The 71,647-nt window shown below is 34.9% G+C and overlaps 7 protein-coding genes across 10 annotated transcripts in view; 3 read left to right on the top strand and 4 right to left on the bottom strand.

Moving 5' to 3' along the window:
• Positions 3,906-13,170, top strand: LOC18604750 (pentatricopeptide repeat-containing protein At5g61370, mitochondrial). Of its 3 annotated transcripts, none has more exons than XM_018117320.1 (2): positions 3,906-3,973; positions 10,073-11,707. In XM_018117320.1, the coding sequence occupies exon 2, from the start codon at positions 10,124-10,126 to the stop codon at positions 11,585-11,587; it is 1,464 nt and encodes a 487-aa protein (XP_017972809.1). In that variant the 5' UTR covers positions 3,906-3,973; positions 10,073-10,123; the 3' UTR covers positions 11,588-11,707. The 3 variants fall into 3 exon arrangements, with proteins under 3 accessions (XP_017972809.1, XP_007037432.1, XP_017972810.1); XM_007037370.2 differs by lacking the exon at positions 3,906-3,973 and adding an exon at positions 12,448-13,170 and having other exon boundaries at positions 9,851-11,591; XM_018117321.1 differs by lacking the exon at positions 3,906-3,973 and adding an exon at positions 9,856-9,873.
• On the top strand, positions 13,799-15,804 carry LOC18604751 (probable xyloglucan 6-xylosyltransferase 5). The gene has a single exon (XM_018117322.1). It carries the CDS (start codon positions 14,184-14,186, stop codon positions 15,564-15,566), a length of 1,383 nt encoding a protein of 460 aa, XP_017972811.1. The 5' UTR covers positions 13,799-14,183; the 3' UTR covers positions 15,567-15,804.
• LOC18604754 lies at positions 17,544-18,723 on the bottom strand. The gene is made up of 2 exons (XM_007037374.2): positions 17,886-18,723; positions 17,544-17,794 (listed from the first exon to the last, which is right to left on the bottom strand). The coding sequence occupies exons 1-2, from the start codon at positions 18,495-18,497 to the stop codon at positions 17,702-17,704; spliced, it is 705 nt and encodes a 234-aa protein (XP_007037436.2). The 5' UTR covers positions 18,498-18,723; the 3' UTR covers positions 17,544-17,701.
• On the bottom strand, positions 18,811-30,968 carry LOC18604755 (probable receptor-like protein kinase At5g61350). Its single transcript, XM_018117073.1, has 20 exons — positions 30,407-30,968; positions 29,354-29,455; positions 28,918-29,000; positions 28,644-28,728; positions 28,446-28,532; positions 28,185-28,246; positions 27,910-28,103; positions 27,767-27,827; positions 27,113-27,290; positions 26,341-26,379; positions 26,171-26,232; positions 26,018-26,054; positions 24,617-24,666; positions 24,435-24,501; positions 23,507-23,579; positions 22,836-22,915; positions 22,633-22,701; positions 22,480-22,538; positions 22,266-22,307; positions 18,811-21,768 (listed from the first exon to the last, which is right to left on the bottom strand). Exons 1-20 carry the CDS (start codon positions 30,476-30,478, stop codon positions 19,107-19,109), a joined length of 4,164 nt encoding a protein of 1,387 aa, XP_017972562.1. The 5' UTR covers positions 30,479-30,968; the 3' UTR covers positions 18,811-19,106.
• Positions 40,239-42,030, top strand: LOC18604756. The gene has a single exon (XM_007037377.2). The coding sequence runs from the start codon at positions 40,596-40,598 to the stop codon at positions 41,616-41,618; it is 1,023 nt and encodes a 340-aa protein (XP_007037439.2). The 5' UTR covers positions 40,239-40,595; the 3' UTR covers positions 41,619-42,030.
• LOC18604757 (formin-like protein 20) lies at positions 42,771-56,029 on the bottom strand. Of its 2 annotated transcripts, XM_007037378.2 has the most exons (17): positions 55,419-56,026; positions 54,076-54,779; positions 53,774-53,995; positions 51,467-53,688; positions 51,168-51,297; positions 50,415-50,486; positions 49,872-49,970; positions 49,693-49,734; positions 47,520-47,600; positions 47,343-47,393; positions 47,177-47,258; positions 46,208-46,302; positions 45,966-46,037; positions 45,771-45,887; positions 45,139-45,207; positions 44,957-45,023; positions 42,771-43,797 (listed from the first exon to the last, which is right to left on the bottom strand). In XM_007037378.2, the coding sequence occupies exons 1-17, from the start codon at positions 55,489-55,491 to the stop codon at positions 43,646-43,648; spliced, it is 4,350 nt and encodes a 1,449-aa protein (XP_007037440.2). In that variant the 5' UTR covers positions 55,492-56,026; the 3' UTR covers positions 42,771-43,645. The 2 variants fall into 2 exon arrangements, with proteins under 2 accessions (XP_007037440.2, XP_017973249.1); XM_018117760.1 differs by lacking the exons at positions 42,771-43,797; positions 44,957-45,023; positions 45,139-45,207; ... (1 more) ...; positions 45,966-46,037; positions 46,208-46,302 and having other exon boundaries at positions 47,512-47,600; positions 55,419-56,029.
• Positions 71,169-71,647, bottom strand: part of LOC18604759 (probable serine/threonine-protein kinase At1g54610) — an 8,133-nt gene continuing 7,654 nt past the window's right edge. Inside the window, exon 9 of the mRNA XM_007037383.2 lies at positions 71,169-71,647. This exon is cut by the window's right edge and continues 25 nt beyond it. The gene's annotated coding sequence lies outside the window, so the exon portion shown is untranslated.

A 71,647-nucleotide genomic window follows, 5' to 3' on the forward strand; every position in this document is an offset into this window, starting at 1 on the left:
TCTCCATTCTCTCTAAAAGTTTTCTTTTTCCCTTTTCTCCTCTCTAACTCTGATCGGATCTATCTTCCTTTCTTAGCCGGTGGCTTTAGCCTCGTTGGTCTCTCTCACCGTTGGACCTAGCCAAACGCCCCTTTCTTCTAGCCTTAAAACAGGTCAGATATCTTTTTCCTTCTTTCCCACTCTTTCCCCTTTTTCGGCTACCCAAGTGACCGTGTAAAGCCCGACCTTATAAAATACTATTCATGACATACATGTGATGATAGCATGATTGCATGCTAGGAGAGTCTCGAAAAATTTATAAAAATCGGTATTGTACCTAGAAGTACAACAAAGTTTATTTAATCCTCGAACTAGATCAAATAGGAATTTTAAGGTGAGATTAAGAGTTTCACAGTTCATGGATGACTTAAAATGGTAATTTGGAGTTTGAGGATCAATTTGGAGTCAAATCGAAATTTTCACTAACCAGGGGTAAAATGGTCATTTGCCACCTGGGGACAAAATGGAAATTTTAGAAAAGATTTTTTTGACCCCATTTGACTTATTGGAGTATAATTTGATTTATTCGAGTATGATTTGAGGTTTAGAAGTGAAAAATTTTAAATTTCGGTATAATTTGGAGTAAAAGAGTAAAATGGTAATTTTGCCACCTTAGGGGCAAAATTGTAATTTTCCACCACCAAGATATTTTTCCAGCACATGGTCTTCCTTTATCTTCATCTTTGACCCTTGACTAATCATGTGGTGGAGATAAAATGTTTAAATTTTTAAAATTTTAAAAACGGGCCAATGACATGATGCCATGTGTCATGCCTTTATTAATTTATTATTTTCCTTTTTAAAAGGCACAAAATCAGCCCATCTTCCACCCCATGGCCGGCCAAACCAGCAAGAAGAGAGAGAAAACAAAAACAAAACCCTAGAGAGAGAAAATCAAAGAAAAAGTGTGAATTTTCAAGGAAATTAAGTGAAAAAGGTGAGTTTTTTCTATTAAGCTTGAGTTTTCTTATTCCCAAGCATTTCTCTTTATTTTCCATGATTAAATTACATGTTTTCATGATGAATTCAATTCTGAAAAAATGGGTTAGGAGAGAGAAAGTTGTTGGATTTATTTGATTTTAATTTATGTTAGTGTTTTTAGTTAGTTTAGCATATTTAGAAACAAAACAACAAGAAAAGAATTTATTTTCTCCCCCAACCATTAATGGCTGAATTTACCATGTAGTGAGTGAGGATGAGTTTGATTTTATTCTAGGAGAATTGGTTAAGGAATAATGAATTATGAGCCTAGAAAAATAATGGGAATTTTCGGAGCAAAAATACGAATTTTTACCCACTAGGGGTATTTTCGTAATTTGCTGTTGGGACTGATAATTTGCACCACACTGAGGGACATTAAGTTAATTTGGGTGCAATTGAGGTATAGAAACTGAAAAGAATTAAATTGGAGTTTAAACGGACCCGTTAGGAATTTAATCGGGTGATAAGACGAATTAGGCCAATACCGGGTTTAGATAGTTACCAGTGCATTTTTGCATTCCATATCATGCATTGGTAGTCTAAATTAGTTTAATTTTGATTTAGTACCAACTTGGTGAAACTCTCGATTTTGTACTGTGTCAAGGTGGTGAGTCCTCCGATAAAGGCAAGGAAATTGCATCCGAGGACCAGTAGACAGAGTGCTTCGAAAGTCTGCATTCTAGACATTGTGAGTAAACTTACTGTCATTTTAATTATCTAGGGTGGTTTTTAGATGCTTTCATGAATTCTATGGAAAAAGGAATTTAAAAAGATAAATTTTCATGTTTTATGAATAAATGAGTTTCAATGAAATTAAATTATAAATTGTTTTGAAATTAATAGTGATTTTGAAAAATAGAGTACACGGAGACTGTTAATTGTGGCAATTTGATTGTTTAAATTAACTGGCTTATGATAAATCGAGCATGATTGGCTAGTTGGCAATTGTATTGAAATGCGAATTGTTTGGTTACCTTGAAAAACTACGAATTACAAAATTGCCATATCATGTTATTGAGTTTTATTATATGGTGGATTATATATTAATTAATCACTGCAGTAGGGGGTTTCTGTGGACCAGCCTTTTAGAGGGGCACGGTAAACCCCATTATATTCTTACCTCGAACGGAGAGGCGCGTAGGGTATCTCCTGGGGTAAAGTTTAGGGTTCACTTCACGCTAAACCACCACGTGAGGGGGAACTCAGCCAACGCCAAGGAACGGCTATGTTTTCAAAACAAAAACATGATTTATGTGAAATGTGAATTTTAATAGCCTTGGCGGTCTCGGTAGGATGCCTCGGCCAAGGTGTCCCCGAGAATGGATTTATGGCACAAGCCTAGATTTTTATGAGATTCATAAGCCTCTTTACGTGTTTTGAACAAAATGTGTTCTAATGCTATAACCCAGTTTATGATGATTTACTTTATTGTCTCCATGTACTCAACTCTAGATGTTTATGATGATGTTTGTTTACTCATTGGGATTTTATAATCTCACCACCCTCCTTTCCACCCATTTCAGGTTCAGTATAGACTGTAGATAGCTGATCTCATCGAGGACTACAGTGGGATCTGCATTTTCCAAACCGTAGGTTCACAGTCCTCTTTACTTTTGTTTATTCGGGGGCACTCTTGTTATTGTAAATTAAATTAAATATTTTGGCTTACTGTATTTAAGTATGTATAAATTTATTTAGCTTTTACGTTATAAAAATTATTCACGTATAACTCTATAAATATTGTTTTATAAGAAAATAAAATATTTTACTTAATATTTTTTTTATTTTCTTATTATATTCAGATAACCATAATTTCATTTTAAATGAAGATTTTAGACTTTTAAACTCATTTTGAATATGAATTATGTGTTTTGTACTTGTATATTACGTTTTAGCCAGTTTCAAAATTTTTGAAAAAAATGACCAAAATACCCCTATGAGACGAAAAATTAATATTTTATTTGTTTAAAGTTGGAAACAGCTTAAAATCTTTTAGAACACGATATTTGACAATGGTTGCTCACAAGGGAACAGAGAAACTGATAGTAAAGCCTTGCGGGGTTTCGGGTTGACATCTCGGGCAATAGTGTCTACCGGAACACCGCGACGGTTGTCACGGGCTTGAGGGGAGTACCGGGTCGTGACAGACCGACTCTCACTCTTTTTGTCGACCTTTTCCTCTTCTCCCTCTTCATCGTCGGCTACCTAACCGAGTATCCCTTTCGTCACCGATCACCCAAAACTCTAGCTTCCCAATCAGATCTCTCTTTATCTCTTTTAGCCAGTCATGCCACTTTCAAACCCTCCAAAAAGCTCACAAATCTCCCTCACCCAAACAAATCCAAACCCAAAATCCTAAGCCACTGTCGCTTCTCTCATTTTCTTTTTTTTTTGTATATATATTTTTTTGTATTTTGTTTGTTAGTTGTTGTTATGGTTATACTGGTTGCAAGATTTTAGGGTTTTTTTTGCTTGCTTTGGGTTTTATTTTTTTGGTTTAGAGAATAAAATTTTTGTTGTTTTTGGGTCTAGTTTCTTTGTTTATGGACGATTGTTTTTTTTTTTTGGGATCATTTATCTGGTTTTCAAAATCTTCTCCTTTTTTTGTTGAATCTGCCTTCATTTTAAAAGATCCGTATTGTCCAAAATTTTGGACAATCTCAGGAGTGCAATCATGTGATTTCACAGGGTTCCTGGCACAAGCAAGCCAGGGGCAAGCAGTTGGAGGTGACTAGAGAGGGAGGCTGAACAAACGTTTAGTCTTTTCCCTTCTCTATTCCTCTTTTTTTTTAATTTTAATATTTATTATACTATTTAATTATTTTATTTATTTATTTTGATTAATTTTTTATTATATATATTTTTATTTAGGGAATAAGTGTCTACACATAGGCCAGATATCAATAAAACGACCTTTACTGAATGGATGGATGCAATCAAAATGATCAAAATGGTAAGTATGTACTTTATGCAGACTATTTTACTGAATATGTTCGGCATTAATAAGAAACAAAATGGATGAAAAGGGAGAAAGGATTAGGTATAGATAGAATAAACTATGTACATCCAGCATCAAGAGAATTGTATTTCCTACGATTGTTATGGAATGTAGTAAAAGGAGCAACTAGTTATGAATATATCAGAACAATTGATGGCATTACTTATCAAACCTTCCAAAAAACATATAAGGCACTTGGATTTTTAGGAAACGGCCAAGAATGGCATGATGCATTAATTCAGCTTCACAATGGACTACAAGTCAACAATTAAGACAATTATTTGTAACCATTGTCATGTTTTACCAAGTAGCAAATTCATTAGCCCTTTAGGAAAGTAATTGGAGATTATTTTTGAAAGTTATTGAACATAGATTAAAATATGCATTTGGATCAATGCAATATACAATTCTAGAAAAGATCTAAAACATTATGTTCTAATAGCTTTGGAAGACCTGTTCAATAAAAATTGTAGCTTTTTATCAGAATTTAAATTACTTATGCCTAATCAACAAATCTTTACCGTGGAGAAAATAGGTTGATACATGAAGAAATTAATTATGACTTAATAGATCTCCAACTACACCTAATCGTGCTTTCAAACTTAAACCCCGAACAAATGCAAATTTATCAATGTGTTAAACAATTAATAGACAATGAAAAAGGACAAATGATCTTTGTACATGGACATGGAGGAACAAGCAAGACTTACTTATGGAATACAATTATATCTGGAATAAGATCAACAGGAAAAATTATTTTGGCTATTCTGCCATATGGTATTGCATCATTGTTATTGCCAAGTGGTAGAACAGTTCACTTAAGGTTTAAAATACCTCTCAATATCAATGAGTACTCCACATGTCAAATAAAAAAAAGAACACAACTTGCTAGGTTAGTTCAAGCATGTAGCTTAATAGTGTGGGATGAAGCACTTATGGTACATAGACATTGCTTTGAAGTTTTGGACAAAACTTTAAGAGATTTACTTGATACTGATTCTATTCGAGTACTAAACAAACCCTTTGGAGGAAAAACTATTCTATTAGGAGGTGATTTTAGACAAATTCTTCTTGTTGTTGAGTTTGGAAACAAAACAAATATTATTAACGTTACAATAAATCAATCACAATTATGGCACAAATGTAAGTTTTTCGTCTTAAAAACTAACACTAGACTATTAAGGGATAACCTTGATGAGGAATTGAAGAAAGAAATTGAAGAGTTTGCACAATGGTTGCTAAATCTTGGTGATAGAAACTTAGAATCTTTGACTATGGAAAACAACGGTGACTCAAATTATATACCATTACCACAAGTACATACCATTCCATAAGCATTAAACCAATCACTGTATAACATACATACATATATATATATATAACCATATCTTAACAGAGTTTCCCCTTAAAATTTATTACAAATAGTTTGACCGTTTCTCAATTAGGAAAGAGCATTCTACAATTTTATAAACAACAATCAAATTGATATTTCTTTGTAATTCTTACTTATAATTAAATAAAAATGTTAACAAAGAAATATTTAATTATTTCATTCTCTACTATTATAAAATATCAAGGTTAATTGGTGCTAACTAAATAGCTAATCCAAAATACTAATAAATATAATTCCAAGTTACCATGTGGTCGAATTTTTCTTAAACACTTGACCTTGTCTTGCTACGGCACTAAACTTATTATATAGAAATCTTGAGGATATTCCTTTCTATTATTAGTTATTATTACAATGATAGGAGAATGTAAATGATTACCATACAAACTTTGAACTTTGTTTATATTATGAAGAAGGTAGAATGCAACCTGGTTGGTTAGTAAACAAGTTATGGTGGATTGCTGCTCCTTTGTATGGGATCAAACAATTTTTTGATGCCATACATATTTTTAATTCCTCCAACCTATATTAATGTAAATTGATTTATATATTCATTTAGTTGTCAGAATTCTGAGATATTAACAAAACACAGATTTTTCTTTATTTAAATATTAACAAAACATACATTTTTGTTTCATTTCAAAATTTAGGTACTTCACATATCAAGATAATAAAATTTTGCTTCAATCTCTGTATGGTTGACTATTGAAAAATAATTTTAATGTTAAAATTGCATTTTGCATTCTTGGAGTTACAAATTGGTAATAACATTTTGAATTCTTCATTTAATAGAGAAATGCATTGCATTTTATGGTAAGAACCCTGAACGTGCCATAATTTCGACCTCAATCTAAAGAAGGATTTTTATATCAAATCAACAAGTTTCAAACAAGTGATAAAAAGTCCAATTTTAACACCATTCCCTCAAATATAATAAGGATATTTACAAAGAACACACAAATCCAAAAGCTTCATGAAGATTTGGCCCCATACCCTTCATCATATTTTACTTTTGCATCATTTAATTAACTTAATGCAAGGATCAGATATGATGCTGTCTTAACAAGTACAACTAAGTCAATTATTTCCTAAATTGCTAAAGCATGATTTCTATAGCATCTTTCGTTATTGACACTGCAAATAATCACTAACCCTAATTAAAATGATATTTCAAAACCTCATAGATTTTATTGGGGCTTTAAAATAGACGACCAATATTGCAAAGGTTCGCTTGCATAACAAAACATATGATTTTAAAAAATGTGACCTTTACATTGAAGATCTTATGTAAAAAAAAAAAAACACTAATGAACGCATTTGATCTTATGGGTGAATAAATTTTTACATCAAATCTCATACTTGATATTTTTATGTATAGTGGCAACAACTTAAAAGTGTTTTATACACTAATAAAGTTAAAGACATAAATGAAGACCACTTTCTTGATGAAGTGATCAACCCTGTTATTATCTTGACCGTAATAATAATGAAGAAATACATGAGCAAGAATATCATTTACTATTAGTTATATAATTCAGTATTTATCATATTTTTTTATAACTGTTTGCTTCTTTTACAAACACCATTTACCTTGCATCTTGTTCAGCCATGAAGATATATATCGATCCAAATATACATGAAACTGCAGCATTTAAACAGAGATAATATCAATATTATAATTATAAATGGCAATTCAAATATAAAATATCAGCTCACAAATGTTTTAACTCACAGATATCAAGAAAAACCATTTAACATGCAAATCATAAGCATGGAAATGGACTCATAACCACAAATTGGAAACAATAACAAGATTGAAAAATCAACCATTGTAGCAATTAATGGAGTTGGCCCAACCAAACCCAAGTAAAAGCAATCTAGAACAAACGATTTTTGAAACAAAATGTTAAACACAAACATACTGATAATAAACGTATATTGCAGAACATCAAATTCCATATACGTGCAACGATTACTGATATTGATTGCAGTAATGGATGGTTTTGCACTTCATGTAACGAATGTGGGTTGGCCTTACTATTTTGTGCTGAAAAGTATTAGTGCACTCAACATGATGAAAAGACACCATTGCCAACGTAAGTAAATAATGAAACTCTTATATTCTTAGTTATCTTCATTTCATGAATTCAATGCTTTCTTAAATTCTTTTTATAATACCACGTTGAGGAAAAATTTTTTTGGTGGATATGTGCTGATCTAGCTCAAATCGAGCAAACATTCACATATTCTTAACATTTAAAACATTAACATTTTGGTCATTTCTTTTGTTCTAGAATATGGATGTTTATGATCGAATACCTTTTGTCTCATATTCTAAAAATCACTGCTAAATCCAATCCAATCTTCTTCATGCAGTCAAAATCTTCATTTTTGTCTTCTTAACAATGAATTAAAACAAACAAATATACATGAACACAAGTTTCTGTGTTTGTATATTAATTTTATAAACATGTTTTATAAGTCATTGTGTTAGTATTTGAAAAATTTTAAAATTATTATTATACAATACATGTACTGCTGGTATAAATATCTTTCAAGTTCATTACCAACTCCATATCTCCATCTGTAAAAAACTCAAATTCAATTTTGTAGATATTCCATACAACTGATTATGCAAGATAGCATTAGGCAAATGAGATTAGTAGCCTTCGGTAAAGTGGCAAAGAAGTTAGTTAGAGCGAGTATCACAAAACTTGCAACACTCAATACTATCCATCGCATGACATTGCCTAAACCTGTCAGGGCCTTGATCAACCATACAAGGACATTTGTAATAGGTTTGACATTAAAGGCAATTAAAACAGGAATTTTAAATTACAAACTGTTCGATAATGATGCGATGGCAAACCAAGAACTTATCACTCCAACTTTTACAAGCATTGTTGTATCCTCAACACCTCCATTAACAATTGAACAACTAGAGGAGTAGCTCCTATCATCACCAATTAACACACAAGTGGCCAAAGAACTTTTCCTAGAAAACTCTTCTCAGGAAAGTGCTGTCATCAACCAAAGACAAGAATCACCCCAGAAAATATACAAAACCAAGTTAGGATTACAATACAATAAACTTCATTTTACATATTTGCTCTTCATCTAATTGTTATTAGGTTATTTTTTCCTTTTTTCATATAGTTTGAATTGCAAGCATTAGATGAAAATGATGCATTTTGAAATACATCTATCTTCATTTGAACATTCAACATTTTCAAAATTGACACACATTCCTAGCACTTTTCATGAACGATTTATAGTTGAGATATCAACACTAAAGTTTTAAATAAATTAGATTCTTCTGTGCATTGGTTAAAGATGATGGAAAATTGTAAGTAAAATATTCATGTATTTGCATATGCATTTATGTAATATTTTCATTAAGAGATTTGATAAAAAATTTCAAACAATATATGATACTCCTTAATTGCTCTGCCATTATTTGCAAACACGGCACACACTAGACTAAAACCTCGATAGAAGCGCAACATTATTGACACTTTTTGTTCATGTATAGCTAATATGAAATCTTGATGTCTAATTGCCAGTTATATATTAAGATGCCTCATTCTTTTGTTCTAGGTGGCATGTAATATTACACATTATAATTATATCTTTTTGGTATATGCTTCAAATGCTGGCTAAATATTGAAACACTATTTTACCCAATTACATATATTTTGTAACAACAACAATGACATCTTTTGTGAAGCTTTACAAAAGCCTTATGTTGATTTCTACTTACAGGCACTATCTTTTCTACTTAACCTTACAATGATGGTATAAAATTATAAATTTTCATAATATTGCTTTACGTTTTGTGCTAATATCTATATATCTATACATTATATTATGACCCTAGGTTATAATATTCCAAGACTTTCTACTACCGACTATAACATTTTGTATATGTAATTTTTAGTACATGGACTTGTTTTAGTTCTCATCTACAAAAATTTAATAAAATAAAAAATATGATAAACATAACTATTATAACATGTATTATTATATTCGTGTGTAACGTACAAGTACATTTCTAGTAGGTTTAATTAGGTTAATATTTGAAATATATAAATATAAAATATACAGTAAATTTTACAGTACAATCATGAAATTTAACTTTAGTGTAAGGTTATTGAATGATGACACAAGTTATATCAGTGCAAAATCACAACATTAACATATAGGAATATCATTTTGTGATAAATACGTTAAAAATAAAAATATTTTTTTATATTAATTTATAATTATAATATGACAATATGACATTTTTCACATTCTACATCAACCTTATATCAATGCTGACTAATAATAATTAATCAATTATTAGTTGATTAATTAAACACAATAAAATTTATTTATATTTTCTTAAATAATTTAAAAATTTATTTAAATATTATACCTAAATACAAATTCCTTGTACTCAGCCAAATTCCAAATCCAGAGAAAGGTTATACGTAGTCCTTCTGTTTCCATGACAAATGTCCCATGGCTGTGTTCGACTCCGAGACACAAATGTCTCTCCTCAATATTCTTACGCTTATCACTTTCCTACTTTTTCTTCCCTTGCAATTACATTACTGCATAAACTGCATTTCCAATGAAGACAATACTTAATAACTCAATGCTGTTTTCCTTCCTTAGTGTAGAATACAAGTTTGATACTACGCACACAACTCGTTTGATGAATTTCCTCAGATATGATGCATTTCTTGTTTCGACCAGATCGGCACCGCTTTTTGACGCAAGTTATCACTACCCAGAAACCCAAAAATCTTTTTCACTCTCCACATTCAACAATAACAACACCACCGGAATTTGAGGAGCTTTGTAAAGTTGTTTCGAGCTCAATGGGTGGTTTGGATGACTTGGAATCGAGTTTAAATCGGTTTAAGCTTTCCTTATCACCATTACTTGTTACTCAAGTTATAAATTCTTGCGAGAATGAAGCTCCCACTAGAAGGTTATTGAGATTTTTCTTGTGGTCAGTTAAGAATTTAAGTTCTAGTTTGGAGGATAAAGACTTAAACAATGTGGTTCGAGTTTTTGCAAAAAAGAAGGATCATACTGCAATGGGGATATTGGTTTCAGATATTAGGAATCGGGGGCGCACAATGGAGAGCCAGACTTTTAGTGTTGTAGCTGAGATGTTGGTTAAATTAGGGAGAGAAGATGAGGCATTGGGTATATTCAAGAACTTGGAAAAGTTTAAGTGCCCACGAGATAGTTTCAGTTTGACTGCTATTGTTAATGCTTTATGTGCTAAAGGGCATGCTAGGAAAGCTGAAGGTGTAGTTTATCATCACAAGGATACGATTGCCGGTGTTGAGCCTTGTATATATAGGTGTCTCCTCTATGGGTGGTCTGTGCAGGAGAATGTGAAGGAAGCGCGCAGAGTTATCAAGGAGATGAAGTCGGCTGGTTTTGAGCTTGATTTGTACTGCTATAATACATTCCTTAGGTGCCTTTGTGGGAAAAATGCTAAACGTAATCCTTCTGGCCTTGTTCCTGAGGCTCTGAATGTGATGATGGAAATGAGGTCCCAGAGAATTGCTCCAACATCAGTCAGTTATAATATATTGCTTTCTTGTTTGGGGAGGACAAGAAGAGTGAAAGAATCATGTCAGATTCTGGAGTTGATGAAAAAGGCTGGTTGTGCTCCAGACTGGATCAGCTATTATCTTGTTGCTAGAGTATTGTACTTGACTGGGAGATTTGGCAAGGGTAATAAGATAGTGGATGAGATGATAGAACAGGGGCTGACTCCCGATCGTAAGTTCTACTATGATCTGATCGGTGTCCTTTGTGGAGTTGAGAGAGTGAATTTTGCTCTCGAGCTGTTTGAGCGGATGAAGAGAAGTTCATTGGGTGGGTATGGGCCAGTTTATGATGTCCTCATACCAAAACTTTGCAGGGGAGGGGACTTTGAGAAGGGTAGAGAGCTATGGGACGAGGCTGTGGCTACGGGTGTTAGTCTTTCCTGTTCAAGTGATGTGTTAGACCCCTCAATCACTGAAGTTTTCAAGCCAACAAGAAAGGCGGAGAAAGTCCATCTCAAGGGCTGTACCATGGCTAAGAGTCCAGTAAAAAATAAGCAGAACACCATGAAGGGAAAGAAGTATAAGAAAATAAAGAAGAAAAAGAAGAAGTCATCTTCAAAATAAAATGGTAATAGACATCTTTCTGTTGCAGCACCTTAGCACCTGTTATTTCTAATAAGTGTCTTATTCTTGTAACTGACTTCACTGATAAGTAATCAGAAAAATGTTACTATTTTTAACCAATTGGTGAGTTATTTCTTTACAGAATATTGAAGATGTTATTTTTTTGAACAAAATGTGTTCGCTTTTTGACAATCTGGCATCTCTAAGCTGCTTGTTTATCTCATTGGAGTTGGTGTGTCTGTCCATGTTCTTTAAAATCCTATTCTATAATAAAGAGTTTGCTTTTCAACAACCTGACATTACCGAGCTGCGCATTTATCTTTAAGTTATGTGTCTGCATGCCCTATTAATATCTGTATTGAGCAATTTAAACTCCTGTCCAATCTATTAAATCATGTCATGTAAAGACATTGCCAAGTGTATTTAGTTACAACAATAAAACTGGCTTTTTGACGAGAGACGTTGGCTTAACTGAACTTACACTACTTTTGCTGTTCATTCTTACATAACCATTTGAAATGATGCCAAATTTGTAGCTTATAATTTTTAATTAACTCCATTTCATGGGTCTCTATTACTTTATGGCTTGCTAGACATGGTTAAGTTTTTTGTGTGTTCTCCATTGCCCTTAGAGGTAAGGGCACCATAATATTTGCCCAACTATGGGTGTAACTAAATTTGTTGGGATGTACATATTACTGGATGATGCGAAACACTTTTAATAGGCTCTTCCTTGTCATTGTACACATAAATACATCACATGCCCTCCCTTATACAAGTTTGTGAATTACATGTTGTATTTTAAACCTTTTTTTCCTCCTCGTGATTTAACAAGTTCCAGAAATTTTGGAATTCTGCAGTTGGTAGAAAAAGAAGCCAGATACAGTGGACAATTCAATGTGCTTGAAGCACACTTCCAAAAACTTGTGGCTTGTGTCTGATACAGTTTGCAGAAAAAGTGCATGTGGCAGCAAGCAAACCATTGGAAGTCACGGGTACAATGCATGTAGATTCAGAATGGGCAGTCTCACTTCACCATAGTTGGAAGTGATGGGTCTGGTGTCAACACAATGTTTGGGGACTTAATTAATGAGGGAGGGGGCAGTGACCATCAGTGAGTGAGACTGTGAGAGGTGAAGCTGAGTGCAAGTAAGCACCGTTTTGCACATGGGCATATGGAACAGGGCCTTAAGGCAGCAGTTGAGATTGGATCCTGTCCAACATGCCCCCACCCCCCGCCACCATCACTCACGTGGCATGTCCAGGCAATGGCAATGCAACAGACGACAGTGAATGTTTCGGAACGTGCGAACCACGCTCTCTTAAGTAGCGTGGTGGTTGTTGTTGGCAATAGGCACAAGAATAAAATAGATGGAGGACACCACACCAGCTTAGTTGGGGACAAGTTGGATCCTCAAAATCAACGCGTCGAGGCTTAGCTGTGCAGTGCAAAGAACCAGTACGCCAACACCGGGAGGGTCCATTTTGACAGCCCCCGTTGGAAGGCATTTAATTTAAGGATTAAAACCCAAACTTGGTTACAGTTTTGCTTTGACCTTTTCAATGCAATAATTGATCATGAATGTGCTGCTGATTTTACATTTTTTTTCTTTTTCAATAAATAACTTAACAAACACCCTTTCTAATATTACTTAGAAATTCATATAAATATATATATATATATATATATATATATATATATTACACTTTTTTTTTTAAGTTCATAAAGAAGGATGATGTCTCCAATTGGCGCTAGTTCAAAATCAATAAAAAATTTTAGTAAAATGATGATAAATTCTTTAGAACAAAAAAAAAATTAATATAAAGAATTAAAGTAAACAAAGTGATAAGTCGGCAGGAAAAATGGTGCGTTGCATTGCATGAGGGGGATGCATGATCATCATTTGAAATTGACCTCCCACTTCTTCCCACTCATATTCTAATTCTACTTCACATTTTTATTTCCTCGTGCCTGCCCTGCTTCTTGTTTTTATTTTATTTGGTCCAGTCAAAAAAACTAAATTTAGAAACATAAATTACTTTGAAACAAGAATTTAATTAATACTGCACCTGAATATTTAATTCATTAGTTAATGTATAATCATGTTCCCTTGCTCAATTAAATAAAAAAAAAAGCTTAATTAATGCTACTAATTACTATAATTATGGAATATAAAAATACAATAAAGCCCAAAATAAATAATAAGATACTACCATTAGCACAAAAGCTTTTGTCTGTCCAATTACTTCACAGTCTGTGTTTGAACACACGTTTTCTCCACTCTTTATGAATTCCAATCTCAATCTCAATCTCTCCCTTCTTCTTCTTCGTCTTCTTCTTCTTCAAATTCAATTATTCCTTTTCTAGGGTTTTACATTTCCACTCAGATCTCTCAATACCCATTTTTGATAACCCAACAGAAGAACAAGATATGCCATGCGTGCCATTGATGGCCTAGGCATATACATAACGGGGGATTCATAGAGCAAAAGAGAGAGAAGAAGAAAAGTTGGGCCTCTCTCTCTCTCTCTCTGTTTGTGTGTGTAAAAACACCCGAAAAGGCCAGTTTCTTTTTGGTGGGAGAGAATAACCCTTATGGGTCAAGATAATTTCACTCCGCAGAAGAGATCTTCCACTGGCGGTGGAGGTGGGTTACCTACAACCAATAACGCGGCGGCAGGAGGCGGAAGAAACCGTGGATTTCCTGCAATGCCGCGTGGCAGGCAGATCCACAAGACCTTCAACAACATTAAAATCACAATCCTTTGTGGCTTCGTTACGATCCTCGTCCTACGTGGCACCATCGGCGTCGGCAATCTGGGGAGTTCCGAAGCCGAAGCTGTCAACCAAAACCTGATAGAAGAAACCAACCGGATCCTAGCCGAGATCCGCTCCGACTCCGACCCTACCGATCCGGACGAACCCCCCGAAACTGAGATCAACCCCAATATAACCTTCACTCTCGGACCTAAAATCTCGGACTGGGATCAGCAGCGTAAGGTTTGGATTTCCCAAAACCCTGAATTCCCTAATTTTGTTAATGGAAAAGCTCGAATCTTGCTCGTTACTGGGTCGCCCCCAAACCCGTGTGATAATGCCATAGGAGACCATTATTTGTTGAAATCCATAAAGAATAAGATTGATTATTGTAGGCTTCATGGGATTGAAATTGTTTATAATATGGCTCATTTAGATAGGGAACTCGCCGGGTACTGGGCGAAGTTGCCTTTGATTAGGAGGTTAATGTTGTCTCATCCGGAGGTTGAGTGGATTTGGTGGATGGATAGTGATGCTTTTTTTACGGATATGGTGTTTGAGATTCCGTTATCGAAGTATGATAAGTATAATTTGGTTGTTCATGGATACCCCGATTTGATGTTCGAGCAGAAGTCATGGATTGCTTTGAATACGGGGAGTTTTCTGTTTAGGAATTGTCAGTGGTCATTGGATTTGCTTGATGCTTGGGCACCAATGGGACCTAAGGGTGTTATTCGTGAGGAAGCAGGGAAGGTTTTGACTGCTAATTTGAAAGGAAGGCCAGCATTTGAAGCAGATGATCAATCGGCTTTGATTTATTTGTTGCTCTCGCAGAAGGATCAATGGATGGATAAGGTGTTTCTTGAGAATCAGTATTATTTGCATGGGTATTGGGCAGGGTTGGTTGATAGGTATGAGGAGATGATTGAGAAATATCATCCAGGCTTGGGAGATGAGAGGTGGCCGTTTGTGACTCATTTTGTTGGTTGCAAGCCTTGTGGGAGTTATGGAGATTACCCTGTTGAGAGGTGCTTGCGCAGCATGCAAAGGGCTTTCAATTTTGCTGATAACCAGGTGCTTAAGCTGTATGGATTTAGACATAGGGGATTGTTAGGCCCCAACATTAAGAGGATCAGGAATGAGACAGTGACTCCTTTGGAGATTGTTGATCAGCTTGATATTCGCCGTTCAGTGCATGGAAAAAGTGGATCACAGAGCTAGTGATTGAAACATATTTAATGTGTCATAATGTGTAGGTGATGTAATTCCTCAGTTGAAAAGCAAATTTGAATTTGATAACAGTTGAAGTTTGAGTAAGTTTTCATTGATCTGTTGTCATTGTGCTGCTTTGAGATCATGAGAGTAGAATTCTTTTATTAACATCAATTTGTCTTCCTTCGATATTTGAGTGATTTATGAAGGAAATTTTAGTCAACATTACATCACTTGTTTTTGCATATTCTTTTATGGCGCTTGGAATAGTTTCACTTGCGATAAATTTCTCCTTGCTTGGTATTGAATGAAATGAAAGTTGTGGTTTCCGTGTCTTTAGCGGTCAAGCGGCAAAAAGAGTGGCAAAATCCAATATGTGAAGATGCCATTTTCAAATTGATCAATCTGCCTTTGTGTTTTTAATCCTACCTCACTATGTCAGGATGAAGAGCATATTCATACCTCTGGTATGCGTTGCCATGTGCATGCAATGTATGTGGTTTATTCATGTTCAGAGCGACCATGCACTGAAAACGTGTGTGATGAGGAGTCGCTTATTTGAATGTGAACTGTGAAAGAAGCTTGACAATGCTAGAGCACCTAACTAAGGAAGTATCACTTTCAATTGATCTATTTTGTTTTGTCTGATGTATGCAATAGAATCAAGATTATTGGAAGTGGTGACCTTTGGACATAACTAAACTGGTCTGTTTTGGTTGCTACTTATCTTACATCCATACTTAAAATTGAGAGTGGTTCAAATAACTTGTATATTTCTAGTCACGCATTACCTTTTTTCTTAGTTGAAGCTCTTCGTGCATTAGCTTATTTCTGTTTCTTCTGAAGCAATTAGTAAAATGATGGAAAATTTGTCTTCTTAAAGGCTAGACGCCAAGACTTTCGTTATTTTCGTGGGAACCACTTTATCTGCTTGAAGTGGCATGTCCTCTCTAGTGTGTTAGGCGGGATGGGATGGGATTGGAGGAACTTTAGATGCTCTTTGATAGATTGCTCACCCCCTGGTTCACACGTCTTTAAGGTGTTTTTAGTTCTCCCAAGAGTGGGTTTAGAAGATTTCATAGGTTAGACAGTAATTTTGAGTTCCTCTGGCTCTCACGTAGCATAGTTTACATCCATTTCTAGATTCACATGAACAAAATGTTGATGTAACCCCAATCAGTTGGCCATGCCTCAATACTTGTGAGCTGAAAGCAACCTGGCTACAATGTAGATGAGAATTTGTATATCTTTTCTTGTCTTGTGGGATTTGGTTTTGAACGCGGTTCATTAGGTGAATTTGTCATGATTACTCTAATAAGCAGGGCAGCAAATGATTGGCATTGATTCATGAACAAATAATAGAAGGGAGATTCAATTCAACATTTTTCACATAGTAAAGGCGATTAAATTCAGAATTTGAACATTACAGAATGGTTTTCCTTTCAATAGTTCCTATTGTTTTTTGGCAGTGAACATATGAGCCCTTTACCTGTCTGTGGCATGTAGTACTCCATAGGAAGTCAAGAATATTTCACTCCCCAGTCCCCATATAAAAGAAAAAGAAAAGAGCATTCCACGCCCAAGAATCAAGAAGCCTTTCTATTATTCTCTTTTCTTCATTCTACAATTTGCTTTCCTCCTAACTCTGGGAATCCTTTAGAAGCAGGAACTTACTAAATTTGAGCCTTGTGAGGCCGCATGTTTCTTCTACCAAAGGCTCGAAAACTAGGCTTCTTACTGATAAATGAACCATAATCCAAAAGTACCAGTTTGTGGAGTATTGTTTTAATCTGGGTCTATGTTGAATGAGACAGCATGTCATCCATGATATATTTTTCTTTTCTTTATTAAAGGCATCAATCTTTATTAATTTTAAAGCCAAAGGGAGGCGAAAGGGTGTTGATGGTGCAATGGTAAGAAAACACAAAAAAAAAAGAAAAAGAAAGAAAATGATGATGTGTTTGTGATTTTATAAAGAAATTGATATGGCGAAAGCAAGGAAGGGATGATCATGACTGAGGGCTAAAATGATTGTCAGATGAAGAAACAACCAAGTCTACAAATATACACTAGTTCATGCTAATATATATTACATATATTATTTTATGAATTTCGGAAAATTTACCTAACATCTCAAACAGATGCTATAAATGGGTCCGGTTTGAAGCTAAAGCTTTATGACGTGCTACCAATAGTTGATTCATTTCAGCAATCTGGTTTAACAGTCCTCTAATTTTCTGCAACACAACATGTTTGAATCCAATGAATTTTCCCATCAAATTCACATCCATATACAAACACACACAAGCATTTCCACAAACACCTTACCTCATCTTTCTCCTTTATACTCCTCTTCAACTGCTCCACGCTCTCTTTCCTACACGTCCGCCGCCTGCAAAGCCACCACAACACCGCCGCCACCGCTACCCCAATAACCCTTCCAAGAGACCCAAATGCCCTCCCCATTGTCCCATTTTTGTAACCGAAATAACAAGCGATGCTCACCATCTTGGCGCGCAAAATCTCAAGCCCGATTCCCAACCATTCTCCGATCCCGCCACCAGCGGATGCTGGGATGACCTCGCTGGCACCTGGCCGTGGTGGTGAAAGAGTTGAACTGGAAGGCGGGTTATGTTGTTGTTGAATTTGATTGGGAAGATTTTCGTGGTCGACGGGAGGGAAGATGGAGAGGTCGTCGTGTGGAAGAGAGTCTCTGATCATGACCATCGACCATTGCTGCTTTATTTGAGGATTGGGTTTGGGTTTTGATGGTTGTTTGTGATTGATGGAATGGAATTTTTCCCATCCAAATAGAAAGCCTTCCAAAATTCTGTCATTTTCTAGCATTTTTGTAGCTTGAAGAAGAAAAAGCGAAGAGCTGAGAGCTGCTCCCAAACTCAAAAAACAGGGAAGATGGCATGTTGTTTGACCCCAACACATTACACCCTGGTAAGGCTAAATCCAGCATTGTAAGACTTTGTGCTATAGCCCGGAATGGCCCATTTAGTGTGTCATTCTAAGCATGGCCCAAGTGTGTTGTGTTTGACATGAATGACAGGAATAGTTCATTTATTCAACCATTGGTTTTGCAGTGGCATTGAAAATTGAGAAAGAATTGTCGGGAAATGTTTTCTCAAAAGCACTGTTTCAAGGGGCAAATGCAAACATTGCTGATTTGGAGTTTTACACAGCATGAATCCATTAAGAGTACGTTGTTTATTTATTTTTTATTTGAATTTTAGGGAATTATAGAAACATAAAGAGTACATTGTTTATTGAAACTCTACTAAAAGTGCTGCTATACATCAATTATTGAACTCCAAGCTCACAAGATGTTTTGTGTTTCCATTACTATTCAACAATAAGATAAAAGGGGAGGCCGGGAAGGGGGGGGGGGAGGTGGGTGGGATGGAAAATTAAAATGAAAGGGGAAGTCATTAAATCTGCACAACACATTCTACAAATAAAACATAAGCGTTTTTAGGATTGAATTTGGAACCTCAACCAAAGGACAAGCTGTTGTCTGCTAAAAAATCAACCAATTGATCTTTATCTTCCCTTGATGTTTCCCGTATGAGGAAAATGTAACTGAGAACTAACTGTCATATCAGAATCATCACTAGCAGCAGCAGGGTTGGCTTTGGGGTCATCATCGTCACTTGGTTTTTCCAAAGCAATAAGATTACTCTTATCTTCTGGTACATCAATCTGTGAGGAAGCATCTTGAAGCTGCAATGAATATTCTAAGTTCCATAACACATCTCCCATGCTAGGTCTATCAACTCCATATTCTGCTAAACATTTCTCCGCAGCTTCCACAAACTTTTTGAGTGATTCTTCACTTATACTCTCAGCAATTTTAGGGTCAACTATCTTCTCAATCATGCCCTTTCTGTGCCACTGCATGGCCCACTCAGCCAAACTAACCTGCTCCCTTGGCAGCGCTGGGCAAATAACTGCCCTTGCGCATAAAACCTCAAAGAGGACTACACCAAAAGAGTAGACATCAGATTTCTCTGTAAGCTGTTGACTTCTGAAGTATTCAGGATCAAGATACCCGAAGCTACCCTTCACTGCAGTGCTAACATGGCCTTGCTCCATAGGTGCGGCTTTCGAGAGGCCGAAATCCGACACTTTAGCTACAAAATTCTCATCAAGAAGAATATTTGTGGTCTTTACATCACGGTGGATAATTCCTTGCGCGGCACCGGTATGGAGATAATGCAATCCTCGAGCTGCACCAATGCAAATATCAAGCCGTTGTTTCCAGGACAAAGTTGGTTTGTTTGAGCCATATAGATGGTCACGAAGTGGACCATTAGCCATGTACTCATAAACCAGAATCATCTCTGATTCCTCATCGCAAAACCCAATGAGTGATACAAGGTGGCGATGCCTGAGCTTCGAAAGCATTTGTATTTCCGTCTGGAATTCGTTTATGCCTTGTTCTGATCCCGGGTTTCCTCTTTTTATAGCGATCTTGGTTCCATCTTCTAGAACCCCAAGAAACACTTTTCCAAACCCGCCCACACCAATCACTGTCTTTTCATCAAAATTCTGTGTTGCATTTTGTAACTCATTGAAACTGAAGAATCTGCCAAGACCTTGATTTGAGTAAAAACTGGAGTGTCCAGTACTCTTACTTTTTCTGGAGCCAAAGATGCTAGATTTCCTAGAGCTACTCTTGCTGCTTAAGAAACTAGTGTGGCTACCATGAATAGGTAGAAGCCATGCTGAGAAGCTGTTCCGCTTTTGCCAATCATGAGGCCGTCTTTTCCACCTAACACAAACTATTCCAAGTAACAGCATTGCAAAGAACGCCATAGCAAGCCCTGAAATTGCAACAACTTTCAATTTGCTAGATCCTCCCTTGTATGAGCCATCAACAGCAAAAAATCCATCCAAGCTATCTGCTATGTTGCTCATCTTCATGACCTCCAAGCCATTTAGAATAGCATTAGGTAGACCGCCATTGGACGCTGGGCCGACCTGAACCATAATGGAACCATTTGTGATTGCTGAGGCATTGAGCAAAAAATCTGTGTAATATGCAGTGGCCAAGCCACCAGCTTTGGTTGTGAGATCAAGACCAGACAACCCGATTAAGCCGTTTATATATACATTGAAGTACAAGTCATTGCGGGACTTGCTTACAATGTCACAAAAGTGCATCCTGATGAGATAGGAAAAGCTTGCATCAATATCCATCACCCAAGTGAGATTGAAATTTGGTTCCATGGATTGAGCATAGGCCTCAGTTGTCATCCTTTGCGCAGTTGCATAAACTAAATCTGGTGCAACCAATGGAGTCATCCGTTTATCAGGCTGGTATTTGATATTAGAACCTGTCACAGCTTCAGCTCCTTGTGGGAACACATTAAATGGGGCATCAGGTAGCCATGTCCTTGACAATGTATCATTTTTTGGTGTTAATGTCGGCCCTCCCATATTCAATCGATAGGACACTTCTAAAGCATAATTCAACAAGCCATTGACGGTTTTACCTTGGGGTACTGAAGATGCTGAATCAGAGAGAAGTTCATCAGGAATAGCCACGATCTCAATGGCATTGATGAATGCATAAGAATTCTTCTTGGGCTTGAAGATGAGGGAGAAACGTTCAGTAGCGTTAACAAGATATTCCTTGAAAACCACTCTATTATCATCACTCACAGAGAAGTCATGCAAAAGGACAAACTTGTCTGTATGGACAGTGAAAACTGCAGTTTTCAGATCATACTGAGGGTGAGGAAGCGGGTAGAAGTAGAGACGAACCCAATGTTTCCCTGGCTTGGAGATGAAAAACGTATATGTTGAGTGAGCAGGAAAAATCCTTGCAGTTTTACATAAATCTTGCATGGACGAAGGGGTAGAATTGGAAAAGGCACTGCTGGGAATGGAATCTATTGAAGCTTGTACATCTTCACTGGTAGATAGGTAACTACTTGTTTGAGAGTCTGACTTGAATGTTCGTCCATCATCAAGCTTTGTTTCACTAGAAGATCCACAATCGATAAGATAGTTATCGGGAGGCCGATATGCAGCCGGAGAAGAAGAAACAATAAGAGAAGGGGCAGGAGCGGAAGGTTTTTGATTAGCATGTTTTGCCAAAATAAAGTTTGCATGGTTTAACAAAAGGAAAATGGAGAGAAAAGAAAGGGAGGAGACATGTAGAGGCCTTGCTGGCCTATGATGATCTCCCCCCATAGCTCAAGGCGGCGGCCAGAAACCGCGGCACTAGCTAACACGGCGGTGACCGTGGTAGTGATGGTGTGGACATGGTGGTGGTGGTCGTGAATGGCAAAAGGCTAGGGAAAGAGGGAGAGAGTACCAACAAGGGATTTGTACGTAGAAAAATGGTTGGCGGGCAGTTAGGCAAAAGGGTAGTTTGTTGGAAGCATGTAGGGAGGGACGTGCAAAGGTGTAATGTGTATGTTAATGGGCACTCTTCATCTGTTTCAATTTTGTTATCATTTGTTGAAGGGGGGAAGAAGACTTGGTAAAAGGAGATAGATACAAGTATTATATACAACAAACAGCGAGCTATGCGTTGGGCCTTAAAAAGCCACTTTGTCACAGCTTATCTTGACAACAAACTAACAAAGCAGGAGGGGCAAAAGGGAAGTTGACAGCGCGTACCGTCGTGGGCATTCTCTTTATTTCAGCAGCGTTGAATACAGCGTTTTCAGTCTCCTCCTCTATTTCTACTTTCTATTTGGTGAGAAGCCGAAGCCGCCTGCTCCTCCTTGACTATATAATTATATGTTTTTATTATTAATAACATGAAAGAAATTGGTTTCAGCTACTGATTTTTACAACCAAAAAATAAATAAATAGGGATCCACAATCTTTATTAATGTGGCCCAAAGAATATTGAATTAATGTCAAAAACAAATAAAAAAAAGATTACAAACTCGTATACCACTGTACGCTACGACCTTGTGCTTCTGCTGTGAGGTATATTAGACCCCGTCTTATCCTCTGCAACAGAGAGTGGTGATTAGTGAGCATTTCACAGTGGAGTGCTATGTTGCCTGCCTTACATGCATAACACAATACAAGTGCAAAATCATACCTCTGCTGTGTCTCTGATTCGCAGCAGTTCCAATCTTTCTGAAGGCCTTCGATTGGACAACGTAGCAAGCTGCACCCAGCCCAGGTATCAACAAAACGTTAGCAGCCACCTTAAATATTATAACCATACCCTACCCTGCACATTTATCAAATAAATAACTAGACCATACGTGCACAACTATATAATGGGAGCAAGCACTGTACCCAGAAACTGAAGCGCTCTGGATCCTGTGTATTGGGCATCATTACTTCAATATTATAGAGTGCTTCAAGCACTCTTCGTTCTGTCCGCAAGGCAGGAATTGTTTGTATTAGCATGCATGCCATAAAGGAAGCAAAACTACAAATGTTTAATGTGATTTAATAGGTTTCAATTCCAGTAATTCAGATCAACTTGCAGTAACCAAGAAATGTCTTAACAATTTCATCAGTAACTAGACCCTTCATGTCAGAGAAAACTCAAGGCTGTAAAGTTACCATGTTTGAGAACAACTATTTCCCTCTACCTTAAAGAAACATGGGATTTTATTTTGCTCTACATCCCAGCAATTTTTAACGGCTCAAACAACTGACATCACGGACAACTCAGCTAAAAGAGGATTTTCAGAAAGAGTAAAAACATCGGAGAAAAGAACCCTAAACCTTAAGTTTGACACAGGTGATTGCACGTGTCAGTGCTTGCCCATCTTCAATACATAGTAAGATAAAATCACGTCAATTTGCCTCAAGAATATGGGGGAGAAGTGACATGAGACTGTAGCTCAATTTCATAGAAAATTTATCTTAAATGAATTGATATTAGACAAGTAACAATAACAGAACGACAAGCTGAGCTAGGACTTTTAACCTCTAACTATCCTACTAAAGAGTTTTACCATGCGTTGCTTCTTTTGCTGAACTCAACCATGACCGAGCATATGCTGCTGCATTATTTGTCGACTCCTGCAACTGTTAATATCAAAGACATTACACAAATACTGATAAATATATATATAAATAAAATAAAATAAAAACAATATGAATACCATGAGGTGGGTATGCTTGTATACTGCCATATTCAAGCTATCAAATTTTAATGGTTACACAAAATTAAACCTCTGATAATACTTGTAAGATCATATTCGATGTGAAAAATAAATCTTACTGTTTTTTATGAGTTAAGAACCAAAAAAGTACAGGCATCAAGCAGTTACTAACCCATGTAGGCTAAGGATTACATAACAAATTAGTCAAATCTACCAAACAAGTAAGTGTGAAACCATGCATCTAAAAGCTCCGGCAAGCATGAATCTAACCCCTTCAGAAGCCCATCTATCTCTTTCCCTCCCAATAAAAAAAGGGGTGGAGAGAGAGAGAGAGAGAGAGGAAGGTAATAATCTNTAAGGAGAGAGAGAGAGAGAGAGAGAGGGAAATTAAATCTCACTTCACTACAGTCTGCATAAGCATAACCATCCCAACCCCTAACCTGCCACTACCAAGAGATGCCCAACCAGTGCAAGCTAAAGGCCAAAGCTGTCTCGGCCATGAGCAATTGAAAAGAAGATAATGAGCATTGCACTGCTGCCTTACATACAAAGCATCCACTAAATATGAATTTCCCCTCTTTTTGAGGTTATAAATGGTTAATATTCCTTCCCAAGATGATTCCCTTTAGTAAAAGAAGCAAACTGAAAACTGAGAAAAGGCAAATTTCACCTCCTTGCAGTCTATTGTTTTTGAAATTTGATGTATCTTGCTTCATTTATTCTTTCATTGATAAGGAAAACTAATACAGATGGGAAATAAGAATAGAGATAATCATACATCTTCTCTATCTCTTGCATATGTTGGGAGTATGTCTTGTATCCACTCAACCTCTGCCATTCGATATCTGCATTGAACATAACTAAGGTATGAGGTCCCACGACAAAATCAAGTAGGCATGAATAATGGGAATTGTGAGTAAAACTGTATGATATACAGGAGCCAATGATGAGAAAACTAACCCATCTTGGTCCCAAGATCTGAGGATGCGAAATCTCCTGCGACTTTCAATCTGTATGCCAAATAGTTTATATAAATATATGAACATGTTTTTTTTTTAATTAAATATGAACATATTATGTAAGAGCCAGAAGTTGCTAAATATTTTGGGTCCAACATAAGCATGAAAGACGAGGAAACTGTTTTTTCACAGACCAAATTATCAATCATTCACCAAAAAGAAAAAGGCTTTCTCTAGGAGCCTTTTACTACCAGCTGCTACATTAATAAACTAGAGAATAAAAAAGATTCAAATACTACTGATCGATCTCCTGAATAGAAAACTCACAAATTTGTTTCTGTTTTTCATAATTAAAAAAAAAAAAGCTTAGTGATCTACTCATATACCTAAAACTATGCTAGTATTGCACAAGAAAACATGAAAGTTCAATTCTAGAAGACAAGTTTGCTGATTATAGGACATGACGGTCTAGTTGCCAACAAGCACCATACAAAGCATTTACACTTGCAGAAATTTCTAAAGCTAGGTGGCAATAAAGTGAAAACCCCACCCGTTTTGATGGTGAATATATCCATGGGGAATCAAACCAAAATATAATTTGCATGTAAGTGAGATCTAAATAACCGTTTATTCTTGAAGCAACCTCCAAAATTGAAGCAATCAAAATCCTTTCACCCTTTTGGGAGGGTAGCACAGGCTACAAAATTTTGCTTCTAGTGAAAACACAAACTATATCTCAGCTTTCCAAAACTATCTGCAGGTTCTTCAAAATTTCCTACTTAAATCCTCTCAAATGTGCAATGACTAATTGAAGATGGTCATTGTTACATTAAATGGAAGGAAAGTGGTCTGTCAAAGCTTCATAAGAAAGGATATGCCTTGTTAAAGTTCTATAAATAAAGGCTCTTTTGATCATGGAGAAAGAAGATAAAAAAAAATCATTAGTATGCAAAAGTAATAGTTGAGAACAGAAAGCAGAAGAAAGATTTCTTTTTCAAATCATCTTGCCTGAACCACAAGCTAGTGAGAGTCCACCATATGAATGACCTCATCCGATCATTTGATTTCAAATGATACTCCCATTATTTGTTTGTCTATCCAATATTATTTGTCCACTGTGAAAGCTCAATAAGAATTTGTCTAAGGACTTACTACTCAACATTTCTCTTATTGTGGATTGCAACTTGAAAACCCATCTATGACCAAGCTAAAAATGTGATGCTGCACTATAGTCAATGCATTTATTATTTTTTTCCCTCAAATTTGTGCCTTTCCAAAAGGAACAAAAACTTTGGGATGGAGGAATGGCAAATAAATAAAAGCTATTTTACAACTTTATGTGCACATATCACAGAAAAAGTGTCACTGAATCAGAGGCAAAGGAAAGTCGATAATGTTTCACCTCTAGAACAAAGCGTCCATCAGGAAGTGGCTCACACCTACATATTTAAAACAAGTGATAAGATCATGCAATTAAAAAACAAAATCTTCTCAAAATATAAGCTACTTTGCAAAGCTTTTGGATTACAAAAAAAAAAGTGTACAAGCCACCTACTCAGTGATCTCCACTTCACAAGCAAATTCAGCAACAGAATCTGTAGCAGGATCACGGATGACCTACAAATATAATGGACCAACCAAAAACAGAAAAAAAGTGAGGAACTTTTGGTCACTGAACATGTTTGACAAAAGGAAGAAGAAAAAACCAGTTAAAAAGAAATCTACCATTCCCATGCGATGATTTCCTTCCATTATTCTCCTTACCTGTTTTGAAGCAAATAAAAAGTAAATCCTCGTGATCAAGGGCAAAACATATGCACATAGGCTGAAAGGTAAATGAACAATTCAAACTGCTTTTAATTATGAAAACTGAGCTAACAATTTGGTTTTCCACATTCCAAATCCAAAAGCAGTCCCCCCAAGACACAGAAACTAATCAGCTTCAACATTATGATGCACCAAAAGTATGACACAGTGATTAAAAACTGCTAGCCAATACTTCAGCTATCAACAGCAAGTATACAGCTCATAAAGCGTTACAAACATTAGAACTAGAGTTGAGTATCTACTTAGAAGGAAGGGTATAGCCTGCCTCGACAACCAAATGGAAAAACAGACCAATTAATTCATCACCGAGAAACCAGGCTAACTAGCCTGTAAGCCTTGCCCAATTAAAAAATTAAATAATATCTGACAGAACGATTCCGTTAAAAAGTTACATATGGAGTTTATAATATAAAAGATTGCCAAGATATGTTAAAAGGAAAGAGGGAATGGTAGTGACATAGATGGAGCTTGTTCCAACAAGCAAACACAGCCCAACTCAAATTTAGAACAAGAGCAACTCTGCCAAAAGCCTCACAAGCATAGTAAGAAGCCACGGAATTTTGCACTGCCAACTTAGATTTGGATGGAAAAACAACTATGATCTACCCATTTTTCTACACTTTATCCTAATATACAACATGATTAAGATTAGAGAATGTATGAAACTCACCATAAGTCTGTACCGGGGTTCAAATATGTGGAGTGGAAACTTCTGACAAGGGATGACAACATCCATGACGAAAAGAGGTATCAGATCATTACCAAAATTTATCAGACTGTCATGCTCCGACTTCCTTTCAGCATATTCCTCTGGGAAGGTTTTTTGTATGATGTTGTTTAGCGTTACACTATCAGACAAAATGTTATTTATAATAGTCAATAAAACAGAATACCCTAACAAAGCTTTATTGAAACCTTTCAAAGATGATAACATCAAATTAGCACTTAGCAGAAAGTAAAAAGTTCAGATAGAAGACAATTTCCATGCTCGAAAGCATGGACCATATGCAGATATGCCTAGTATTTAACGTTTTAATAGATCCACCAAAAGATTTTTCTTAAACCAACTGAATCAAATGGGATCTTAAGATTCTTAATTTCTATCATTGTGCCCCATGAAAACAACAAGAACAGCAGTCTCCTAGTTCAAGGGCAGTGGTAAACTAGTCATTATTAGCCTATTGCAACTCTACATGGATGCGACGAATGGTTGCTTCTCAACTAATTACATGAGCTAGTGCAAACAGCAGCAGTTGAAGAACATGATTGTTCTCATTATCTGAACAAAAGAACTTCAGTTAATAATCACTGGTCAGAAGCTTACCTGATTGCACATGTTCTAGGACTAATGAAGAGCACTGTTCGGCACAACGGACATTTGTTGCCTATCGTTTTAGTACAAGGTCAGATATTAGTATATTGATAAAAATACTACTAGAATTGGAATCAACAACCACAAATACTCACTACGATCCATTGTCTGAAATAAACATGAGCGACAAAAAGAATGTCCGCAAGGTGTTGTTATAGGTTGATATAGTAACTTCAGACAAAGTGTGCAATCAAAGTCATCAGTACGTTCAGGCAACTCATGGCCTCTAATCCGCAACAAACTGGATGGCATTCTCTCCAAACTCCGAAAAGAAGCCCGAAGAATGTCACTATGTATTACCAGCAAAACAATCATTCAGATTGGCAAAATTCCTAGTCACCGCATGTCAAATTAAAATATCATAAACTACCTGAACGGATCAAGTTGAAGACCAGAAAGAATAATATCCCGTGCCATCTCATATCTTTCCAACTGCATGGTCAAAACAACACATATATTGGAGAAACCAAGGCAGCATAGACATAAAAATGTGCATGTGCATGTGTAAATTAAGCAGAATGAGATGTATTGAAAGAGGCCCACTGGAATTTAGCTTGGACCCCTTTGTATGCATCTTGTTCAATGAAACAAAAAGGAAAAAAAAAAACACATAATGCAATCTATCACTCACCAAAATGAGAGCATTGGCCTTTAAGATGTAGGATCTTACTGCATTATTCTGCAGGCTCATCAGCCTCTCAGCATCCTTAAGAGCAAGCTGAAATAAATGTTAAAAAGTTTCACTCTTTCAGAATGTCTGTAATCGCGATAAAATCCAAAATGCAAAATGTTCTTCTCAGCCATTTAAGGAGTGAAGAAACAGGCATACTTCAGCAAGTGTTGTCATATCCAGCCCATTCAATGGTCTACATTCAGAAGCTGTTGGAGATCTACTTTTCAGAAATTGACTAATCCTGCATAAGAATTACCACAAATCCTCCATCATGATTGACTGGTAGTACAGAACTTGTTCAAAGGATGCCAAACAAATATGTGAATAAAAAGAAAAGCAAAAACTATATACATGCGCATGTGTAAATGCTATATCTATTTATGTACAAATCTTTACAACACAATGACATTAGACATGGATAAAACCTAACCTCATGTAGGCAGCACTTCTGTTACCAAGAATAACATGATCACCAGGTTTGATATTATTGGCCCTAGTGTAATTGTTGATTGCCTGAATGAAGAATGCTATTTATCAGCAACAGAACAACATAAAATATAAACATGTAATTAAAAAGATAATTCTTATGAAAAATTCACCCTTGTTGTTTTAGTCATCAGAAGAAACAGGCACAGAAAAAGTAGCAAAAAAATATTGAGCACATTTTATTAGGAAACTTTAATCCATCTAGTTAAGCCCTTCAAAGTATTTGGGTTTGCATTTCCATGTTCAAGAACTAAAGAGATAAAGTACCTTACTAGTGATATCTTTTAGTTTAAAATGCAAAGAAACACAGCATGAAAATTCAACAAAATTGCAGAATGCAATTAAAATTATAAGAGCCATTATGCAAAGAAAAATTTAACCTCCTCAAAACGATTATCTCGGAATGCTCGATTTCCGTTCTCCATGTAATCATAAACATGACTGTATCGGTCCCATGGCAATGATCCCACTCCTTCATTTGCCTACACTTCAACCAATGTTTGTTAAATCCCCAAATGTAGTCTTAAAGTCACAAACTCTCCACAGAAACTATGCACAATAACTAGAGTAGATTTTTCCATAAATTAATAGAAAACACATGAATATACTAAAATCTCAACTCCTATAGTCATCAAGGTTTGCCAACGAAACACAAACTTCAAAGGTAAAGATCATCATTTTTTTTTCTTTTGTCACAGTCGAGCAGTCATTACAGCCATATATGAGAACAAACCAGCTATTTTCTTTTTAGATTAATTTTGACCAAAATTTAATGTGCCAATAAAGTAAAAACATTTGCTGGTTAAAAGTAGCAGATTCATAAAGTAAAGGAACGAAATTTCAATTTTTATGTTAGCTTCCTAGGAATTCTCAGCAGCCAAACAGATAGTGAAAGAGAAAACAAATGAAGAAGACAGTTAAATTTTGTGTCCTTTCCCACATTGTCCTCAGCTACCAAACAATTCTAAGATAACCACAACTAACACAAACAAGTTTGAAGGAGTAACCAAAAACACATTGAATGCAACTGTTTGCTCTCCAAGAAAATGCAGGAAACTGATGGAAACTTCATTATTTCTTTCAATCTTAGCTCCTTAGTTTCTTTTAAAGAAACAATAAAACATGAAAATGAAAATTTATCTCAACTACGAAAAATAGCTCAACAGAACATATATTCTTGTTTTCTCAGCCCACAAAAAAAGATCAACTTCATTAAATATAATTTTACGCGCTTTTATTCAAAAATAAATAAATAAATTTTCATTTTTTATTCTCCAAAATTCAGTAGTTAGGAAAGAAAGGAACTAAACAATCTTGATTAGACCAAATAAGAAAACAATTATTTATTGAAAAAACTGCATTTTCTTTATTTTCTTTTTCTACATTTTCTCAGCATACTAACAGACCTCCTGAGAAGTACAAGAAGTACTCACCCAAACGTAGTCTTCCACGTCATCAATTCCTTCCAGGACGATTCCAGAAGACGACGCCGTCTCGCCGGACATTGCCCCAAAACCAAAACAGAAACTCCAAAACAAAAAAAAAAACACTTGAAACAGAAAGAAGAAGTATCAGCTGGGAAACTGAAATTGAAACGGAGAAGTTGAAGAGAATCTCCGGCGAATCGCGTTTCGTTCTCCGTCCTTCGTTTCTCGCATGGACCAAATTCCTCTACGTGTTCTCCTTTCTTCCCTCCTCCAATCTTCCTCTACAAGGGTCACTAACATTAAAATGTCGATTTTTTGCTCTTTTTTTTTTCTTTTTTAATGTTTTAGAGGCTGAGAGCTCCCCTGGCAACTCAGCCCCCCCACCTTTTTTTTTTTTTTCACAGTTCTTTTTCTGCCAGGAAGTTTTATCTCTCGTAGGCCGGCTTTTATATGCAAAGAAGAGCCGGTCCAGTGTTTTAGTCTTTATCCTTGAACGGGTGCATTCCTTAGAGAATCAGCGCTGGTGAAATAAGGAGTTGTGAATGTGTATGTTTTTGATTGGGCTATGGAGTCGACTGTTACGGTTTATTCTGTGGACGTGATGAGGTTAGCGTACTTTTGTAATGTGCGTGTATTACAGACTCGTTGTTTTGTGAGTGGTGGTTGCACGTGCATTACCTTAACTAGGAAGTCTAGGAGTGATGGTTGGCTGTTGGCCTTGTAAGAAAATGTTGAGTTTGTCATGGATAAATAAACAAAAGTAAACTAATAATAAAATAATTGGACATCCATTAACAGTACATGGTCCATGGTTGAACTTCAAACGTTCCTACAATTGAAGTGAAATCGATTTTATTTTGACACCACACTATACACTTAATATACATAATCTTGATTCTTTAACTCATTAATATAGTTACATAACTATATCTAAATTGTTTATTTATATAGTAAATCTTATTAAAAAAAATCAAATGTTAGATCGATGAGTTGATTTATTGAGATTGATTGACATAGGTTTTTATAGGAAATATAAATCTTTTTATATACTATGAGATGATAATTATCAGTACACGTGACTTATTTTTTAGTAGTAGATAAAATCTTATTTAAATCTTATCTACAACTTAAATTACTCACGCGCTTAAAATCTATGCCGCTTGAGTATCTTGAATGCATATATACCATATGGAGTGTCTAGGTTGGCAATGAGAATCTAGCAGGAGAATGGGGATGCAGATGAGGAGAGTGAGTTAGAGCCAGAAATAGTAATAAAGAAAGCCGACCGGATTTGTGTGAAGATCGGCAACCTTCGAGCCTGAGACCACCACCACCTTATAACAAACACCAGATGACAAAACTTTATATGCTTTGAAGTCTTAAGACAAAATTAATCTCCCAACATATGCAACCGCCAGCCTTAGATTCAACCACCTGGAACAGTCCACAGAGATACAAATCCTTTTTCTTTTCCTTTAGATTGGGATAAGTTAGTGACAAGAATCAAGATTTTAAGTTTGAAAGGATGAAAATGAAAATTTTAATATTTGAAAAGATGAAATTATAAAATATTTAAATAATAAAAATAAAATTTTAAAATAAAACAAAGAAAAAAATATGAATTTTTAGGCAGTTTGGGATAAGCGGTCTTCATGAAGGTTTGGAAAATTTAGGAGTGAGTGGTTTGTACGGGGTAAGGTGTGTTGGCTTATAATAAAAGCCACGTTCCAGGGATGATATCCACACTTTAAAGAGTTGATCAAGACTTATCTCTATTGTGGGGATGCGAAAGTAGCCAACATCAAAATATAATATATATATAAAAGGTGTTACGGCTTTGTGTGGCTTTCTTTGTTTATATGTGGCATTCCCATTTGGATCTTTTCACCCATACGGTTGGATGTTTTTTTAAACTTTTAGACTGCAACAATCCACTTACGGATTTTGGTTGTAGTACAACATACGTACTTTGCATACGGTAAGAAAAGTTAACCATCACTTCTGCTGCTATGCATATCCTTTCCTAAAGTAGCAAGTTAAGGGCATCTACTTCTACTTAACTCATATTAGCTGTTTGAGCTTATTTATTTACTTTGGATTTTTAGGGTTTATCCAAAAATAGAATATGATGTGATATGACTATTCAAAATCCCCTTTATTCCATAATATATATATATATATATGTATATATTTTTTTTTTCACTAAGATTAAATTGATAATGAAAGGTGCCGCAAGATAATTGGCTTGTGCGCCCCACAATGATTTAGCAAAAGAAAATTAAAAGTAAAAATAAAAATAGTAGATGAGGAACACTAAATCTATGTTGGTTTCCGCTTATTACTGCTCTAGGTGCCTGCCTGCCTGGTCTTATTGAGTTTTGTCCCTTGTTTTTGTTTTCTTCTTCCTGCTTTTGAGTTGTTCTGGGTCTTTTGTGAGTACAGCTGCTCTGGGTGCATTGCTTTTTTTCACACCTGCTGGAGCTGGGGAATTGTATATTTGACAAGGTTTTTTGCTCCCCTTCTCTTAATTGTACACCTTACTTAATCTATCAATGAAATGATGCCTTCCAAAAAACCAAAAATAAGCACTAAATTTACGTACCATTATAGTATACATAATTGGGTAACATGTCTAATTTTTTTTAATGAATAAAAAAATTTAATTTTAAATATATTATAATTAATGTTCGATATTCAATGTAGAAAGAATTAAACAAAAAATTAAAGTCTAACTACTAACTAAAAGAGGCCTAGGATTGCTCTTTTTAAGAGAAGTTAAACATACAAATTTTTTTTCTTTATTTTGGAATTAACACTATATATGAAATGTCAACACGAAATATAATAAGACTAAACACAAACACAACACGAATAATTATTCGTGTTAATATCTAAAATACGTATATAGATATGTTTAATAACTGTGTAACATGACACAACACGACTAACATGTTTGTTAAATGTGTCAGACATGACACGATTAAACAATTAACATAATTTCTTCTTAACGCGATTAACTTAAAATATTTATGATTAAATATAATTTTATTATTAAAATTTAAAATCAATAATTATAAGAATAATTATAACAAAATAATAACATCAAATATAATAAAATTTAACAAAAATAACATACATAAAATTCATTACCATACTAATAAAATCCATCATTAATATTAAACGTGTCATTTATACATATTTAAATACAATAACACTATTCATTAATTGTATTTAAACCTGTTAATCATGTCAACATGATTAAAATATGAAACACGATAAGACTAAACTCAAATTTGTTTAATTTCGTATCTTCTTGTGTCTTGTTTAAAATTATCATGTCTAATTTTATTATTGTACTTCCACATGCATTAAAAAATAAAATAAAATAAGGCTAGGAAAATATAAGAGTTTAACCTTTTTACACCTAGATAAAAAGGAATCATAAAAAAATAAAAGTCCAAGGAAAAATCTAAAATACCCCTACAAGGTGAAAAATGGATATTGCTATCTACTTCAATATATATATTCTTTTAAAAGTAAGCTTGCCTTTGATTATTGATATTTGATACAAGTAATTAAATTCCTAATTTTTTTTATTAACCAGTGATCTAGCTTTAAAGACGATGATTCATCTCCAACACAAATCTTTTTCTTTTTTGATCCATAATTAATTTAATAAACAAATCACTCGAAATCGATTACGAGTTCTCTATCCAAAATATTGCTAATTAATTATATATCCATAAGACTAGGTCAATGGCTCAATGTCAATGTCCAAATTTAAAAAATAAAAATTAAAACAGTTTTAATCAATACTATTGTATGAGGGCAAGAAATTGTTTTTATAATTATTCTTTGAATTTGTCTTCAAGTAATTGGAATGAACCACTTTGAACTGAGAGTCATCACCATTGGCGGCCAATGAACGGACTTGTATAAAAAGTGAGATGTAGGTGAAATTCTCTTCAAATAAAGTAAGTTTGTGAATATTCTCTAATATGAAATCTCATCAACTTAATTAATTGAAGCACATGTAAGAGAAAAGCTTAGAGCAATTCGGGACCACTTTAAACGTGAAAATGGGCAGATGTTGTTGTCATATTGATCAGTTGGCGGCCCAATTATAAAGGAATGAAGGGCATGGATGGCCGTAAGAGGAATCTAAAGGCTTTTGCTTTTGATGGAATTAACTTATGTATTGGGCGGCCACACTCTTCAATAATATTTGAATCATCATATATATATATTATTGTACATATTTGAAGGTGAAGGGAATTCCAAGTGCAGACTGTTTGATCTTCATCTTCTGTTATATATAAACTTATTATCCGAACTCATTTCAAATTTGAATATAGAGCATTTTTATCTTATATAATTGAATTGGGTACATATAAATACCCGATTAAAGGATACCCATTATCATCCCTAATTATATAATTTTGACATATAATGCATATAATACTATTTGATAATTGCTTTTGATTAAGTGATGATAGAGCCTTGCAACTATTTTTAGATTTTATTTTGTTCCACTCTTACATATATGTCCTACGACTATGACAAAAACATATCATAGAGTTTAGATTCCAATTCTCTTCAAAAGTAGACATCTAGTTTACGCAACTAAAAGCAGTGCAAAAAAGTAGCTTTTTATGATCTCCATACAAATCAAAAATTGACCCTCCTTTGCTGGCTTTATCCAATGCCTAACTAAGCAACTTGTTTAGAATAAAATCTATGAAACTAGGCATCTTAACTTTGGGATTAATGATTCTTTAGATTGTTGACCTTTTCTTGCAATAGATAAACAAACAATTGAGACGAAATCTCTTTTTGATTTCTTTAACATTTGCAAATCTTTGACTCTCATTAGGTTTTTTTTCTCCCAATGTTTAACAAAAGTAAAAGCAGGTGGAAAGGCAAATTAATCAAGTGAAAAGATGTGAACGGGATTGTTGTTTACAAAGATGCGCAAGGAGTTTTCCATATTCTTATATATAATGTGAGCCTGTTTGCTGTCTTAATACAGGGACAGCTGAACCCAATGGTTTCAGTTGGGCCTGGCTTTGTTTCATTCTTCTACCAAGATTTTGACTCGACATTTTTTTTTTAATTAAAGGAAAAGTGTAATATCACCTACTATGAATTAAAGTACAAAAAATTTAATTACATTTTTATTCTGTTATTGTATTTAATTAAATTTTTATATTTTTATTTTAAATTAAATAAATTTTTATAATTAACCGTTAATTAAATATTATTAATTGAAATGTCACTTGTCATTTTTTTTATTAAAAAAAAAAAGAAAGAAAAGTTTGCTCATCCAACATTGAATGCTGCAAATTAAAATATAAAAAAAATTTCCAAATTAGACATTATTGCTTGTAAATTGAAAATAAAATAAAAGTATTGCAACAATTTTCCATTGATTACAAAGAAAACAAAGATTTTTTATTTTATGATTCCTTTGGAACCCTTAAGCGACACTTTTAATTTCCAAAGCAGCATAAGTTGGCCGCAAACAGCCTATGTATGTGTCGGTGCTTCATCCATTCCATTTGAGTGGTTAAAATAAAACTTTGCTTCGGAATTAAAAAAAAAAAACATTCGGCAAAAAACCAAGACAGCTGAAAGGTATATAAGTTTTGTTTCTTAGTTAACCTACTTAAGCTGCGTTTTCAATATATAATCATTATTGAGGCAAAAGGAATGGAATGCTGATTGCTTTCATGTTAAGACAGCAATGCTTCAACAGTCTGCTACAACACAAGTTGTTGAAACCCTTCTGTCTATTTTTATTTCTGATATGACCTTCGAGTCATTAATTGTATACTCGGAAATTGGCAATGGCTATTTGGGAAGATGGACGGACATGTACAGCAATTAGCATTCTTGTTTGAGCTACTTAAGCTTAATTGAAAACTATAATTCAAGCCTACTTTTTGTTTATCCTTTCCTTGGTTAATTTACTCTTTCAACCCATTTGAGCAACAAAGCCAAAATTTCAAGTAAAACATCAATTCCTTCTTTAACCCAAAATATAGAATCCCATGCCAAGGTCAGAAGTTGGAGCACGGGTACAAATCAATCATATGTTTTTTTTAAAAAAAAAATAAATAATCCACATGGAAATACAAGGGAAAAACTCAAGTTTGAACTTTACTCAACCTTTAGGCTTTGCTGCTTGTATTTCCCAATCCATTATCTATAGTGCAATCACATTATTGCACGTGATTGTTGATTACTTTGGACTTATCAAATTGGTTAAATGTATCTTTCTTTGTCCTTTGGGCCAAAGGCTTAATCCATTGACCAGCAAGTCCCAACTAATCTAATCAATTTTTTTTAAAAAAAAGTATATATATTTTCATAAAACAGTTGAAGTATTTTAAAAAGAAAGTTTTCCAAATTTCTTTTGTTTTTATTTAAATATTTATTGCAATATGTGGGTTCCTATCCATTGGATGGAATATGTTTAGGACAATGGATTGAGCCCTAGGTGCTGTTAGTTAAAGCAACAAGCAGAATAACACTTTAATTATTGTTCATTCAGCAAATTCTATGAAACCTCTCGTGGCTGCTGCACATGATTATGCACTTTCTTTTCTTGCTCAAAATCTTATATAATGAACTTTGCCTTAAGGATGAAATGATAATTGTATATTTTTTATTTAATTATAAATTATAAATTTATTGTTTAAAGAGTTAAATTCAAAATCTTTTCTCCATCAATTAAAAAAAACTCTTAATTTTTTAAAAAAATTGAAATAATTTTTTATTTTTTTATTATATTCAATCGAACTTTTATATTTTTTTTTTGAGATCAAATAGACTGGTATGATTGACAATTGATTAACTGTTATTAGTTCACTTTTTATTTTATGTCACATAGTGTTGACATGACATAATGATATGTTATAATGAATAATGATGTGATAACAGTGTTACATGTTATAAAAAAATATAAGTAGTATTTTGACTAATAACAGTTAGTCAATCATTAATTTTTTTTTTTTTTGTAATTGAGAGAAAAGGGATTTGAATCTTGCTTTTTAAATAGGAGATCATGCACCAATTAATAGGTCAAATGCTCAGGTGCTAATCAACCATTAGTTAGTTATAAAGGTTTATTTGCTTAAAAATAAAAAAAAATTTAATTAAATATATGAGAAAAATAAAAATTTATTTAATTTTTTAAAAATAATTCAAGGACTTTTTAAAACATTATGTCATTAAAAAAGTATAAGATTAATTGGCGGTATTTTATGGATGGACATATCCTTTTAAGTCTTAAGCCTAATTAAATTTAAACCCTTAACAAGAAACTCTTGACATCTATTAGATATAGCATTTAGAGAGGTAACTATGTTTATAATTTTTGCATAGAGGCATTAAATGCAAATGTATACTATTATTTTCCACATGCCAATGTATTCATCAATCTAAATAGAAAGAAGATTCTCAATATTTGAATAAAATACCCTTCCTCTTGTTTATATATATATAAAAAAAAACAGCTGAATAGTCAAAATTGTTACACATAAATATTAATCACATGTATCTGTTTTTTATGATTAAGAAATGGACTCCATAACCACCACTTGATTAATGAAAACCACACCTACTTTGAAAAGCATGTATACATATTACTATACACCAACAATACTATTTTTGTTTTTTAATCTTTGTATGAGAATAAAAAAAAAATTAACAATTATACTTGATTTTTTTGGTTATTATATTTCATTTTAAAAAATTTAGGATTTAAGATTTGAATCTCTCTGTTTTAAACTATACTATATAAAAAAATATAATCAAAAATTTTTTTTCTTTGAAATGATAAATGGACTTTAATTTCCTTTTTCAAAAACGTAAATTTGAGAAAATTCAATTACAATCGACTATTATATATTATATTAAAAATAAATCAAATAGATTAAAATATAACTAGACAAAATTTAACATAAAATTGAAGCAAATTTACACGTGATAAAACTTGAATGGAATCTTAAAAAATAAAATTAAGTCTTTTAACGCTTGTATATATTAAGGAAACAACTCATTATTTCTCGACCTACCACTGTTGTTTGAAAATTGGACATCATATATGCAATTATTACCTATTTTTGTTATTGGCACTTGAGGATATTAATTTAAATTGATTTACAAATTAAATAAATAGAGAGATTAAGTGATTAATCTCGATGGGAGATAACCTTACCGACAAAGCTTTTCTAAGTAACTATAATTTTGTATTAGGTCCAACTAGAAAGTAATTTACAGTACTGAGTAATAATTACATGTTACATAATATTAAATTACTATTGAGTTATTATATGAGATTTTACATTGCAATTTGAAGTCATAATCCTATATATTTAATTTCTTTTGGGAAGAAGAATCCAAACTCGTCCTTATCCACCAATCAAATTTTGCTTTTAGTTAAGTCATTAATTAATTTTGATTTTTAATTATAATTAATTCTGCAACAAATCTTTTATAGTTAGAAGGTCACGTAATACATAAATTTTGACCCTTCACCAATGGGGACGCAACTATCATCCTTTTATATCCCTTCCTACTTAAACAACTACTCTTTAAGGCATACACCATAATTAAGAACAAATTGCCAAATAAGATATATAGATATATATATATATATATAATGCCATATTATTTTGTGAGGATCCCTTAACAAACCAACCATATGAGGTCAAAACGACTGCGCACCAACTTCATCATCTTGGGACCCATACACCTAAGTCAAGTCATTCCAAACCCACCTCAATTGCCCTGGATGGCTTCATTACCTTAATTTCCATTATTTTATTTTAGTAATATGATTAGGAGTATTTTTCATATTTTATTTGAACCTAATTTTTTTTTCCAACCATTTTAAAAATACATTTTTTTATATCAAAACAGAGGGTTCGAGATTTTACTCATAAAATATTTTTCACGAGGTTAAAAATAAAATAAAAATAAAACTCTCTTTACCAATTAAACTAACCCATGTAAGTGATTTTCCATTAATAAATTATATATATGTTCAATTACTTAATTAATTACAACAAGTTTTTAAAATATGTTAATACATACATAAAAACCATGAGAATGGTATGTTTAAGAGGGAGGGCCCACACCCATGAATGGTCATGATTTGGTGATTAAACAAGGGTGTGGGATGGGGTCCTATTCTCATCATAATTATTAGATTGATGAGAGGGGAAGCCTAAAGCCAATCCTCCCCATCTTGGTATTTAAGATTTCTCCCCATTTCATTTTCCTTTTCCTTTTCCTTTTCCTTTGTAGAGAGTTATTATTATCTATTTCCTTGAAAGCAAAGAATCAATCCCTTACCATGTGAACCATAACTAAATAAGAGGTTGTCCCTACTCCATATGCAAAGCTGATCCATTATCTATATTTAACAAATAATTTATTCTTTTTGGGTTTGATTTTTAAAATTAATTAATGCCCATCATAAGATTTATAGTTTTTTTTTTTTTTCACAAACCCTTATCTAAAAATTATATATCCTCAATAATTTTCTTCTTTTTATTAAATGAATGTTTAGGATTTATTAAATATATATAAATGTTGATATTGAGGAATTGAGACCACATGAAAGGTATGAAATATCATATGATTGAAGATCCATTAAACATTAAATAAATAGGAAGGAGACTAGCATTAATACATATAATAATAATAATGAGTTTCATGTAGACCATCAAAAAACAAGCCACTCTCTTTGCATTAGCAATGGAGTAAAAATAAAGGCATAAATAAGATAATGGTTTCTTTTGCTTTTGGTATAGTGTATTTACATCAAGGAATGGGGCTTTTATTTTTATTTTATTCCCATGAGTTCTTATATTGGCCAACTACTATGGGTGGATTGGATATTACAAAGATGGAAACCCAAATGAGTCCAAAGAGTCTCATCGGTATAAACAATCCCCAAACAACTACACCTCTGCAAATTTGTTAGTTTTTAGTTTGTTGGCCAATCTTATTCATTTTCCCCCAAACCCACCCTCCTCGTACTCTTCTAACCCACCATAACAAAAAAGAGGGAGAGGGAGAGGGAGAGCAAAGAAACCATTTCAAGAAAACTTAAAAGAAGGGAGGGGTGGGGGGGAGACATCAAGGCTTTGGATACAGGGGCACTCGGTGGTGAGACATACATTCCATGCTTTTCTCCCTCTCAGCAATGGAAGACAGCCCAAGAATTCAGATGGAGAAGGCCAGCAAGATCATAAGAAGATCAATCTACACCTTCCTTCAAAACTATCACTACCTCACGGCCACTGCTGCACTTCTTGCTTTTCCCTACTCCGCCTCAATTCTCCTTTCGCAACTCTTTGTTCCCTCCTCTCCTCTCTTGCCGACTATTCACAACCGTCTCAGGATTCTTTTCCAGGCTGCTGGCTTCCCTCCTTCCTCAGAGTTCTTCACAGTTCTCAGTTTCAAGATTTCCCAAACCATCTCTTCCTCCATCTTTGCGCTCCCTTTCACCCTCTCTTTCCTCCTCATAGCCAAAGCCTCCATAATTCAGCTTCTCAACCACCATAAACCAAACCTGCCGCCTTCCTTCTCTTCAGTTATACCCCTTTACAAGCCTCTCCTGGCCACATACATATGCAATTTTCTTTTACTGCTCTCAGCAAATGCGACAGCCTTCTCCCTCCTCTTCTTTGCCTTCAATTTTCTCGAAGGGTTTGGATTCACGTCTCCCAGCTGGCTCCTCTTCCTGTCAGCTGCAGGGGCTGTTCTTTATTCCATCATTCTTGCCAATGCCCTCATAATATGCAACTTAGCGTTGGTTTCATCAGGGATGGAAAGATCCGGTGGATATATGGCAATTCTCAAGGCTTGTGTTCTGATAAGGGGAAGAACTTCAACTGCTTTAACATTGGCAGTACCTGTCAATCTGGTCCTGGCAGCTATCGAAGCCCTGTTCCATTACCGCGTTGTGAGAGCTTTTCATACTGGAGATGTGACCAGCTTTCCAATGGCTTCAGAAGGGATTTTAATTGCTTTCTTGTACTCCACATTTGTTGTTCTTGATAGTGTTGTGAGTTGCATGTTCTTCAAAAGCTGCAAGACGGGTTCTTTAGTAGACCAGGAAGGCAGACACTCTTACAGGATTGAAATTGCAGAGGAAGATGGTAATGCTTATGTGAAGTTGAAGAATATTGAACAACTCCCATAAAAGACATAGAAAGAAACAACCAGGGATCATCAAATTCTTTTCTTGAATTTCACAGCGAGAGACCAAAGACTGCCCGTATAAATTCATACAAGTAATATTTGTATTCAAGATTCATTTCTGTTGCTTGAAGAGAAACCAGGCAACTTCTGAAACATAAAGATCTCTCCATACATGGGATAAAGACTCAAGGAGCAGAAGAGGAAAATTTTTTTACAGTGTAATCAATTTATCTATCACATACCCCTAGTTTTGTGTTTTTTTTTTTGGTCATCCCTTCTAAAATTCTACTGTTCATGTATGTTCTGTAAACAAAAGTATACCAGAAAAGAAGAATGAAAATTTCGTGTCAAAATGTACCTAGCATGCCATGATCAAGGAAGTATATAATCTCAGAAAAGTTCAATTAAGCTCTGCTCTGGCCTCTGGGTTAAAATTTTTACTATAACAAACAAATTCATGATTTTTGTGTTTTTTACTCAAATATTTGTATTGGGTGAAGCAAGAATTATCAGAGGAGAGATCTCAACATCAAACCAGAGATGAGAGCAGCAAAAAACTCTGTTATTCATTAAAGTATTCTTGATATTTGGCGCATTAAGGTAGAGGGTTTTAACCTAGTCCTGCTGACTACATACAAAATGAGTCGTTTACCATGGTTAAGGAAACAATGGAACATTGGCTTTGGTTTCCGCTGCATCATTAGACCTTTTGATCAAGTCAACCAAGGTGTTTGACGACTATTGCTACTAAAAGGGTAGAGAGGCTTTCGGACTGGATAAAAGTAGTCCACCTCCACCGTTGATTTGCACATGATGCAGGGGTTTGCTTAATAATTTCAGCAAACAGGAATTAAGAAGGATTTGGGTAGAGATCTTAATTCAAATTGTAAAGCTCTCTCCCCCTTTGAAAGCTAAAGAAAAATGCTTAGGAAGAAATGAGCCAAAATGTAAGAAAGAGGAAAATGAATAAAGTGCATCGAGCAGAGATGTTGACAAGGAGACGTTCTCCAACAATGCAATTGCTGAGAGGTTGACCTGGAAAGTAGAAACAAGGAGATGGAGATGGTTCTCTCTATCTCCATTCACTATGGATGGAATCTCTTCTGAATCAGCAGAAAGATGAGGAATTATGAAGAAAGAGTAGAGAGGGAGAGAGAGAAAGGGAACAGACAATTTCATAAATTACTTGTTGATTCAGGAATCAAATCAAATGAAAGAAACAATGCGGTTTACAATTGGCAGCTATATTCTGGTGCTATATTACAAGTACACCAAGAGAGCCCGTCCTCTAATTTCTCTTTTTCTAAAACCTAACAACCTATACAACATCTCCTATGATGGGCTACTGTCAAAAATCTCAATTCTCAGGAAAGAAAAATAAAAGCAAACCAAAAAAAAAAAGGGTGGCTATGTTACAAGATAAAGAATTGAATTCTACTGTAAGTGGATGGTTAGAGCTTTGTACACTACAGGTTTTCATGGTACAGTGGGACTTTCCGCTTCACAATCCCACAGGCACCCAGTCAGGTGCTGTAAAAACTATTCCAAATGAATCGAGGAAGCTGAAAAGAAATCACCTATCATAGCCAACTGCTGGCCCACGACTACAAAATTCCCTCCGAAAATAATGCTACAAGGGCCACATCACTGACCTTGATAACTAGCATTCACAACCTCTACTACTCGGTTGTGATCATAACCACTCTGCATAGAAGCTTGGTCCATCTGACATCTACTCGGAGAATTTCGTTGCTCATTCACCATCATGGGATAGAACATCTTCCCATCAAAAATGTGTCCTGAAGCCTTATGCATAGTTCAAGGCCTGCTAGCCGCCTGGACAAGGCCCCTTGCCTCATTTACAACATCTCCGAAGGCTTCAAATTGCACCAATAACAGAGAATGGGAGGCATCTCAGCAGTCCTCAAAAGCAGCATTTCCTGTCATTCGGTCAAACTCATTGGCACAGATATCTGCTGCTAGGCAGGAGCATATTACCTTGTAGGAAATAGTGAAACTGATCCTCAACTATTTGGCACCCTTCTTTGTAAGGTTAATTCCCTTAGCCTTCTCCATTTCAGCCTCCTTGTCAGCTTTCTTCTTCTCCAATTCAGCCTGCTTCACATTCTCTTCATGTGCTTTTCGAAACAACCTCACAAAGTTTAATAGTGTTGCAGTAACTGCATTGATCAATACAGCATCAGACATGAGGGAACATGTTTATTCAGATTGAAATAAACAAAATCCTAACTAAGATTTAGATGTAAACTGTAATACATAAATATTAACAAAATCCTAAGAAAGATAAAACTAGGTTCTTTATGTTTGTTGCTTTTGCTGTTCACTATTTGCTTTGGGAAGTACAAAGCAAAAGATGAGCATTGGTACAGAAGCAAATACATTTTTGAAGATCTAAAAACTAAAGAGTCAAATTTTATGAATAACAAAAGCATGATATCACTTTTTTTTCAACATAAAACCATTATGTCTATGGCAGTGGTATTTTTAAGCCATTTATTCCTTTTTGAACAAGTATACTTTTAGGCTTTGCCATCTGCTTTTGCTTCATAGCAAAACTGAGGAAGCAAAAGGCAACTAGCAAAGAACCATAAAAAATAAAAAATCTTAGGGCTTGTTTTGTTTTGGAAACTAGTTTCCATTTTACAACTAAACTTTTACTCCATATATAATTAATGAAATAAGACAAATAAAAGGTTTAGAAACCATAATTCTCTAATTTTCTAAACAAACTGGACAACTATTTTAAATTGTCTTTTTACCTATTTACTAAGTTTGAAAGTCCTTTTCTACAAAATTTCAAATATGGTTATTTACTTTATTTTATTGATCATAGTTAGAGTCAATGTGGAGACGGAAAACAGAAAAATTTCCCAAAACTAAACAGGCCCCTACTTTCCTGCCTCTTTTCTGATCTCAGTTAACACTCCTTCACCTTTCTCCATAATTTATTTACTAGTATTTGAGTATCCTAAGACTCTAAGTCCAATCATGAAATCGCCTTTATCCTTCTCTACCATAAGATCCTCATGCTCATCCTTCCTTTTTTACTTCTTCCAGTAGATTTTCCTTCCCTTTAGGCCCTAACAAGACAACTTCATGAAACATTTGACCCATTAACCATATGATGACTGACATTTCCTTTTCCCATTTGTTGGGGAAAAAGAAAAAGGAAAATGAAAGGGGGCAGTGGGTGGAGTGTAGGAGAAAAAGGAAAGAAAGATCGGTTATTAAAAAACCTTATCTAACATTCTCATTAAACACATTGTAGGTAACTACTCAGGCACAATAGGTACAGAAGGTATTACATCCACAATCTACCTTGCTCAAACGGGCATCGGGCAGGATCCTCACCAAAATAGAGTGCAAGTGCATCTGCATTTCTACCCTGTCCACCAAAAAGCAAAAAAAAAAAAAAAAAATCAATGATTGAATGAATGATCAAAAGAGTTGAACAACATCAGATGACATATAAAAAAAAACGTCAACAGTTAGCAAATTACCACCACAGAATATAGAGTTTTTACGGATTCAACCTCCATTTCAGCAACAGAAATGAATTCCTTCAAGGTCTAAATTAAAAGAAAAATATTAGAACAATGAACTTATTCCCTTGACAAATAAAAAGCAGTTGATAGAATTTGATGGAGGTCACAAGGCCATACTCATGCTTACTCCATTGCATCAAAAAACAATATAAAACCCAATAATGAAACAATTGGAAAGGACTAATATGTAGGATGAGAGAACGCTAAGTGAAGGAACTTTTAAAAGGAAAGAATCATTTCTAAACATATCATTTGATAAATATTCCACTATATTAGCAATAATCACTTGTGCCTCAAAGCACATGTCGTTGCAGTAACTTGTACTACACCTGTTCTTTATTTAGTGACCCTCACTTTTAGGGTATGTCATGTTTACAAAACATTTCTCTTATTCTTTTTTCTAAAATAATTACAACATGCAATGGGTGGGGGAAAAAAAAGCTAGCAGCCAATCAGGAATTCCATTGATGGTCAACCAACAGAATGTGGCTGAATAAACAAGTTATGTGGTAAAATACATTGAAGACCATGCAACAACCCTTGAATATGTATGTTGAATAATAAAAAGTAATGAAACAATTATGTACCTTCCGGAAAACTTCGGACACAGGACCGTCATTTTGAGAGGCATCCAACTCCTGCTTAACCTTTTCTAAGCCCTTAATTATAGCTTGCATTTCTTCTGCTAAAGATTTTAATTGAATCTGCAAGGACACAAGGCTTCAAACTAAACATAATGTTACTAAACTACAAACCTCAAACACTGAACAACTGATCGGTACCTTAGTTGCAGCCTCAAGGCTAACAAATTCCAGGTGAACATCTAAAAGTGCTGGCGTCTTGGCAGCTAGGACCTGCACCACAGTAAGACACAGTTGAAACTCAATTTAAATTGACAGTTGCTGTTTGCATCAGAAGCAAATGTCCGGTGATAATGTAACATATAAACTGGGTGTTACACTTAATTCAGAAAAATCTTATAAGAAACAAAAGACCACAGAGAAAAGAAAATTAGTAACCAAACCTTGCAAAGATAATGCATTAGCGTCATCTTGCTGTTAGAAGCACGTGTATCTGTGAGCTTTAGAAGACTGTCCAACTTAAATCCAATAGCAGAACCTGTACAAATAGGAATGGTTTGAAACTTCGTATTAAAGAAAAACACAGCAGTTAAAAATTTTTCACCAGCACAACTCTTAAAAGTTTATCAGCATTAAAGGCATAGACGACCGACACCAACCTGGAACTAGTAGCATAATGGGAATAAACATTGACAATAAAAGACATAAATGCATAATGTGGAAATTGAAATTAGAGGACATAAATGCATAACCCACTTAAACCCCTAGCTGTTAACAAAACTGTGTTGATGATTTGTACCATTGAAATAGTCTTCCTTCGATTTAGATTTAAAGCACATGCCTTAGGAATCACATTGCTCAAGCACTATCAAAAGTACTATTTACTAGACATCCATGGAATTGGAACCCACAAAAACACCAAGACTCTAAGATACCCAGCCACTTCCAAATTAAGACACAAACAAGGAACAAATATGAAAAGTTCAGAACAAATAAGCTTCACTTTTCTTATGACATCCAAATAATATTTGGCATTTCTTTTAAAGAACAGGAAGTTAGCACATGAGGTCATAAAGTAAGCCTTAATAACATCTGATAGCAACTATCAGAAATGAAAGGCATGCTTTGCAGTTTTTACACTGCATGGTATGCCCAAGGACTATACCGACCAACAAGATTTCCAGTTTAAAATGTGAGAATGCCGCTCAAAATATAGTAAGTCAACCTTACCTGCGAAAGTGCAGGTAAACATCAAAATGAGTATTATTAACATGCATGAGTCTAGACAAACCCCAAAATAAGGACAATAGACACGCTTTAGCTAGTCAGTCTCTTCTCTACATAATCTTTTATCAGCTGCAGTTCTAACATCAGAGACTGAAGCGAAAAGGAAAATTGAATATCTCACTTACCCCTTGCAGTTCCTTGGTTCAAAGTATTTCCCAGATAGAGAATTTTCTTCATAATCTCCTTCAATTTAATGGAATTTCGAACCTAAATAACCAATACAAAAGTACTAAGACAAAATGAATGAATAAAAACCGCATTCAAGTCTGTTCAGCAGCATTAATGATTTACCTCATCACACGCAGAATTTACAGTGTTTAAGCTCTTCTTAAATTCAGAAATCTACAGGTGGTAGAAAGTATAAGAACACAGGTCAAAAGTGGATTCAAACAGAGAAAGCAAGCAAGAGATTAAGTATAAAATAATATTGTAAATTTATCAAATCAGACTATGGAGATACCGCCAAACCTGAGAGCCAAACTGAATCTTGAAAGAAAACACTCTTAATTTTGACTCTACTCGTGGCACTTTCATCAGCTCCAAGAAGTACTGAACATGGAAAAATCAAAAGCCAATCAGGGTTTGAAAGTTTATGCAGAGATGGATCAAAAAAGATGTAATTGGAGAAGCATCCAGGAACCAATTGTTTTAGTTACAGTTTCTTCATACAAAAAAATAATGGAATGTCGTTATCTTGTATGTAATACAATGCTATATAATTCATTGTTCTCTACTGCTTCATTTATATTCTTAATGTTGGATCAACCAAAATTTAGTAATTTAACAGATAAAACTTTATTGGGCCTTTCTTTCTTTTTTACCCCCTTTAATAATAAGCAAAGAACCCATATCACTAAAAAGTACCAAGAGAGTTCCAACTAAAGTACAAAGCTAACTTTAACCAAACAACAGATATAATAAAGTCAATAGCCTCCTGCACTTTCCCTCACCACTGCCTGTTTAAAAAAAAAAATAGGACCATAAAAACACAGGAGCTTGTTAAGGCTAATTCTTCCCTGACATATCCTTCTATTTCTCCTTCCACAAAAGCCACAAAACCAAGAGAGGGATCAAATATATCACTGTCCCCTAACTGAACTAACATATACACCCTTTGAAGAGCACACTCCTTTCCCAAGGCAAGTATGTACTTTTCTGATATCTATTTCAGTCAGTGAACTAGCTTATGACCTCTCAGAATCAGAACAAAAAGAATATGTAAACAATGAAAATTTTACAGAAGAAATTGATCAATAGTTAAATAACATAATTAATGCTCCATCTGTTTTAAACAATGATCCACATTACCAAACTTTTAGGCAGCAATCTTAAATGCATTCACACTCATGAATAATGCTGCACTTTCTCAATGAAGCCATTAATGATGATATATAATACTTACAAAATATAATTTACAGACACAAACACACCCACAAGGAAAAAGAAAAAGGGTATTAGAGACCAAGTACTCTTCAACAATGTGATTTAGAAAAAATTACAAGACGCTAAAGAATGCAACTCCATATGCCTATAAAAGACAAACCTACCCTTTTTCTCAAATCCAACAGCTTCTGCTGCTAGGTCAAGTAAATTGCTGCTAAGACATTGAGATTCTCTCACATATTTCAGTTACTGCTTAAGCATCTTCCTTGATAGGGCTTTACATTTACTAGCACTACAGATTCATCTAGATCCATATTTTAATTCATAAGTACACACAGTGGTACAACACAACCAGTGGCTTAAAAACCTTTAAAAATTCTCAACCGAGAGGCTCCACAACCTTCTATTGCTAAAGCTAGCTGGGGTTACTATCTTCATTAAGGAGTTTTCAGGCATCAATCACTCCAAAAATAATCATAAAATAATACTAGCAAAAAATAGAAGCTATGACAAGTACAAACTTCATCCTAGTTTACATGTCCTTATTAAAAATGCCAAAAGATAAAAGATAAAAGATAAAAGAAATTAACGCAGAGACATCAATTACCATCTTTAACCTAAAAATTGAAAAGAATTTAGGATTATGCCAAAGGGTCTTAAAAATTATAAAATTGAAAAGTTAAGAACAAATTATTCTGGATTATTGAAAATAAACACTTAATTTGATACATCTAGAAAAGGAAAAAGAGACACTTAAACAAAAGACAAAGTAATACATGGTATAAATGCATACATAAATACACAAAATCATAGTCTCCTTTCAGTGCAAGAGGGAAGGGTGGAAAAAGGAAACAAAGAACTTGGGGGCGTAGAGGGGGTTTTATTTATGTATTTCTTTCACACTCCCTAAAAGAACTGACTTCAGTACAAATGGTAATATGTCTCAATCAAAGACACTTTGAATAACCCAGGATATTGTATTTCAACATCATAAAAGCGTCTCGATTATTTTAAAAAAAAAAAAAATCTTAAACTTGACGGTATAAAGATATTAGATGGTCAGAATTAAGAAGAACATGAAGATAAAGCCAAATCAATTTTTAGAATTGTGCATTTGTAAGAGGTCAATGGCAATGCAATCATCTATGAATCTACCAAAGTATGAAACCCAAGTCCAACAATTTGACAGAGTTCCCCAGATTCAATTTCACCAGCAAATGACAATTCAGAAGATATGGTTAAAGAAAAATTTGCAGACCTGTTCACACTTCCCTAGATTCTCCTTGTCACCAGTGTAGCCCTAAAAAATCACAAGATGGGTAAATCACAACCAAAGAAGACAAACTTGTAAAGGTAAATGAATTCCTACACTATGTAAAAGCAATTCTGAATCACTTAAAATCTGATGCAGAATCTTTATACATGCTAAAGCTTCACCTTGAGAAGTTCCATTTCCTCTTTAGTTGGACAAAATTTTATGAGATTTTCCACCTGATCAACATCTAATACCGTATCATCCATCGCTAGCACTGCAGCCTGAAAAAATGCATAAAGCTGTACATTGTTAGTAAACAAATACCATTGACAACCTTCAAATAAAACTAAGGAGAAAAAGGTAAAAAAAAAAGAAGCAAGAGAATCCTAAGAATTTGCATTACACCAAAATAGATTCTGCTGAAGAAGCCAATGGCCCTAAGGACACTACATATCAGGGCCATAGCAGATTCTATTTTGCATTACACCAAAATAGAATCTGCTGAAGAAGTCAATGGCCCCAAGGACGCTACATATCAGGGTCCTCAAGTGCAATCATTAGCATAACAACAGAATCAAATGACCTCGGTTTTCTGTTCATAAATATTATTGGGTAAACTTCCATATTCCAAGTTGACATTTATATTAATGAGAATACCATACACAGTTCCTCTAGTTGTGCAAAAAGCACTACGAAATGCAAAAACATGACCATATCCAGCTTACCATCATATCAGAAAGTGGCATCTTAACTTTAGTGAGCATAATTTCAGTGTTGTTGGCCCTCCTCAAGTCAATCTATAGTGCAATAAACAAAATTTATCAGTAATGACAGTGGAGAAAGGGGAAATAATCATCATTATGATGGTCTTATAAAGTTAAAGACAGGAAATAAATGCATAAATTAATTAATAAATTTCAGAAAGGCATGTCTTATGTCAACATCATGTTTTCAAATTCAAAGCAGCAAAATATGAAACCATCAGGGCTATAAATCATTGAAGAATGTACATGGTCCCCAACAGGACACCCAAGCAGTTAGAACTGAGACTATCCTGGAGGCCTCCAGTTCGAATCTTGAGATGGGTGGGGTGGGATTTAAGGGATGAGAGAGGGCTACCTCCCATTGTGTAGCTCAAAATCCTTATGTACCAAGAAAATAAAGGATATATATAGAATCAAAACTCTGTTAATATCTTAACTTGCAGCTCCTTTTAGAAAACTTCCAAGAATCAGAAAAAAAAAAAAGCATATACATTAATGTGAACCACAACGACAAAGATTAGAATAACTTTTTCCATGACAAAGTGGAATCCTTGCACTTTATGCTTAAATTACAAAGTCTTCAATTTCTAGGACTGCAGCCCTGGAACTCATCCAGCTTATAGACTAGAAGGTGGTTCAAGTAACAGTATCACAATCACCTTAAAAGGGCATATATGTATAGGGTTTATTCAGAAAAATGAAATTCCAGATTACCAGGTGGACTTTGTCAGTTTTTGATCCAACTGACTTGCGCCGCCCTCCAGATTTACCCCCTGAATCAGCAGGTTTAGGAACAACTGCAGAGAAAAGAGTCTCAAGTTCTGACACATCAAATTCTGGCGCACTAAGAGAAGAAGGCAACGTCAGTGAATACAAATGGGAAATTAATAAATGTAAAACAGTAATGCAAACATATGGTTCCCTAAAATCTTAGCATAAATATTTAGTCAGAAATTTATCACTCATGGAAGTGTACTGTAAAAAATCTAAATCAGTAAAAGAAGATAAAATACATTTGAGGCTCTCCATGTCTTTGCAATTCTTCCCACAAGCTTCCTTGTATTGCCCTCGTGACCTTGCTCCAATGTAAAGGCTTTAAGGAAGATCTCCGAGGTGCTGTAGCCGCTGCTGGACGCGAGAGCCCACGCCCTCTTCCTCTCATGTCACCTGCTCTGGCACCCAAGGGTGGAGGTGGAGGAGGTGCACCACCAGGAGTTCCAGGCGGAGGTGGAGGGCCAGGAGCTCGACCTCCAGGAGGTGGCGGTGGAGGTGGTGCTCCACCTACAGGAGGTGGAGGAGCTCCACGTAAAGGAGGTGGGGGTGGTGCTGGTGTGCCACGAGCAGGGGGAGGTGGTGGGGGTGGGGATCCAAATGGAGGAGGCAGAGGTGGCACTCCACGCACTGGGGGAGGGGGTGGAGGAGGGGCTCCTGATTTGGGAGGAGGTGGGCCACCAGACATTGGTGGGGGTGGTGATGGTGGTTGAGAAGCTCCATGACGAGGAGGTGGTGGTGGTGGTGCAGGTGGCAAGACTCCGTACTGAGGAGGAGGTGGCGGTGGGGGTGGGAATGGAGCAACTCCATGTCTAGTAAGCAGTGGTGGTGGTGGTGGTGGTGGTGGTGCAGGTGGAGATGGAGCTCCACGCAATGGAGGGGGTGGGGGTGGAGGGGGCGATGGCACTCCACGAATGGAAGACGAAGCCATAGCACCTTGAATTGGGGAAGGGGGAGGGGGAGGGGGAGGAGGAACATTACCAAGTTTTGATGTACCTAATGCACTGACAGGAGGAGGAGGGGGTGGTGGAGGAGGAGGAGGTGGAGAACATATTATGGTAGGGGAAGCTGAAGAATACCCAGAATTCCAAGGTGGTGGAGGAGGCAACACCGGTGCAGCAGTCTGCTTTTTAGAAAATGGGGGAGGGGGAGGGGGAGGAGGAGGAGCTGCCAGTGCACTTTGTGAAACCATCCCAATACTCAGTACATTTGCTGCTCTGTAAGGTGGAGGGGGAGGTGGAGGTGGAGGTGGCGCTGCAAGAGACATTCTAGAAACAGCATTACCTATCACTGGAGGGGGAGGAGGTGGGGGAGGTATGGTTGTTGCATTTTCCTGAAAAGATGGGGAAACCAAGAACAAAGATCTCAGTGGAGGTGGGGGAGGAGGAGGTGGTGGGGATGATGAAGGTTGAGGTGGAGGGCTAGGTGGAACAGACACCGTTTGTTGCAAACCAGGTGGTGATGTTGGAACTATTGGAGTTGTAGGTATTTCCTTTGGAGAGTCTGAAGGCTTAGTAGGGTCGGCCTTCTGACTTCTTTGCTCAGATGAAACATCCTTTGAAATCACAGCTCCAGTAGAGCCTTTTAGATTGGCATTTGAATTAGATTCCTTCAAAGCCACACTACTGGAAAGGACAGGCGGTGCACTATTATATCTTGACGGTGGATATGATACATGCATTGAATTGGTATAAGAGCCTTTGTTTGGAGGGATCCACCGAGATATGGCATTTGCCTTTGCTTGTCTTGCAGGAGGACCCTGAGGTTCTAGTTGCTTGCTCTTTGGCTTCACCAGAACTGAATCTGAAGCTGGTTTTGGACCCAGCCCAGCCTGTTTTTTTGAAACAAGCAGTACTTTCTCAGAATTAGGTTTGGAAACATCAGTTTTTAACCTTTGCTGTGTCATCTTAGATTCTGAATTCTTCAGTGGAACAGTGTCTTCTGTATTGCCCTTATCTTCCATCTCTTCCAATTTGCCAAGCACATCTTCTGTCACTTCCTTGGTTTCTTTGTCTCTCAGCACATCAACGGTAAATACCACTGAACTGACCTTGATGTCTCCATCATCAACAGCTATGTCTTTCACTGCATTTAGGTCAGAATCCATCTTCTTATTTAATTTATAATTCACATCATCCACAGCTATGTCCTTCACCGCATCTACACTAGAATCAACCTTCACATCCTGTTTGTGATTCCCATCATCTGATGCACAATCTTGAAATGTAGGAGGATCCACATCCTCCCTCCAGACATCTTTCTGCTCTCTACTATCTGGCTTGTTGTTGTGAACTATAGGACTCTCATCATCCACCTTTCCTTCAAGCACATCAACTGCATTGCTGAAGATCTCTTCCACCTCAAAAAATTCCTCTGGTGAAGCACTTTCTATCTCATTCCCATCTTCACTTGCCACGACTTTGGTGAGACGAGGAACAACTGCATCAGGGTCCGTAAAAAGTACCTGACACAGATTTGAGCATGCATTCAACTCCTACAGCTTCAGGAGAAAAAAAAAAACCATTCACAGAATAATAATGTTAAACTACCTCTGTTCTAAAGTCCTTTGGGAATTGGTCCTTGGCATCCCACAACACATCAATTTCATCACGGTTGAGCATTAAAATATTTGCTCGAACAAACGCTGTGTGAAACATAACTCTGAATATCATCTCTTCACGTAACAAATCTTCATCCAAATTGATGCACTCAAGCACCACATCCCCTTGAACACGGCAATGAATATCTATTTTCACCAACGCACACTCTTCCTGCAAACAAACCTTATCAGAACATCTCAAACTTAGGTCAATTTATCTTTTCAGTATCAATTGTTTGACTTAGGCATCACCTGTGGGAAGTGACGAACTTGTTTTTTTGTCTTTGAGGTTGAAAACAGAAGCTTAGAACTTCTATTGGCTGGTGTTTTGGGGTCCTGGCCATAAACTCGTATAACTGGCATGCACCCTTTTCTCCCTTCAAAGAGCGGAAGAACTCTAAGAATTAGGCAATCCAAAAATAGAGGAGTATCTGAGGGAGGCCAATCAGAACTCAAATTTCTTCTTGAAATATACTGAAGATATCTCAACTGTGAAGGCTGCGGGTTCAAAGGAGACAAAAGCTGGAGAAGCTCCCTAGGAGCTTGCTTGTAGACCATTTCGAGAGTCTTCTGCTCACCATTGTACTGCTTTCGATATAACAGAAGACCAGCAAGCATGAAAGCAAGTACGGGCCATCCTCCTCTTTCACAGTGCATCAAAAGGACATTCTGCTGCCCTTCCAATGACAACCAGCTTTCACTTGATCGAAGGAAGTGATGAATCATTTCAAGAGGCAGCAGCGGACAACCCTCATATTGCCGTGGGTAATCCATAACAGTCATGTCATACTGGGACAAAATGTCTGAAATTTGGCTCCGCCTCTCCCCTTCTCTGAAATTAAACACCATGAAAGAAGCATCAGGAAAGTAGTCTTGTAGCTGCGCCACAATGCCACCCATATACACCTTGTACTCATCTTCTTCCAATACATCCGTGGAGAAGCAACAGTCAAATACTGCAAAACAACCAAAATGAAAATTGAAACTAATAAGCAAAACATGATATTGTAAGTCCATAACTGTAAAGGTCATTACAAAAACTAACAAAACAGAAATTATTAACTTTCCTTAAAAAGAGGAAAAGCAAATTACAGTTTAAAAAAGAAAAACATGCACATCTAAAATGTTACAAAAAACCTTTTACGCATTAATAATAGAGATCTAGCCTATCAGTTTCTAAGCTCTAAGTGATTAGTTACGAAGTTCAAAAGTCAATCAATTCAGTAATCTACCTTAAGGTAACTATGCCGCCCTATTTCAGCTTATCTCCCCGATAACCACGAAACAAAGCAAGCTAAAAATCCTCAAGAGTTTCTTCATTGTAATAAAATAACCCAAGATTACTCAACAAAACCCTAAAAATCAAGAAATTAAGCAGTGCATTGTCCGTAGAAATGAATATAAAATAAAAAAACGAGCTAAGAATGTAGAATAGAAAATTTTCGATACGGAATCGGAGAATTCGAAACACTTGTCTCCATTGGCATTTCTCTTGGTAGGGTAGAATGAAGATGATTTCGACATTTTAAAGCTAAATTGAACGATACATTAAACAGAAAAGAATGGAAAAGAATAAGGAAGGTAGAAAAGATTACCGTAGACACGTTCGGAGATCTCGAGAAGCCGATCCGGCGGCTTCCGATAAAAGAAGCGTCTGAACAGCGCCATCTGATGGCGCTGTTACTTCCCTGATCGGATCCAAAACCCTTTATTTCTGTTCCCACCAATCAAATCACATTTCAATTCGATTATCCTTTCTTTCAACAAAAACCACCAGAGATCCCTGATTCGGATTCTCAAATTCAATAATAATTGACCCAATTCCGACGTAAAATGAACAGAATTTCCGTGAATGACCTCCCCAGACTCACGAACTAATTCAAATAAATGAAGCTTTCTGGTGACAGAATTATTAAAATTGAATTCCTTTGCCAAAAGAAAACCGAAACGGTAAATTAGAGGTGGAGAAAAAGGAGAAAAAGAAAAAGAAATGTTGGGGGAAAATGAGAGAAGCTTGGTGCAAAGAAAAATTAAAATAATAAGAAAACAAAAAAATAAAGTAAGAGAGAAGTGACAGTAGGTGATGAAGGTGGGGATTATGATGAGAAAAAACATAAAAATAAAAAAGAAAAAGAAAATGTTTGGATTAAAGAATCCAGAGCTGTAATAAATTGTGATGATTCCATTTGTTTTTGGTTTTTTTTTTTTCTTTTTATTTCTTGTTTAAGCAAATCACATGGAACGAAAAAAGAGAGACTAGACTGAAAAGGAGAATACACTTTGGACAGTTGGACCCGGTTTTTTTTTTCTCTCTCTCTTTCTTCTGTTTTCGTTGTCTCTTGCTTACGTGTCTGCCACGTGTACATCATTCAAAGTACAAAACTTTTGAATTTACTGAGCGATTAATGGGGGATCAATGCACGTTTAGTTTAAAAAACAAAAAAAGCACAAGAGAAAGAAAAAGACATGACAGGAAAAGAGAGAGAAGGATTGGGATTGTACATGTCTGGACAAAGGCGGTAGTGCGTTTCTAATAGCCACGTGGAATTACGGTGGATAAATACGTTTTTTTAAAATAAAAAACAAAAACGTGTAAATATACTTTAAAAAGGGTTAAAATATTATTTCCATTTTACCCTTTTGATGTCGTGTAAGTAAGCCTCGGTGGAGTGTAGAATTGTCTAGATTTTAAGGTTTCAATGTCGCATTCATGTATTCCACTTTTCTTTCGTTTTCCGATTGGGTAAAACCCGATGAATAAAAGCATTAAATATGATAGGGCAATGAGGGATTGCGACTTGTTTTGAGGGAGGATCAGCTACCTGATTTTATGTCGTCAAAAATAACAAAGACTTAAAGGGATGGTGAGATTTTAGGACTACAATTCTCTATATGGCAATTTGCAATTTAGATCATGGCAAGTTGGAAGTTATAAAATCCAAATAAAATTACCCAGATTTGGGAAAGAACTTGATTTCAGTGACATGAACAGATGAAGAATTAAATGCTGCGTTACATAACTACTGCACTAAGTATACTTGTTATTTTGCTCTTAAGTAGTTGTACCAATCTTTTGCTGTTAAAATGTCATTAGAAATCTTCAAGAGGTAAACATGTTACTGTTTCATAAAAAAAAAACCCCATTATTTACTTGGATTTATACATATACAACTCGTTATAAAGTAAAGTAAATATTTATCCCTCAATCCTTGGAATGAGTATAATGCTCATCAAGAAGAATTATATGAAAAATGTAAATAAAGGGTCTTTGCTTTTTTATTTCCTCTTTCTTATTCCATTGATTACTAGTCCTTGATTGCTGCAGCAGAGGCAGCCTCCCCCTTTTTGGATATTCTCTGTGCTTTCCAGTTTTCAAACCATTAATTTTTGGATAAAATATCTTCACTTTATAAAATTTTAATCGAAATTTTAAACAGATCCATTAATATTCGAAATGAACATTTCGTTTTAAAAAATATCTTCTTTTGGACACGTGGGACTAATCGTTAGTCAACTGTTAGTGTTTCTGTTAGTTTGATAATGTGATAATATTAAAAGATAATGTCACCCTTTATTAATTTTTAAAATTACTATTATATAATTTTTATTAATTTTAAAAAAATAGGGAGCATTGAGAGAGAAGCAACAGATCTGTGCTTCCCAAGGGAGAGAAGCATCGATCGGTGCTCTTTTTTTTTTAAGATTTTTTTTAAAAAATTATATAATAATAATTTTTAAATTAATAAAGAAAAAATGATATTTTAGTTTTTTCTTTTTTTTTTTAAAAAGCTGATAGTTCATTCAACAAAAGAAACGTAACTACAAACCATCAAGGAGGAAGCCCAACCTCCAATCCAACAAGGAAAGCTACAGAGGAATAAAAAAACAATCTGCAGCATCAACACCACCCCTGCCATCCCCACAAAGGCAGCTTAAACATCCCCCATCAAACAAAAGGAGGTTTACAAAACCTCAAACAAACATACATATCTCATAACAAAACATCTAAACAGTCAGGCTATTCATAAACAAAATCTGCAAAGGTAAAAGCAAGAAACTCCCTTTCACACTTTAATCATCTTTTTTGGCCATTGGTTGTCAACACAGAGCTCCACTTTTTCAGCCTCTTGAGATCAACCAGTCCAAAGCACCTCCAATTATCCACCAACCAAAAAAGTACACAACGGGCATAAAGGGGCCGTAGTCCACTTAGTGCAGGGACAGGAACCAGCAATACACAACCATTCAAAAAAATCAGCATTCCAAGAAGAAGTCGTAGAAACTGGTAGAACCAACATCTAAGAGGTGAGAACATGCACTTGAAATAAAGGGGAAAGGAGTTCCTTACTCAAAAACACGAAGGATATCATGTGAAAGATGCACCTCATCTTTTGCAAGCCTGTCTGCTCTTTGATTGGCATCTCTCTTAGTATGCTTAATATTCTAGTTGCCAATAATATCTTTAAATCTCTCAATCTGTAAAGTCCATTTCCTGAGTCTCCAAAGTGTCGAAGCAGGGGCTTTTATCCATTTAACCACATTACATGAGTCGCTTTTGATTAACAGGCTGTAATCCTCTTTCCATTTAGATGCAGCAAAGATGGCAAAAGCTTCCCTGACAGCTCTATATTCGGCAAGGTTGAAGTTGACTTCACCAATGTGTTTGGAAAAAATAATTTTAACCTCCCCATTACAGTTTCGTAACAAGCCACCTATACCAGCAGGTCCGAGGCATCCATGAGCTGCTCCGTCAACATTAAACTTCAGTGTTCTCTCATCAGGAGCAGTCTACAAAATGTTTTTAATATCCTTCCTATTCTTCCTAGGTTGATCGTGAGCTAACGATTCCTTATAAGTGTCTAGAACTGAAAAGTAATCAGCTGGCCATTTGGCATTAGACCAAGAAACAACTCTCACTTTAACTAAGTCAAGACATTGATCAACATTCCATTCCTTGCCACTGAAGATGACTTCATTTCTGCATTTCCAAATATACCAAGCAATAGCAAAAAACACCATTTTCCAAATTCTAATGTCACGACCCAAATTTCGGGCCATGACCGGTGCATGGGCCCAATGGACGTAGTCCACTAAGCCCAAGCAAGCCTATTAATTTGACATGTTCATCCTTCCATCATAAACTACTAAGTCATATTTCATAACTTATGATCAAAGTAATATTAAACAATGCCAACTCATATTGGCATACCAATCAAGTGTACATTGCCTACAACATGTATCTTAATAATTTACATCAAGTTTGTCTATACATCTCAAAAAGAATACTCGATTTCCAACGAAGGGACTCGGACGAATGTACTGTTACTGAATGTTGAGACACCTACCAAAAGATGGATACAAGTCTACGAGGACACCTTATCCTAATTACCGGCTACCTCGTGATCTGAAAACATGAAGTTGAAAATGGTGAGTATAAATCCAGTGAGTGAACAATAAAGGGAACAAGCATATCATAAGAAATGTTTAACGAAATCATGATGCATTCTTTTTCAAAACAATGCAATTTGTTTTTATTCTTATTAAAACTTCTCATGTAAACCCCACATGAGTAAATAACTTTATGAAAGGGTTTATATTCAACAAAAAATTTGAAAAGTGAAAACTTTAATAGCATTCATGCGAATTAGGTCAAATAAATGACGGGTCCTCGCTACAGCGGAAAGGCATTCTCGCTGTAGTGTGGCTGCAACGAGTATGAATTTTTGCTGTAGCGACACTTGATTTAAATTATCAACAAACCGAGGGTTTCTTGATTGGCCGAGGGTTTCTTGACCGGCCGAGGGTTTCTCACCAAACCTCCTCATATTAAGCTTAATTCATTTATTCCTTAATGTTGGAAATCCATGCACAAATATGGTAGCAAAGAAGTGGAAAATAAGGCAACAATTTATTAAAATGAGGTGAAAAATAGAAAGTTTTTCGCTATAGCTGGATTCAATCTCGCTGCAGCGAGAAGTTATAGTACCTTTCTCACTGCAACGAGAATCGATTTTCGTTGCAGCGAATTTCTGGCCAAACCAACCCCTTCAAAACCCGAGAATTTCTCGCTGCAGCGAGAATCAAAATATCAAGAAAAAGGTTTCCTTTTCCCTTAAAATAAAGCCATCCTGCTAAATAATAAAAGCAACATGTAACACATGCAAACTCCCAAATTTCAACAAATCAAATGTTCACATTTTTGCATTACAACCATATACCATATGTGTGTGTGTGTGTGTATATATATATATATATATATATATATATATATATATATATATATATATATATCAATCATCATGTACACCATCCCATCATCATCATCTCATATGCAATGGCTTATGCACACTCCCACTCGCACATAGCCGGGTCCACATCAACATACAAAGAAGCACCCAATGCATATCATGCATATCATGCATATTATCATATTGTGATAACACATAAAACGTTGTATATCACATTTTCACAATATAAAATCACTTCACCCAAAGCTTGTTCCCAAGGTACATTTTCAAAGACAAGTTGGATAAAATCATTCACATTCCCCAAAACAAGTTAAAAATGCAAGTCCACTCACCGGTATATTGTTGAGCCTTTCGCCGACTCTAATTCTCCTAATTGTCCAAATGGGATGATGGGGCTTCTTTGGAACCTACCATCACATTAACATCACTATTATGTTAATTCACATACTATAAACCCTAAAAGCTATCTCTTAACTAGCTTTCAATTGCCATTTTAAATGGCTATCTATGTTCACTACCGAATCGCATTAGAGTCAATACACAATCTCAACAATAAATTCACAAATCGATCACTAAACATTATCAACACTTAAAACTCAATTCTAATTTACTACTCACCTTGATAGTTTTGTAACTTTAAAATTCTTTTCAACAATTTCCAAGCTTATTATAGGACTTTCTTTCTCTCTCTCTCTCTCTCTCTAAACACTTAACTAGTGAGAGAAAGTATGGAAGTAGAATTTTTCAAGGGTTTTAAAGTGAGAGAGTGAAAGAATACAAGGATTCTAGTCAAAAGGGCACAAAGATATGAAAACTAAAGCTAGAGAGAGAAAATTATGCAAGCTCCATATCAAGTTTTCATGGAGGTTGGAAGCAACGTGAGATTGGAAGAGAAGAAGAAGAAGAAGCTGCTGGAAGGAGAAGATATTTATAGCCCAAGCTTATCCACTCCCTTAGAAATTACGAAAATGCCCTTAGTAAGTTAGCTTGTCCTTCTCCACCCCTATATGCAATCTTTTTACTCTTTTGACACTGGGACAAGGTCCATGATGGTCTAGACATGCTTGAGTTTACGAAACTTGAAAAATTTTGACCCGAGGTAAAAATGACCATTTTGCCCCTATTGTGAAAATTATTGTTATTTCTAGTTTTCTTCGTGTTTTCATCATTATGCATCACTTATGTGGTCTTATGCCTATTTAGACCTTAAAATATCATAAAACCACCTTCTGGGAGCTTATTAGAAGAAATGACGAAACTACCCCTAGCTTGTGTTATTACCTCTATGCTTAGTTACAAGCTTATAGAGGTTGAGGTCTCACATATAACATTAATATTGTCCCAGTTACAGTTATTCCAAACTTCAAAGAAGGTTCTAATGTCAATGGAGACAACCCATTCGCAACCGCACAACTTCCACCAACCAGCCCAAACTTTCCACGTTTCTTTACATTCAATAAACAAGTGACAACAAGTTTCTCTACAGAGATTACACAGAACACAGAGCAGGGGGTTATTTTGTAACATACTTCTTTTTTTCAGCTCGTCTTTGATAGCAATCTTACCATGCATTAATAGCTAGATAAACGCTTCCACTCTAAAAGGTGCCAGTCTTGTCCAAACATACTTCCATATCTTGTCGATTTTATCTTTGGGAGCTATGATTTGTTTACAAAATGATTTGACAGTGTACACACCATTTACCTCATATTTCCAGATTAATTCATCCTTTAGCACTTTACTCAGCTGGAATTCCTTGAGAACAGACCCTAATTGCTCTTATTGCTCATTTTCCCAATTGAAAAGCCGTCTTCGCAACCTAACATTCCAAACCCAAGAGTCTTCCTCCCATTGTCCGAAATCAATAACCTTGCCATTTTTATTAACAGTCAGTGCGAAAATTCTCGAGAAATCTTGACTCAGAATGATCTCGTCGATCCATTCATCATTTTAAAAGAGCATATTATCACCTTTACCCACTACAAAACCAAAGTTAGGAACAACCTGCAAGTAAAACTTGTTAGAAAGGGAAAAGGGACTAATAATGTGCCTCCATAAAGTGGAAACTCTCCTGTTTACACACGTGTTTGGCAAAGAATGGAAGGGTCACCGCCGATTGTTAACTATCACCTTTCTTCAAAAGTTGTCAGTCTCCATTCCATACCTCCAAATCCATTTGTTAAGCAGAGCATGATTTTTAACCTCAATGTCCGTAATATCAATACCTCTACAATCCTTGTAGTTACAAACCTTATCCCATTTGACAAGATGAATTTTTCTTTTTTGGTCATCCCCTCCCCACAAGAATCTACGTTGTAATTTTTCAAGCTCGTTCTTTATCTTGTGAAGAACTTGAAATAGGGACATAAAGAACACGGGCATGCTAGTCAAGACAGATTTGAGTAAAGTGATCCTACCTTCAAATGAAAGCATTTTAGTCTTCCAACCAGCAAGCTTTCTCTTCACTTTTTCCAAGATTGGATCCCAAAATCTAGTTGAGTTATGCTTGGCACCTAAGGGGAGCCCGAGATAAGTGGTGGGTAAATATCCTACCTTGCACATGATCTTCTCAGCCTATCTTCCCACCAACATTTGATCAATCTCAATCCCGATAAAATGACTTTTTGTGAAGTTGACTTTAAGGCCGGAAACACTTTGATAACATTTAAGGATCCTCTTCATAATTAATAAACTTTCAAGATCCGCATCACAAAATATGATTGTGTCATCTGCATATTGTAGATGTGTAAGAGACAAGCCATTTCTCCCAATCATGACTCCTTTGCAAATCTCGATACTTTCAACTTTACATAGCATGGCATTAAAGGCTTCACCCGCAATGTTGAACAAGAGAGGAGAAAGAGGACATCCTTGTCGGAGGCCCCTTTCCATACCGAATTGTCTCGATGGTGAACCATTGACAAGAATAGAAATTTTAGCTGTGGAAATACACTCCTTAATCCATCACCTCCATTTAACTCCAAAACCCATAAATCCCATCACGTGATCAAGAAAGTTCCAACTGATGCTATCAAAGGCTTTTTCAAAGTCAAGTTTAAGAACCATACCTCCGAAAGCATCTTTTTTCAACTAGTCAACAACTTCGTTAGCTATAAGCGCGCAGTCCAACAATTGCCTTTCTTTGATGAAGGCAAATTGGTTATTCTCCATCACTTCACCTATGACAGTTTTCAATCTGTTGGCAAGAATTTTGTACAAGCTATTCACAAGGCTGATAGGGCGAGAATCACTTAGGCTGGTTGGATTTGGAACCTTGGGGATAAGGGCAATAAAAGAGGTGTTAACGCTATGCCCGAGTTTACCATTGGAAAAGAACTCATCCATAAACCTCATAACATCGCGTTTAATAATTGGCCATTGCTTCTTGAAAAAGTTCAAGTTATATCCGTTAGGCCCAGGAGCTTTGTTGCCATCATGACCTTGAATCGTCTCCCAAATCTCATCCTCCTCAAACGGACGCTCCAAGAAATCGACAGATTCCTCAAATAATTTATTAAAATGGCAGCCCAGATTAACAATCTCCAGGACTTCATTCTCCTTGTATAAATCTTGAAAGTGTCTTACAACCTCCTCTAGTTCTTTCATATTTTCTGTTAACGATATTTACACTTTAGGATGGAATGTCTATTTTGAAAACTAATAGACTCATTTAAAATTTTGATTAAAATTTAGAGGGTAAAAGTATTTTACTCTTAATTTTTTTAATCCTTCCCACCCTCAAATGCCCTCTTTTATTCCTTAAACAACTGCCTTGATCGATCTCCTAACATGATTTACTCTACATGAAGAAGAAATAAATATATATATAACAATCCTTTCCAAGTAATAAATTTGTGTTGGCTTTCATTTTTATTACATTAATTTGATTGATAGAGTAAAACTTGCTGGTATTTCTTCTCAAATGCTGAATTAAGTTTGATTAACAATCAACAAAGACTTGGTTGATCAAAATTTTTCTTCATTTTACAAATGATTGAATGAGCTCCACCCTTGACAGCTCATAGCAATCTTCAATATTCTTTAAGTGGACTCATCGACAATCAAATCTTATATCCCAATTAAAAAGGTGATCGAAATTTTGGGCACCCCCACCACTTCCCTTAAAATCATGTTGGCTTTAGCTGCGAACCCATTTTACATGCTTTATGTACATAGGAAACATGACGAAAATCAATCCTCTAACACCACATCAATATCTTTTATCAAATCCAAACTTTATTACTTATTGCTTCACCTTTTCGACATGCATGAGTTTCCAAGCATATGACACCCATATAAAATAAATTACAGCTATGGTTCTTGCCCAATTTCTTCCCAAGCTTATGAATTAAACATTTTTCAACATTATACAACATTATAAGTTTTCTCCAAAGTTAAATGAATTTCTTAAAACAAAATGTCTAAAGGCGTTCTTAAACTATTTAAGAAAATTCAAATAAATTCTTTGAATTTTTATACTTTTATTTTGACCAAAATAAATTTTTATAATTTATTGTTAATTAAAATGATATTTGTCATTTTATAGCATTAACGTAGCATGTTGACATGTTATCACAGTGATGATGATGTGGCATTTACTTGATGTAGTCATATGACATTTTCATTTTTCATGTCAACACTATATTAATATCAAGTAAACATAAAATAACAAGTGATATTTTAATTAATAACAGTTAATTTTTTAAAAAATATTTTGACTAATAGTAATTAGTTATTAGAGTTTATTTGATACAAAATTAAAGTATAGAGGATAAACTAAAAAAATATAAAAACTTGATTGAATGTTATAATAAAAGAATAAAAATTTATTTTAATATTTTTTTAAATAATTAAAGAACTCTTTCAAATATTATATTATTTTAAAGTTTATTTTAATATATACTATCGACGATAATTACTAAAATTAAAGTTAACAATTCCAATTATAGATTTCTTTTGTTTTCAAAATTAAGAATAAAAAATTGATATCTTATTAACCATAATATTTATGATCAAACACAATTAAATGAAAAAACCAAACAAGATTTTAGATTTTTCAAATGCGCTTGGTTAAGTTTGGGAGGGGAGGGAGTGTACTGAAGCCAAACATCACATGGCTAGGCGTGATGTCGCCAAATAGTTGATCGTCGTTTAGCGCATGCAATCCCCAACAGCAGAAGAAAAAGAAATCCAATTGTGTTGGTTCCCCGCCTACCTATTCTTTCTTTGTCTCTCAAGGTTACTTGCTTTGCTTTGTAGCTGCCCATCCTTCGTACATTGACATGTCAGCCTGCGCCCACCAACAACGTCAACTCCCCCAGAGTGCAGCCCCTTTTTTTTTAATAAAAACCGGGTGACTTTGTCTCTCAGTATTGGCGGTACATCAGTGCTAACGTGGCCTGGCCTAGATAGGGCAAATGACCGCCCACAAATCCACTCTGTGTACCCTATACGTAAACCTAATTTCTCTACTTACAACCAATGATACTACGCCAAGTGTCATAAAGAACATACTGTAAGTCATCTCTTCCACGAAGGGGTTCATATTGTTTTGGTCTAAGCCGAGAAGCACTTGAAAGTTTCTCGAAAATGTGGGCCCAGCGTTATACAGCATTGATTAATCACCGTCCACTGGTTGGTAAACAAATTTAGTCAAGTTGATGGACGTAGATAAGTGGATTTAGGAAGGTGGAGAATGAAACTTTTAAAAGTGTTGGGTGCATCTAATTAATACTTACTTTTAACAAGGCTTAAAAGCCTGTCGTATCTATGGTTGTTAGAGCTCTCGTTTTTGTATCGCTGTACTTCCGTCCACGAAGAAATCAGAATGACGTGTTACTGCAGAGAGAGTTAAAAATTTCTTAACTTGTACGAATATTGGTGTTTATAGTATGATGGTGGTATAAGGTGATACTTATAAAAAAACATTATATAATAAATTATTGTTTTTTAATTTATCAAGAATTAGTATATGATGACACGTGTAATTAAATATATATATTTTAAATATGTATTTTATATATTTTCAAATTATGAATATAAAATATAAAAAAAGAGATTTAATAATAAAGTTTCACATTCTTTAATATTATAAAAATCTTATTTTGTGAAGTGAAGAAATCTTGTATAAAAAAAATCTTAATTGTAAAGTAAAATTTTTATTGAAAGTAAATTAAAATATAAAAAAAGTTAAGTAATCTTGAGAATATCAAAATACAAAAATATATTTTAAATTTAATGACATCCAAACCAATTTAAGAGATTAATTTAGCATATTTTTTAACTTAAATACCCCTTCCAGCTTTAAAGCCATAAATCATGATTATTAATGAGTAAAAAATTAGAACATGCATATATGCAATATTTATTTAAATGAATGAAAACAAAAAAAAAAGACATATTTGAGAAGAATACCATGTCTATTATATAAAATTTTAACAAATAAAAATTAATTTAAAATAGTAATGAGAAATTTAATCAAAGCAAATGCTCATTTTTGTCAATCAAAAGGTTTACCAACCTCCCATGCTTTTTTATATATTATAGATTCTTCTCAAAAAAAAAGATTATACATTTATTATATAATACTATATTTAAAAAGTTAGCAATATGTGTAATGGTATGATAATACGTTTAGTGAAATTTTTTTAAAATAATATGTTAATTAACTTTCACTCATGCTTAATTATAAGCACTAGCAATAGTCATAATTCTTGTAAAAATTAAAGAACAAGTTTTGTTTTCATAAGCAACCAAGCTGCATTGCTTTGAGTTGATAAAGAATATAAATAGTGTCACTTTCGGGGAAAAAGAAAACAAAAGTTGTTTTTTATTAAAATTTTATACATCAAATCTTAATACTTGCATTAAACGAAAAGGTCCAATAAAATTTTCCAATCCTCCAAAGCAAAGGTAAATACTTAATATATATATATATTTCCGATCCTCCGAAGCAAAGGTAAACACTTGAACAAGGAAACCGAAAAGAAAAAGGGGGTTCATATAGAAATTCTAAGTGAATTTCTAATTATGAAAAACAATATTAAAATATTGGACTATCCTAATTATGAACAAGATAAAAATGTTATAGATTAATTATTGCTATAAAATATTCAAAAAAAATCTTAAATTATTTAGAAAAATTTAAATAAATTTTTATTTTTATTGTAATTAATTAAATTTTTATATTTTTATTTTGAATCAAATAGACCTTTATGAATAATAATTAATTATTTATCATTAATCAAAATATCACTTGTCATTTTATGCCCCATGATATTAAGGTAATAGGTTGACATGTCAAGTAAACAGTGACATGATATATTAGTGGTATAATAGTATAATCACATAACATTTTTTATCTTTCATATTTGCTTTATATTAACACAATATAAGTATAAAATAGCAAATAACGTTTTAATTAATGATAATTAATTAACTATTAATTATAAAAAAAATTTTGATTTAAAATAAAAATAATAAAACTTGATTGAATGTAATAGAAGAATAAAGATTTATTTAAATTATCTTGATAAGTTTAAATGCCTTTTAAAACATTATTCTTTTATTATTTTTAATTGAATACTAAAAAAAAAAAACACAAGATGTTATTAAATTAAGAAAATAGTAAATAATTCATATTCACGTGTATCGTAGAAGGAGATACCATTAAAGCATTAGCCAATGAAGCAAGTTTGCAATCAGAGGCAGAATGATAGTTTGACCACATAATTAAGAAGCAGTTTAGTGCTAATCCCAACAATAATTCCTTGGAATCAAAGCACATTGCAGTTGAAGAAATCAGGTGCCCTGCCCCCCATATGCTTGGTTGGACCATTTCCGATCAGGATCCACGTGCACGGCTGCATTACGATCGTCAGTCAACACGATGGACGGTGGGATGATGATGATGATGGTGATAAGTAGGGCCTAGTGGAAATTATAGCAGCCACTCCATGCACGCCATGTGCGAAGATTGAATTGGGATTTCGAAAGCCTAAAACAAAATCCCAATTGTCAGTTTATGAAAACTGTAAGTTGTGAGACTGCCATCATTCATTTGTTTGGTGAAAGTAATTATGTTAACCACAAGGGGGAGAGGACCCACTTTTATTCTTTTTAAGTGTAAATACGGAAAATCAATTACCATTATTTACTTATTCGGTAATCATTTATATATGTAGCAATGATAAATGTTATTGGCTAATAATATTTAGGAGTTGCATAGTTTTTTAAAGGAATGCATAACGATAGTGAATCAAATACTCAAGGGCGACCCTCGATTAATTACTTTAACTTTAGTCTCTAGTTGATTTAGCCTCGTCTATATAAGAAGTTGTCAGGTCCCTTAACCATATGATATGGTTACTAGAGATTAACTAAACTTTTTTTTTTTTTTCCAATCATGTGAAAGAAGTTATGCTTTGTGCAGTTTTGTAGTTTTAATATGATATAATGTTTAAAAAAATTAAAAATTTTTGTTATTTTTTATTATATTTAATTAATTTTTCATATTTTTCGTTTAAATCAAACAAATAATTATGATTAATGGTTGATCGATTATTATTAATATAAACATCACTTGTCATTTTATATTTATATGACGTTGATGTTACGTTGACGTGAAACGTGAAAAGTGTCATATGTTATATCATAATCTATTATTATATAACAATATGTCACGTGACATAAAATGACGAATGATTTTTTAATTAATGATATTTTGTTAATTATTAATTATAAAAATTTATCTCAAATAAAAATAAAAGAGTTTGATTAAATAAAATAAAAATATAAAATTTTTAAAATAATTTATTTTCTTAAAAAAATTAGTATACCTTACAATTTAAACTTTTAAAACAAGAAATTAAACATTCAATAAACTTATCTTATATATACTGAAAATAAGGTTGATGCAACAAGGGTAAAATTTAAGGGCATCTAATTTTTTTTTAATTGAAAAAAAATTCAAACTCTACTTTTTATACAAAAGATCATGTACCAAAGTTTACAATTTCTTTTTAATTAAAAAAACATAATCTTCGAGGCACCTTCCTCCCTATGAAAGTAAAGAGATAATAATAAGAAACCAAGCACTTCCATTTTCCCCCTTTTTATAGACACATTGGCCCATTAGTCTGTTTCCCACTCTCATCACTGCACTGATCATGGAGCCCTTTCCCAAACATTAAAATACCAAAAACACCCTCATTCCCCACCTTTCACTATCTCCCATCCCATGCCCCCTTACTTTCTGATATTGATTGAAAATGAATTTTGTGTTATCCCATTGCTAATGACTTTGGTACTTGGCTTTCTGCACATTATGGTGCAACTTCTCGCTCATATGCAAAACGTTCTGTAATAATGATCATCATCATTATTATTATTATTATTATTTACAGCTAATCTGAGAGGAGAGGACAAAGCTTGTTGGGATGTGACTTCCAAGCTTGGCCAAGGCTGTGGTTCACATCAATTCCTTGGAAGGAGGCATGCACTTGCATGTATCAGCAGGCAGCAGCTTGGGATATTTAGACAAGCTCTGGACCTAGGGTCCTCATCCTTTGAAAGCAAGCATGGGACTTCATCTCACATTTTTGCCTTTTGGTCTTTGGAGCCTAGCTAGAAATTCATGAACACAACCGTTTAAATTAGAGCTGAAGATAAAAACATCATATTCACTGTGTTATGGAATGGTTTTATTATCTGGTAAAGCAGTTTGCAACTAAGCTAGTAAGGGTTGATCTAACTTATACTGTGCTCTATCTTAATGGTGAGGAAGAAGTCAGATACTTTTAGATCACATGAATTTGATTTTGTTTTAAGCCAAAATGTTGGGATATTTTAGTAGGATTAATATCAACTTCTAACCTTTACTAATTCATAGTAAATTCTATTAATCTATTGTTGTCAACTTGTCATCCTGGCATGAGTAGCTAAACAGGAATAATAATGCAATGGAAAGAAAGAGATAGGAGCCATGGATGGTGCTATTTACATTTCTTAAGACATATATGCTAAACATTTATATAATTGGCTTTGGCTATTGGAATAACAAAGGGCTTTGATAGGTATCTGCATAAGAAAAAAAATTGAAAAGCTTCAGTTGTTTGATCGTGCCATAAGCAAGTTGCCAAAACCTTGTCCCTAAACTAAAAGTTTATGTGGTCCAAATGGAAAGTGGATTGAAGGTTGGACAAAATTGCAGATACGAGTACTCAGCTGTCAGCTAGAATGGTAGTTGCAGTACTACTGGGCTCTAAGGTTGGCATTGGCACCCAGGAATGGATGGGCAGGCTTTCAGTTCTAGGCCTCATATTGCAATGGAAGTACATAGCCCATGCACCATAGAGTAAGATACTAAGATGCCCAATACTGTGATATTCTGTTTGATAAATCCTTTAAACTGCTTGGTTTTGGACAATCACCTTCTTTTTTCACACAAAAGCTTCTTCCAAGCCAGTCTGGTTACATATGATTGATTTTCCTTAAGCCAGCAGTTCAATTTCAAATGATTCAATTTGATTTAGTATTCAATTTTTCTTATTACAGGTAGCCAAGTGTTGCACACCTTTGACACAATATGCACATAACCAAACAGCTGATACAACATTATTGCGTAATGCAAATCCAATTTTCATAGCAGACAGTATTAGCAAGTATTCAACTTCTTAGTTTTGACCAAAAACTAATCAAATAGAAGGGTTTTTTAAGATAATGTCAACACTTAAAAGAGGGGAATAAGAGAAAAAAAATAACATTCCAGAGACATCCGAGTATTTGACTTATTAATTGATGTATGATTTTCTTCTAAAAAAAATAAAATTCGAATCCTTCTTTCTCCAAATATAAATATAAAAAAGATACCACCCACGAGTGGGGAGAAAATGACAAAAAAAAAGGAAATATTTGGCTGTTATTCTTAATATTTTGAATGTACTAATTGCCAAAGGCTCAAAAACCACTCTCTGTTGCACTTTGAGCATACTGTAATATAAGAGGTCCCAAAATATTTGTGAATATAGATATGCATGCTCCTGGTGGCGACAAACCGTTCGAGGCTTCATTCTCTAAGGCTTGAAAAAACTAAGGAACTACCAAAGCAACACCGAACTTCAGATATGAGAAAGAAGAATCCAGATATTGATAAGCCTTATGAACCGTGATCATATACAAGACTACTCTCACAATCAATTGCTAATAACCTATACATAGTGGGGTCAGACTTGATGAGGGGAAAGTATGGAACCAAAAAGGAAGTGAGATGAAAACTTCAATTGAAAGGGAAAAAAACAATCATGGCTCTTTGCAGAAAGAGACTGAGCAGCCACCCAGGGCCCTCTTCCTTTCCTCCTTCCTTAGAGCTCTATGAATAGTAACATGCAGCCGTACCATTATATTGTAGTTTCTCAGTTTTGTTCTTCACTGCTTTTGTGCAGAAGCTTCAACTTGATGTCGTTATTTTGATGGGCATGGCAGCCAACTTATCACTTTTGCCTTGGGGCCTAGGATCCTGAATGGCTGCCTCTGGCCAGAAGCTTCTTCTTAACTGAGCCTTAGACATAAGAATATCT

This window comes from Theobroma cacao, chromosome 3 (genome assembly GCF_000208745.1).
Source record: "Theobroma cacao cultivar B97-61/B2 chromosome 3, Criollo_cocoa_genome_V2, whole genome shotgun sequence".
Taxonomy (NCBI): Eukaryota; Viridiplantae; Streptophyta; class Magnoliopsida; order Malvales; family Malvaceae; genus Theobroma; species Theobroma cacao.

Excerpts from the sequence above, each read along its gene's own strand:
- LOC18604754 (XM_007037374.2), bottom strand. The coding sequence starts at position 18,497 with ATGTGTTGGGGTCAAACAACATGCCATCTTCCCTGTTTTTTGAGTTTG. Across the intron at positions 17,795-17,885 it reads GTATAAAGGAGAAAGATGAG|AAAATTAGAGGACTGTTAAA; the intron begins GTAAGGTGTTTG and ends GTTGTGTTGCAG.
- LOC18604757 (XM_007037378.2), bottom strand. The coding sequence starts at position 55,491 with ATGGCGCTGTTCAGACGCTTCTTTTATCGGAAGCCGCCGGATCGGCTT. Across the intron at positions 54,780-55,418 it reads GATCTCCGAACGTGTCTACG|TATTTGACTGTTGCTTCTCC; the intron begins GTAATCTTTTCT and ends GTTGTTTTGCAG. Across the intron at positions 53,996-54,075 it reads AAGTTCGTCACTTCCCACAG|GAAGAGTGTGCGTTGGTGAA; the intron begins GTGATGCCTAAG and ends GTTTGTTTGCAG.
- LOC18604755 (XM_018117073.1), bottom strand. The coding sequence starts at position 30,478 with ATGTCCGGCGAGACGGCGTCGTCTTCTGGAATCGTCCTGGAAGGAATT. Across the intron at positions 26,380-27,112 it reads AACCCCGGTACAGACTTATG|GTAAGGAGAATAATGGAAGG; the intron begins GTGAGTTTCATA and ends GCTTCAAAACAG. Across the intron at positions 23,580-24,434 it reads ATGCAAGAGATAGAGAAGAT|TTGCAGGAGTCGACAAATAA; the intron begins GTATGATTATCT and ends TGATATTAACAG.
- LOC18604756 (XM_007037377.2), top strand. The coding sequence starts at position 40,596 with ATGCTTTTCTCCCTCTCAGCAATGGAAGACAGCCCAAGAATTCAGATG.
- LOC18604751 (XM_018117322.1), top strand. The coding sequence starts at position 14,184 with ATGGGTCAAGATAATTTCACTCCGCAGAAGAGATCTTCCACTGGCGGT.
- LOC18604750 (XM_018117320.1), top strand. The coding sequence starts at position 10,124 with ATGATGCATTTCTTGTTTCGACCAGATCGGCACCGCTTTTTGACGCAA.